The 72089-nt window shown below is 33.6% G+C and overlaps 1 pseudogene; it reads right to left on the reverse strand.

Annotated features, from left to right (window-relative positions):
* Nucleotides 1-34875: 34875 nt before the first annotated feature.
* Nucleotides 34876-35566, reverse strand: LOC149552036 (fatty acid desaturase 4, chloroplastic pseudogene; annotated as a pseudogene).
* Nucleotides 35567-72089: the final 36523 nt, after the last annotated feature.

Below are 72089 nucleotides of genomic sequence, written 5' to 3' on the forward strand. Positions count from 1 at the left end.
TTAATCATCTTTCCATCTTTAATGGGTTCACCACAATCCTTCAGCTGTGCCCTATACATTTCTACTTGGGTAAGATAGTCTTTAATTGTGTCAAAAAATTTAGGATCCAACTTGAGAAGCTTATCCTCTATGGTGTAAGCCATCTCTTCATCTACTATCGTGTACAAAGCTTCTAGTTTAGCCCAAACCTCTATTGGATCTATAAGCTTCCTAATGTGAAATTTGATAGGATCAAAGATATTTTTTAGCAAGGTTCCTAAGGCCATCTCTTGTTTGGATTCCCATTCTTCTTTATGAGCTTCATCAGCATCAACAAGAGTCTTCTTGGCTACACCAGTGACATAACACCATAAACCTTTTTCTACCAATGACTCTTTAATGTTTTCTTTCTAAGTAGCATAATTATGTGGAGTTAACTTTGAAAAAGAACCCATAATGCAAGAACACAAGATAAAGGAGACACAGTACACAGTACACACCCCCCCCTTTTTACTCAATCAAAAAATCCCCCCCGAATAAATGATTTTGATACTTTATATATAGTGCATTTACAATGGGCCACTTGCCAAATTGGACAAATTGGACTTTCTAATTTTGCTAATTACAACCTTTGTATTGAGTAAAAATATAGACTATTACAATGTAGCTCAAAATTACATCAATTGTGAAGCATTACAATGTAAAACAAGACCTATCTCTGAAAGTGATACTTTTGTCCAAATAAGCCTACAATTTGACTACAGATCTGAAAACTAGACGAAAAAATATACACTTTCAAAAAAATAAAACCTAAAAAGGAGTCCAGATGAGCCTGTACGATGCCTTTGAAGTTGTAAAAAGCAAGATTAGACAAGTACAGTTGCCAAAAAATGCTTATACTGACCAATCCATTCAGCAAAACCAGAAACTAGCTGCACCACTAAAAAATTCAAGAAATTTTACCCAAAATTTTAAAAAAATTACACTTGATTTGGAGTCTGTATGATTGAGTTATGGCTATTTGAAGTTAGGCTGCCAAACTAAAACTGCATATGAAGAAGTGTCTACAGAGGAAAATACTGTGTTAAATTTGACTATCAAACAAACATCTCAGTATTGCTAACGTCAACGTCTGCGTAGGCCTCTGATGATGTCATATTGTATGGTAGATGACGTAAAATTGTACAAAAAATGATGAAGTTCCACATGTCATAGAATATGGTCAGTTGACATGGTACCTTGTGGCATTGATTGAGAAGATGATGACTCAGCTTACGTGGGTTGATTGTTGGTAGGTGTGGGAAATTGAGTTCACTCAACGTGTCAGAACTGTATTTGTCTGCAGGTTGCAATCTATTGGCAACACGTGTTGAAGACCTCCCAGGTGTGCATGTTGCAACATCTACCACGTGTTCAGGACTTTATGAATTTTGGAAGTTTTCTTGTAGTTGTTAGATTGTTTGAAAGGTGATTGCCAAAATTTTAGTTTTTGTTCGCCGGTGTTGGGGCTTTTAGTCCCACATTTATCAATGGATTGGCTTCATTGTTATTTTAATAACAAACCATTGTGCTATACAAAAAAAGAAGGCATTCTTTGGTGACGGAAGGTTCTCGCTTGTTTGTGTGTTTGAGAACTTGCTAGAAAGATAGATGCACCGAAATTGCAAAGTTCTTGCTGCCGATGTAACTAGGCAATTGCCCTTTCTCACTTGAGTGTGAAAAATGTTCGCCGGTATGCTTTGAAAAGCCCTCAGAAACCTACGAATAAAAAAGGAATATTCCCTATGGAATATTTAGTGTGCAGGCCTGACGCTTGTGCCCAAAAAAATTTCTCTTCCTTTCTCTATATGCCCGACTGGGCTGAAACTAATTTTGAAAATACAAAAAAATCACAGGAAAAGATTAAATAAACAAATCCAAAAATAATTAATCAGATAAAAAAAAGACCATACCCAGATTTGAAAATCGGGCCTTTGGGTTTTGATTTGCAAAAAAAATTTGCCTCCCAGTTGACTATGGCCTATAATAGGCAAATTTATAGTCAATCTTCACCAAATTGTCACTCTGGACGCAATGGCAAGGTCCGCTTTTACTCTAGACACTCCCAATTGCAGCTGATGCTCTAGATTTGAATCGGATCCCTTAGAGAGATGAAGCAACGAGGTCTCCAATAGCTATGTGATGAGTATCTCCCTTAGCTCTGATACCATGTAAGAATCTACTTTAGGGTAGAATTTACCCAAGACCAAGGAACTCAAAATACAAGCACAAATTAGACCAGAGTATGATCATAATAACTGTATAGTATTCAATTCTATGTACAAGTAAACTAGGAGTGCCTCAATATAAAGGCCTCTGAGATGCATCTAGAATGCCTCAAAATCAGGATCATGATAAGTCCAACAACCAAGCACATGTCCACCAGATATAAGTTATCCTCCATTATGCATGAAAGTAAGTGCGATGATGAGAGGATAATCCTACAAAGTTGAAACATGCACATCAGTGTTGTAGACAACATGTGCTTAATTAGGAGTGTGAAAAACTGTGTTGTCTACATGACAACTCAGTGAATGATGCAAACTGCTGTGGTGTAGACACCATGTGCATAATTAGAGTTGCGTACTTTTGTGTTGTCTACATGACAACTCTAGAAGATGTGCAAACTCCCAAATGTCTCATAAAGAGAAATAATAAAATAATGCAAAATAATGCACTAACCTAAGTAAACTTAAGTGTAAATAGTAAATACCTATTTAGACCAACACTTCTCCCACCATGAGGTGCATTTAATTTGTGATATTGCTATTAGGATTTAACTGTGTGATTTTGAGTCAAACCCATTGACCCATGTTTTATGAGTAGTGATTCAACATGAATCCATCTCTCATGAGAATAAATGGAACACTTAGCACTCATTGGATCTAGGTGATGCTCATAGAGGTGAAACATTGGGACTTCCCAGGAGGTCACCCATCCCAGTACTACTCCGGCCTGAGCGCGCTTAACTACGAAGTCTCCTCCATGGTTAAACCCAAAGCTTGCATTTAATTTGTCACCCCAAGGACATATACTTGACATGGTCGGCACGGTATGTGCACTAGGTTTCTTAAGGAGTCATTATGCTTATGCTACAAGAAAGTAAAATGCATACAAGGAATCTACACTAGTGTTGTAGGAAAGTAACACACTTAACTCTTTACTAAAATGAATGCTAGAAATACAACTATACACTAACTTATATTTCAACTTAGACCATCCACTATAACCGTTCTTGTAGATGTTACAGGAACATTCACAAAGTATGATGTTGTGGGAAGAAACTTATAACTTCTACCTAAACTACTGAAAATGCTAGAAGTAAATCTACACTATTCTAATTTAATCCACCTCCCAAATGGGCCCCCTTGGTTGGCTTCTACTAGTCTACTAACATATAATGTAAAGCAAGAATTACTTCATTATATTCCAAAACTCATTACATAAGAACAATACGTAAAATTGTAAAACAACTCACTACAAGAGTCAACAATGTTTTTCCATAAACTTTTCTCTAACAAAAAAACTATCGATCGAATCCCTATAAATAAAGGATAAACACTTATTCTAAAATAGGAAAGAAAACAAACTAATTACAAATTTTCCAAAGAAGAAGAAGGAAATATAATAGCTTGTGGTATAAGCAATAAAGTTTGGGTAAACAATTAAGCACAATCGTAAAAACAGAGGGAATATATCAACACTTCTTTCTTGCATTCCTGGAATAATAGTTCCTCCTTTGTAGCAGTTGTGTCTCCTAGTACCATTATGATTCTTCCACCATGGTTGGGCTTTAACACTCCTCCTTGAATGTTGTCGACCATCCTCCAGCTTATTTCCTAACAAGTTAGTGATGATGTAGAAATATTTGCAAATAAGCATAATCAAAGTAAATCCAAATATTATAACACACATTCTAATGGTTATATAAAATACTACATTATACGTATAATATTGGAAAAATATGACATAACTATCTACCCATAAGTTAATGGTTCTATCTGGACTTTATCATAAGTTCAACTAAGCATAAGTTCACAAATGTCTTGGTAGTATTGAAATAGAGTATTAAATGTAACATAAAATAGAGGCAATAATTGGCATCATCATGTTTCTTCTAAATTTATTTTTAGGATCACACTTTCTTATGAAGTGTGATCTATACTATTGATATGAAAAATCAGACACACATAGAAGAAATTTGATAAAATCAATGTACATATTAAGTATTTATTTTGTGTACATAATATATGAACATGAAGTGTGAGAGATTAAATAAAATTTTATATTTTATGTAGTGATCTATCATCAAGAGCAGAATATGTAGCGATCATTCTTAAGGTGGACAATCCTAGGGCCATTACATATTTCAAATTGTTTTGTTAGGTAATTCATTATTCAATATCCTTTCCCAATCCATTGCCTTAAATATTAGAAAGGTTATTCCTAAAATAATATTTAAGGGGGGTTTGTCTCAAGTTAGCAAACTCTTAAGGGTGTCATTCTTTCCCATGAAATTTTGCACTCCATATATATTGTTGAAGTTGATGAAAGATCAACCCCACAACTCCCAAGAATCACCTGCATACAAACACCTATTACATAAGAGAGAAGCAAAAAGCTACAGAGGTAGGAATTGCCAGATCCATAGATGAGACATTCTTGATGAGAAAAGAAGTAGATTTCTATTATCAAAAGTGAATGAATCTCAATTTTTGATGAATGTTTACAATGAGAGATTATCCTTATAAAGGAGATCAAAACCCTAAAAAGGTCTAACCTAGGTTGCATAAAAATAATTAATAAAAAAATTAATTATTAGATGCCTAAAGTTTAGCTTAAGCAACTAGAGTTGATTAGGAAATATCTAATTACTCTAACACCTGCCCTTAAGATAAACTTAGGGAGTAGCTAAAAACCTAAAAAATACTACTGAAAGTAGAATTGGGTCCTGACAAACAAGGTCTAATGAGGTACCCAAGCACAACCAAATTTTTGAAAAAAGGAGAAATAGAGAAAACCACATGAGAAAAACACTACTCCAAAAAGAGATGGAAATAATGTTGAAAAAAATCAATGAAGGACTGAAGAAGCCTCCAAACTAGGGAATGTTTCAAAAGATAGGAACAAAATATTATCAAGAAGAACACCACTAAAGCATGTAGAAGCTGCAAAGCTTCGTCAAAAGTAACTGTTGATCTGAAGAACCTCCACTAAAATAGAACCTAAATATGTAAAGAAGATTGTAATATGTATCGAACCAGGAGGCATACAAAGGAAAACAACTGAACTCAAAGATAAAGATGGCATGAAACACCAAAGCCTAAGGAGCTTATCAATCAAACCAAGGAAGCATGAGAAAAAATAGAAGAACCCCCCAATGTAGAAAAGGGTGAGGTGATAGGAAACTAGAAAAGTGGGCCAAAAGAACTGTAAGCCAAGGAACCATGATCAAGATGCACAAAATAGTACATATGTGTGTACTGAGGTGATCAATCTCAGATACAACATGAGCCTAATGTCACGGAAGGGACACTCACTGGACAAAGGAAGATGACAAACAAAGGTAAAGATATTGTGAATTCCAAGAATACAATAATCTGTATGAGTGTCCTTAGATGAAACTACTCGAATCAGAAGGAAAAATAAGGAAAAATAACTAAAATGAAAATATAGATGCAATATTACACTTTATCTTATTGTGTTTGCAAGAATGCATACAAATGATGTCTAAATAGATTAGAATAGACATAAGAGTAATACAATAGACAGTACAAGTCATGATGAATTATCTAAAGTAACAAAATTGATCCTCAGACCTAAAACAATCAAGCTTTCTTATAAAGAATTCTCAAATTGGAGATCAGATGCTCAAGATATGTCTCTAAGAGTTCAAAAAGGAACTCTCGACTTTGATAGTAAAAAAATATATCAAAAAAGCATCAAAACTGAAAATATCCTATACCACTATGACTAGATCAAAACCAACTTTCTGACGATATCTCATTTTTGGAAAATAGAGTTAGTATGCCTTAGATATGAGCAAAAATGCTAAGGTAGGTCAAAATAGAGCTCGAGGAGGTGATAGGAACGTTGATGTTAACAAGCGACAAGCCCAAATTTGACAATAAAATGGCCATTGAGGCAAAAAGATGCTAGGAAATGATCCCTATTAGAAAAAATACCTGACCATTGGAAACACAATTGCAAACAAAGGGCTGGTGCCAGAAGAAAAATCTAGTGGCCAAAATAGGTAGTTTATCACAAGAAATAGGCACGTGTTAGAAAATATTAACTCCATGTGATAAAAAAAGCTACAATCACCTTTTGTCAAACCACCATTAAAAAAGGAAAGGAGAGAGAGAGGTGGGCCCATACACAAGTAAAAATCATAAGTGTAGCATTAACTAACTCCCCAAAAAAAATTAGCTTTGGTGACATGGATAAGGCACCATTCAAGGTGAAACCTGCAAAAAAAAAATCATGGAGCATGAGAACATGATCTAATAACCCACAAAATCACACAATCTTCAAAGACAATGGTGCTTGTTAAAAAAAGGTCACACAAGCCATTGACAGTTCAAAATCCCAAAGGCCATGACAGTCGCCATCCAACATGCTATCCAAATCGACTCCAAAAAATGCATTCATGAACAAAGGAGTGGGGATGTAGATGAGGGTTGTTGACTGAGCATAAGACTCAAGATACCAACCCATGATTGGAGGGTATTTGAAAAAGGAGAGCTAAGCAATTGCATGAAACTTCCACCAAATCCACGCAAAGATAAAGGAGAGGACTCCGCAAAGAACCAACAACCATAAAATTGTCATTATCATTCAATGAATGGATTAGTTCTTTTGCTCCCCTTTGGCAAAAAAAATCCACATGAATCCAATCTAGCACTCATACTTATGCCTCCTAAACTCCCCTGAGACCTCACATTGCACACATTTGACCCAGAGCACCTCTTTGGATGTGAGAAATATAAAAAAATTTAAAACTCACAACTCTAAACCTAAAATTTTACTTGGCAATAAAAAACTGCTCGGTACATGAAGGTGCCAAGTGCCAGTTTTTCTCTGCACTTGCTTGACACATGAAGGTGCCAAGTGACAGGCAATAGGTGCCGAGTGACAAGAAGCTTGGCACTTGAAGAGGAGTGCTTGGAAACAATAGATGCCAAGTAAACTCGGCTCCAACTGAGAAAATAGAAGAGGATGCTGAGTGTTCTGTTCAAACTGAAAAATATTATAATTTATAAAATTTCAACGTGAATGCTTTTGCCATTAAAACCAAAGACCTAATACTTGAAGCTTCCAAAAAAACTTGTCAAATGTAATAAACAAGGGAGGAGCCATGGATTCAAGTATGCCTATTTTCTTTTCTATTCAACTGAGATTAAACTATTACAAAATTTGGGAGCATTCGGCTTCAACCAGAAAACCCTAAAATAACCCTAAACTGATAATACTTCAAACTTCAATAAAATTTTAAACTTGCAACTCTAATGGCTGCATACAATGGTGCCTGGAGAAATCACTACTTCAATAGGACAAGTTCAACAATAAAAAACTTACAGAATGAATGACTAAACATTCCTTTTGTCACATTCCATTTTCCCCCTCTTTTTAGATTTTAAAATCTCACCTACCTGTATTAATATTTCTAGCTATTCTACTAGTCTTTAGATGGTAGGTAGGTGTTTGGCTCTAGGGGCAAGACAACCACCGTATTAAATTCCAACACTCCCCCTTTGTCCCGAGCCAAAAAAAACAAGGATCACTACTGATCCACATCAACTACACCAAGACACTCTCTTAGGTGTATAAAACTTCCTATGTCTAATGGCTTTGTGAAAATGTCTGCTAGCTGCTACTCAAACCTACAAAATTCCATCTTGATATCCTCATCCTCCACCAACTCTCTGATGAAGTGATATTTGATTTCTATGTGTTTGCTTCTCCCATGGAAGACTGGATTCTTGGATAATGAAATTGATGAGATGTTGTCACAATAAATTATGGTTCCATCCTCTTGCCTTTCAGTCAAATCTGTCAAGATCCTCCTTAGCCAAATTGCTTGACATGCTGCTGCATTTGCTGCTATGTATTCAGCCTCTGCTATAGATTGAGCAACAATAGGTTGCTTCTTGGATGCCCATGAAATTGCACCTGATCCCATATGAAACATGTATCAAGAAGTGCTCTTCCTATCATCTAAATTTCTAGCCCAATCACTATCAATATAACCTACCAACTTGAAATCATCATTTGTAGTATACAAATCCCAAATCCCTTGGTACCTTTCACATACCTTAGGATCCTCTTTTTCACTTGCTAATGGGAATCCTTTGGTGTTTTCATAAATCTGGAAATCAAACTTACTGCATGCATTAGATCTGGCCGAGTTGTAGTCAAATACATTAAACTTCCAACCATACTCTTGTATAGTGTTGGATCCACTCTCTTGCTAGAGTCTTCCTTACTCAACTTTAGACCTACTGCTATTGGTGTGGGGGTTGCCTTACTATTCTGCATTTTAAATCTCTCCAAGATCTGCCCTGCATATTTTTCTTGAGAGATGAAAATGCCATCATGCATTTGTTTTACTTCTATGCCTAGAAAATATTTCAAGAGACCTAGGTCTGTCATTTCAAATTCATTTTTCATGGCCTCTTTAAACTCGCCAATTAGAGCCTTGTCATTTCCAGAAAAAATTAAGTCATCTACATATAATACAACAATCAATACATTACCATCTGCTGCCTTGATGTAAAGAGTGGACTCACTATTGCTTTTGCTAAAGCCATTGCTCATCAAATATGAGTCAACCCTACTGTACCATGCTCTTGGAGCTTGCTTGAGCCCATAAAAAGCTCTCTTCAATCTATATACTTTGTTCTCTTCACCTACAACTTCATAACCAGGTGGTTTCTCCACATATACTTCTTCTTTCAATACACCATTTAGGAAGGCAGACTTCACATCCATTTGATATACCTTCCACTTGTGCTGGGCTGAAATTGCTATGACAGCACACATGGTTTCCATTCTTGCAATAGGGGCATAGGTCTCATCATAATCTCTTCCATACTGCTATTTGTAGCCCTTGACTACCAGCCTTGCCTTATGCCTATCAATCTTGCCTTCAACATTACATTTGATCTTGTAGACCCATTTCACTCCAATCACTTGCTTCTTAGGAGGCAATTCAGTTAGCTCCCATGTCTCATTCCTTCCTATAGCATCTATTTCCTCATCCATGGCCTTACACCATTTCTTCTCCTTAATAGATTCTTCAAAATATATTGGATCACTATGAGAAAATAATGCAAAATTAACACTCTCATCATAATCTGCATACCTTTCATCTTGGTATATCTCCCTAAGACTCTTGGTCTTTCTTGGTAATAGGGAGGAGTGTGGGATTAGAATCTTCACTGCTGCTTCTTGGCACTGACACTCGGTCATGCCTAGAGGAGCTCGGTAATGATTGAGGGTGCTTGCCTCTTCTTCTATTTGCTCCTTCTTCTTGTTGTTCATCAGCATCTTCTTCACTCATAATTGGCACATTACTAGAAGTGCTTGGTGACTCATCAATTGAACCATACCAAGACTGATTTTCAAGAAATTCCACATCTCTCAAAAGAGTCATCTTGTTGTTCAATGGGTCATACAATCTGTATGCCTTTAATTGTGAGTTGTACCCTATGAAGATGCACTTCACACCTTTGTCATCCAATTTCTTCCTTTGCTCTTTAGGCACATGTGCATATGAAACACATCCAAACACCCTTAGGTGTTCAACTGTCCATCTTCCTTGTGACCATGCTTCCATTGGAATTTTGTCACGAACTGCCTTTGTAGGACACTTATTGATTAGGTAAACTACTGTTACCATAGGCTCTCCCCAAAATTCAGTTGGGAGACCTTTCTCTTTCATCATGCTCCTTGCCATTTCAACAATGGTCCTGTTCTTTCTTTCAGCCACTCCATTCTACTGCGGTGTATAGCTGGCTGTGAGCTCTTTCTTTATGCCATGTTTCCTGCAAAAATTTACAAAAGAATTGGAAGTATACTCCCCTCCTCTATCTGATCTGAGGACCTTGATATAGTGTCCACATTCTTTTTCAGCCTGGGCTTTAAATTCTAAAAATTTATCAAATGCTTCAAATTTATTCTTTAAGAAATACACCCATGTCTTATGACTGAAATTGTCTATAAATGTCATAAAATAAGTACTCCCCCCAATGGAAGTAACTTGCATAGGACCAACTAAGTCGATATGCACTAACTCTAATGGATATCTAGCCCTCCTAGAATTTCTAGAATTAAAGGGAAGCCTATGTTGCTTGCCCAAAATACAAGCCTCACACTTGTCACATGAATTTCCTATACGTGGAAAACCATTTACCATTCTTTTATTTGATAACAAATTTAAACCAGCATAGCCAAGATGACCATACCTGAGGTGCCATAGCTGTGATGGGTCTTCAATCATACTCTTTAGAGCTGATTGTGTGGGAGGTGCAACACTAACTTGAGATGAGAAACATGTCTCAATCCTCAAGGGAAACATTCTGTTCTTTATCATTTGAACTGCTGCAAGTAAGTTCTTGCTCTCATCCTTTTCATGAATGACACACTTGTCATTCTCCATCAGTACTTTGTATCCATTTTGAATGAGCTGACCAATGCTCGTCAAATTGTGCTTCATACTAGGGGTGAAATACATATTTTGTATTTTCTTCTTCTCACCTTTCTTGGTGCGGACCATAATAGATCCTTTTCCCACAACTGGTAGGGTTCCATTGTTACCCATCTTAATCTCAGATTTGAAACTCTTGTCAATGAATGAAAACAAGGTTTCATTTCCACTCATGTGGTTGCTGCATCCACTGTCGAGGTACCAAACCTCAGGGTTTCCTTCTTCACCAACATTACACATGATGAAGGTAGTGTTTTCACTTCCCATATTCATGTCAGCCACATTTGCTTGTCCTGACTGATCTTTCTGCGTCTTCCAGCATTCACTTGCATAATGCCTAAATTTATGATAGTAGTAGAATTCTACATTACTCTTATTTGAGTTGTAATTTTTCTTACCTCCTCTTGAGGTATTTTGTGAGCTACTTGCTCCATCTGCTCTTCCTGAGCTTTCTGCTGCAGTATTTCTTTGTCCTCCATTACCTCGGCCTCTGCCTCTAGAGTTTCTGCCTGAGCCATTTCTTCCTCTCGCCCTTCCTCTTGGATTTGTCTGAGCTTTGAATTCTTGCTCTTGGGAAGATGAAGAATTAGATCTATTGATCCTATGCTCATGGGTTTGAAGTGTACCCATCAACTCATCCATTGTCAAAACAGTGAGGTCTTTTGCCTCTTCTATGGTCATGACCAAATTGTCATATTTATGAGGTAAACTCCTCAATATCTTTTCCACTATCCTCCGCTCTTAATAGTCTTCTCCATTTGATTTCAATTGATTAATAACATTTGAGGTCCTTGAACTAAAATTTTCAATTAATTCATTTTCCTTCATCTGAAGGTTCTCAAACTCCCTCCTTATATTTTGTAGCTTTACTATACAGACTTTATCAGTCCCTTTGAAGTTTGTCTCAAGGATATCCCATGATTCTTTTTCATAATTTGCTGCTGTAATCTTTGGGAATACTACCTCTATCATTGTTGCTTCAATAAGACTTAATGCCTTTGCATCTTTCCTCCTTGACTCTTTCAAATGAGTCTTCTATGCATTTGTGAGAGTAGCATACTGAGTTGGATCAGTCACATCATTGAATCCATTAACCGCAAATTCTCACAAATCATTTGCAACCATTATGGTCTTCATCTTCTTTGCCCATGTATCATAATTTTGCCCATTAAAGGATGGTGGTTGCTGCCATATCTTTCTTAGATCTCCTGCCATGTCAAATATCCCAAGAAAAAAATGCCCTAACTCACTGTGGATGTGGGGCCTCAAATCTCTAATAGCATGTGAGAAATATATAATAATTTAAAACTCACAACTCTAAACCTAAACTTTTACTCGACAATTAAAAACTGCTCAGCACATGAAGGTGTCGAGTGCTAGTTTTGCTTAGCACTTGCTCATCACATGAAGGTGCCAAGTGATAGGAAGCTTGGCACTTGAAGAGGAGTGCTTGGCAAAAATAGATGCCAAGTAAACTCGGCTCCAACTAAGAAAACAAAAGAGGATGCCAAGTGTTCTGTTCAAACTGAAAAATATTATAATTTATAAAATTTCAACGTGAATGCTTTCACCATTAAAACCAAAGACCTAATACTTGAAACTTCCAAAAAAACTTTTCAAATGCAATAAAAAAGGGAAGAGCCATGGATTCAAGTATGCCTATTTGCTTTTCTATTCAACGAAGATTAAACTATTACAAAATCTAGGAGCATTCAGCTTCAACCAGAAAACCCTAAAATAACCCTAAACTGATAATACTTCAAAATTCAATAAACTTTTAAACCTGCAACTCGAATGGCTACATACAATGGTGCCTGGAGCAATCACTACTTCAACAGGACAAGTTCAAAAATAAAAAACTTACAGAGAGAACAAAGGAAACACGTGCAACTTCAAGCACAAACTTCTTTTCTTCTTCCTTCTTCTGCTCTTCTCTGCAACTATTGATCTGCTTGATCTCTTTTTAACTCACTGAATGAATGACTAAACATTCCTTTTGTCACATTCCATTTTCCCCCTCTTTTTAGATTTCAAAATCTCACCTACCTGTATTAATATTTCTAGCTATTCTGCTGGTCGTCAGATGGTAGGTGGGCATTTGGCTCCAGGGGCAAGACAACCACTGTATTAAATTTCAACACTGGATAGGGAAGGACCCTCGATAGTCATGGATACTACCTCCTCACCATGCAAAAGAATGAGGCCCAACGTTCGCCTCTCCTCTCTGTACATTACCATTACCATAGCAGGCATAGATCCACATCAATCTTCATATAAAAGGTCAAGGGATTGAACCCCATAGAAGGTGTACAAAACTCAGAGACTCTAAAAAAGGTGGCAGAGATCCCTTATCTTATCACTCTCCCATGTCTAGAACCATATCCACTTTGAACACTCCCTCTAGCTGGTGTTCCATCCCTCATAACGATCAACAGTAATTGCCAAGCAACATTAAATTTTTAATCTTCTTGCTCTATGCTAATTGGCCTTGACTACATCTGCAAAAATACAACTCATCCATCATGTTTTCAAAGAAGCTCCCACACATCACCGCCACATGTTTTGCTTTTGCTCCCCTACCTGCCCAGGTGCTCATTGTAGTTTCCTTGACCAAGAAGTACATTGTCATGCTCAAGAGAAATAGTTTGGTCGAGGGCATTGTGAGTTTCATACAGGATTCAATCTAGAGCTTCACTGATGCAATTAAATGCCAAATAAATATTATGCCGAAAGGTCTTTGTCATGCTATTTAACATGATAATATATAATATGTTTGGAAAGGGATCATAGTAAGTAATTTGGATAAGAAATACACTCACAACTTATTTTATAATGATAAAGTTTATTATTTAGAGCAACAACAATCCATGAATCTTGGGCAATTGAAATATTTATAGTAGATTAAGCCCCAAATATTATGAAAAATGACAAGTATTTTAATACCAAGAACAAGAATAAGTTCCTCAAAACTATAGATATATATTTTAGTTAGGTTTGTATAGTTTTTCAACTATCCTCATTGAACTCATTTTAAAACAATTAAATAATAATAAAAAAATGCTACTTTCTATAGATTAAAAAAATATTAGCCTTCTAAATATATATTTTATCTCATGTTGTTCCCTTGTGATGTATGTCTCTATAGTGATATTTTTCATTGGGCAAGGAAGAAAAGGAAAAGAAAATGGATGGGTATTGTATATATATTGTAGTGTAGTACAAGTGGCTTACATACAACCACATTAGTGGCCAACAATAGCAACAAGAACAAAAGAATAGGAGAGGGAAACACATCTTAAATAGCATAAGGAAAAGAATAATAAGTTATCAAAATGACACGTACATAAGTTGATCTTCACTAAATGAAGTCTTGAACTCCATCTTAGTATTTGATCATGGTACTTTGTCTTAGTATTCCATGATGGAACTCTTCTAAAGTTGTACCACAACTTCAAACCACAAGGATATTTATATACAAGTACATTATCCTAATCAATTGTTAAAAGATCACATGTTATTAATGGTCATTTACATTAAATAAGTTTTTGCCTTAGAGAAATATGGTGTACACAGTAATTACAGAAGTGATAAAAAATGTGCTAGTGAAGTTAGATTTCCTACACCATAGAACACCACAAAACATTAGTATGTGCTCACCTATAAATCCAACATAACAACCATCAACTAATATACTTAAAAACATGCTAAGGAATATAAGAAAAAACTCCTAAATAAAAACTTGTACATACAAATCAAAAAGAAATTTATAGCCAAATTTTTACATGCGATTCAAAACAAATTCTTAGAATGCAACTATTAAGAAGAGGGTGTTCTTTATAGGAAGACGCTATTCATAAAAAATTTACCATTTGAGATATCCAACTATTTATGATGTATTTAAAATGACACTTACATAAGATGATCTTCACTAAATGAAGTCTTGAACTCCATCATAGTATTCATGTGATCATGAGCATTTCAATATCATAAGCCAATCAACACTAAACTTAGGAAGTGGGTGATTTGATTTCTTTCTTGAGACAATGCAAACTTGAGAAGAATTGACAAACCACATTCAAAACATTTTCTTTTGTGTAAGTCCAAAGTCCAAATGCCAAATGTAGTTTTACACATCAAGTCAATCAGGAGTGATTCGTGTACAAAAATTCCAAAGTAGACACTAAAAAAAAGAAAGGCCCTCTCATTTTATGTGTGATGTGGCATGGCATGACCATAGAGTGAGGATGAATGCATGAAAGAACCTATCATGAAATTAATATAATTAGTTTTTTGTGATAGATAACATGAAAACCCACATCACATATAGTTTATAAAATAAAGTATAACAATGATTTATTATTTATGATCTTTATGTTCATAATCACCAAATCTTAAAGATGTACAACCCTATTAGATTCTACATTGCATTTTACCAATTAGACAATTACAATATTTGTATATTAATACTGCAAGAAGATATATCATAACAATTAATGGAAACCTAAACAATAAAATACGCAAAGCATAGGTTCAGCGGACCTCATTTTTGCCTATGAATTATGTTTCTTGAGAGCTAGGAATAATTTCATGGTTGGCTGATGCATTTAATTCTTTAAAAAGTGAAACATTTTGGTCACCTACATTCACAAGTGCAACACAAAAGGTTTTATGTCATTCACAATGGATAATACGAATACAATATAGAAATGTAGAAATGAGGATAGTCAACTATATCAAGGATGGATATGTTTTGTTTTTATTTTCCTTAATTTCTTCACTGCTACAATCTCTGACCTCATCTTCAACGTCATCAAAAATAAGAGAATATGAGCATGCCTTTATCTTCAACCTCAATTGCCTCTATATCAAAGGCATGCCTTTGATATAGATAATCTTTGGCCCTCCTTGAGCTAACATAAATCAAATACTCAAAGATTTATAATCAAATCAGATGAGACACATTAGAAATTTTTATGTTTCCTAGTTGTTTAGATTACAATTCTTCAAGGCTTTTTGCATAACCTCCAAAATGATGACAAAATGAACAATTCCAACTTTAAAAACTAAATGGACAGGTGTTCATTAGTTTAGCCTGAGGTTCACTTGGTTTCAAGAATAGTTTATTATTCTCTATTAAACGAGGCCAACCATGTGAAGGTGGAAGCTCATTTGTGCCCCTCCCCCCTCCCTCACCCCCCATAATCACTCTAAATTTCACATTAACATCTAATTACATATTTCATTCCTTCATTCCTCCATTTATGAAATATTCAATCATTATAATCACATAAGATGCATTAACATGACATAAAATTCATTAATATGCAACATTCATCAATAATTCATTAATACATCAATCATTATGATCACATAACATTCATTAAAATGACATAAATTCATGAATGCACAACATTTGTCAATAATTCATTAAGACAACATTCTTGCATTATCAAACAAGTTTTATAACAATCATTTCTTTTTTGGTTTTTTCTTTAATTTTTTAATGTAAAGGCTAATAGGAATATCAATATCTTTGGCATTATCCTCCTCTTGTGGTTCTAATATTATCATATGATGCTTCCTCATCTATTAAGGAGCACAAGCTTGCTATACTAAAGAGGGTCTACTGCAATAACAAATAAATGAGTTGAATTCACAATATTTTGTATTCATGTTACAAGTATTTCATTAATCAAAAGAACATAACATGGATTTTAATTTACTTGATGGTGCTACATCATCTACAATAATAACATTTTTTTTAGCCCCAACCTCAACATGCCAAACACTAAGATCGTGCTCTATTCCATCACCATGACATTCTGCATGCCCTATAATATTCAAAAAAGGTTACACCAATTACAATTTAAGTTGTTAAATTATATTAACAATTACATAATTAATTTTTAATAGAAAATTAATACCACCATCACTATGATGCACATCAGGGCCTTCGTCATGTGTTGGTTATGTGCCAGGATTAGTCGAAGGTTGCAATGAAATGTCATGTGTATTGTTATCATTATTTTTTTTATAAAACAAAAACAGTCAATTTATGTTTGAAACCAATATCAAATAGATTATTTGTCATGTATTCAATTTGAATTATTTTTAATTGGGCCTATTTACCTATGTGTGAATCGGTGGACCAGAATCTTTTCTTTGGCCACAAGATTCTATGTGGTGGTGTGCAACCACAACTTTTTAGCCTTTCTTAAGACAAATTGTTTGTCTTCTTTCATGAACACTACATTAAATTAAAAGCCTACATTTTTGGCTTAATATTGTCAATATTGTATGTATTTCTTGATTAAAAAAAACCTGTTTGCTATTTTATATTAAAAAATTGATTCAAAATTTCATTTACTGCTACTTATGAGTCATGTGTGAAGTTTCATATATCCACTAGAGCCAAGATATTGTTGGCCAACCTTATCTTTTATGGCATGTGTAGCCTTTGATGTGTCTTGCAGTCTATATATGAAAAGTTTGAAATATGTTAGAATATATAAATATAAAGATCACTAATTAGTGCATAATTGCATTAATACTATCACATACCTATTTTTGTCATCTAGTGGTTGAATTGCTTTATTTTTAAGCCTTTTCTCTTTTTCATCTTCAATGATTTCATTCCACTCCATCTCGAGAACCATAGGAGGATGCTCATACTTTGGGTTGAGCTTTAGAGCCTTTCTAAATTGGTCCCTTACACACTTTGGATGTTTGCAAGTTTTCTAAAGAATTTTCACTTTGTCAAAACTATTTTTTCCAAAGAGATCCTTTAAAGATTTTATGAATTGATATTTTAATTTAGGACCTTGGTCATTCCACATTTTAAGAAAAAATGAAATTGTTAAATAAAAAACTAGTTGAAGATATGTACCTTGAATATAGTACAATAAATGGAAGAAATGAAGAATATTCTATCAATTATGTGAAGCCATGTATCACTTATGTATGGTGGGCTCGAATAACTCCAAAGTTATTTCATAAAGAATTTCATAAAAACATCATTCTTGCAAAAATATCATGGGATCATTAATCCAAAATGAGTTATGGATAAGTAAACTACAATTACACTATATATAATAACAATTTTAAAGCACCTCGAAGCTTAGGTACTTTTAAGGGAATAATATATTTTTCATCCAACAATAATGACACCTGCAAAAATCTTGTACTATCAACACAAGATGATCTAGGAAATGATGATAAATTATCACTAGTAATAGTCTTTGTTCTATCTTGAGGAGGTGTATCTATTACTGCACAAAGATAATCAATGACTATGATCGAATGCACCCAAGAAAGTACAAATCAAATCATAATTTACACAACAAAATATATCAAAAAAAGGATTTACCATTTCTAGTTGGGGTAGATGTGGATGTTTGGATGCTCCTTATTGTCAACCTTACAATCAACAATCTTGGAGTGGTGGTCATCCTCGTAGGAGGGTTTTACACTTCATCAAGACCTAAAGAATACATTATTAGAAAAAACATCCTTCTATATCACTATGCAATCAATAATCTCAAGGATTATTGATAGTGATCCAAAATTATAATTAAGAATGACAAACCCAAAAACAATCATATAGACAATATCTTATCTTTTTAAAATATAGAGCTAATCAATTCATGTAATGGATTATTGAGTTTGATCCAAAATGTTATACTCAAGCACAAAAAAAATCATCCATACAATATATATCCTTTTAAATACATACAACTAATCATACTATGATCAAAACATCGATTAAAAATATACACAGTCAAATCCAAAAACAAGCATCCAAACAACATCTTCCCTTTCAAAATATAGAGCTAATCATATAAGAAATATATTACTAATGGTGATATGTAATGATAGTTAGAACATACACAATCCCACACAAAAACAACCATACACATGTATGTCCTAAAATATAGATTTAATCAATATATACAAAGGATGATTAAGTTTGATAATAAAAAACATCACGGTCACACATAAAAATAATCACCACACAATGTTTGTCATTTAAAAATAGAGAGCTAATCAACGTATATAAAGAATCTATGAATTTGATCTGAAATATCACATTCAAACACATAATTTTTTTTTAATATATACTATATCTACACTTATAAGATATAATAATAAAACTAATTATACATATAATAAATTAATCAATATGATAAAAAACATCCATTTAAAATATAGACATTTGAATCTAAGAACAATCATACACAACATGGGCCCTTTCCAAATATAACCTAAACTTAGATCATTCCTACAAACGATCATCACACAAAAAAATTATTTTTTAAATAGTGATATTTTATTTGATTATTTACAGGAAGGAACTACACTAGTCCATCATCATGTTGAGCAACTCGTTTAGGTCTCAAAAAATCCTATAAGAAGAAGACATACATATTATAGTTCATGATCCATTAAATAGTATAAAATATAAACCTTTATTGAACTTTTGTTATAGCTAAAGATTCATTGTTGCTTACTTCAAGACAACGTGCTTCCAGTATCAATTTATTTTTCGTCTCACCTCATTTGGATTTGGTTCCATCAGAATGGCAAGAATTTGTGAATTGATTTATTTTTTTACTCTTTTTGGCCATTCTTATGGGGTCAACGATATATGTGATGTCATCATCACATAATAGTGTTTCCTACACATCAACAACTAATTTCTCTATTATTATTGATGCTTTTCCCTTTCCCTAAGCATCCATTTGTGTCAAAAATATTAGTAGAACAATCAAAATAACTCCAAAATCATATTGGAAATAACATAATAATATAACATTTTGTACAATTATAATTACACTAGTTTTTACACTAAGGTTTACCTTCACCAAAGAAGGGGTGGTAGGAACATCCCTGCCTCTATCATGTGATGGATTTATGTCACCTTGTGAAAAATATTAACTATATAAACATCAATGTAATGAAAGCAATCGACGACTTAGCAAAAATACTGATTAATAAATGGTGAGTTCTATATTGGAGTTATTAGTTGGAGGTAATTAGTTTAAATGTTATATATATAGTAATTACTAGTCCCATGATAGTAACTTTCTATGTATCTATGTGATTTAATTTCTAATCTATTATTAGTTTTCCCCATTCACTTATTGATTTTATCATCCATACAAAAATACAATTTTCCTTATGTGCCTCAAAAATTCAATTGGGTCTCTTATTAGTTGTCCCATGAGGCATACTATTTATTAAACCTGCAATTTTCCATGTTTTTTTTGGCCTTTCATCAATGTACACAACAAGTCTTTTACTCTGATCATTTTCTTTTCTTTGTAGATAATTTTTTGACAGTGCATACCTACCCATACTTTTTTAATATTGAGCCATCTACATATAATTATTGTAACTATAAAAGGGTCCTACATACTCCATCAATTAAACAACTTTTTTATAACTAACCTTTATAGAATCCATGGAAAATAGGGCCAAACGATGTAATTTCGATGGAGCTATCCGATATATCTTCTCGTTAACACAAAGTTAGTGTTAATTGGAGGTAATTCCTTGGGTACCCATCTTTTTAAAGATGTGTTTATTGAATTTTCTTCCAATATTTTGACCTCTAATTGATCTCCCTATTGTAGACATACCACATGTCTCACTTTTTTCTTCTATTCCTTCATCTCACTCATTTGTGGAAGACATATATAACAAATACCTATATGGTGGTACCTGTAATCCATCAAATGAGAGATATAGTTGAAGGAGAGATATTTTTTCTAAATGAGGGTAATGTTGATGAATTTGAACAAAATTTTATGTTGATGGTAAAGAGAAATAAAGAAAACAATAAATTATTTCTATAGGGTGTATTGAATTATACTTATCGATCTATGTCACTAAGTATGATCCTCATCAAAGGGGTTAAATATTTAGCATATGTAAATCATTTATCTTAAGTTAGTTAAAAATTACATGATACAAATGCTACAAATTACATAAATTACAACATGAACAATATACATACATCATAATCATTGTATATTTTGTAAGGCCCACAATATTATCCTATTATAGATCTTGATGAAATAAATGTGATTAGGAGTTAGTTAGGTTATGATTGAAATTTTCGTTATTAATAATGGATTATGAGATCCTATTAGAGACTAAAGTAGATTTTGGTTATTATAAGATAGGATCACATGAAATGAAATTCTAGATGTTCAAACTAGGGACCCGATCAAGGGATTTATGGAATGATTCACTAGCAAAATTAGGAAAGATGTATTAACACTTTCTCTCCTAGGAAATAACAATGGATTTAGACTATAACAACAACAAAAGATAAATGGTTGCATTCATAGATTGTTTTTAAATCATGACAACACAATTTTGGAACATTCTATCGGCTTGAGGGATTAACCTTAGAACACACACACCCTCATAATGTAACAAAGGGGTATTGCTAGGGAGGTTGTTATGTTTAACTAACTAAAAAGATACTAGTTACATGTTCCCATATTAGTGACCTCCACTTAAGAAATATACTAGGACCCATTTATCTGTTTTAATGATGTAACATATATGACCTCAGTGTTTCATGGTTATGATAGACAAGTAATGTAATGGTTTAGAACAAAAATTTTGTTGTGTTAAGAGAGATAAATGTTGATACACATATCTTGATATTGCAATATTTTGAATATTATATGGAGATGAATTTTTTGAAAGCCTAGTGTGAGGCCTCACCCCGACTTGTCATAGCATGGATATTTTATTTATATTTTGATATTCAAAACTTTGATATTTTGATAGTCATTTGAGACTTAGATGGATAGTGGATTGTTTTATCTACACATTTTGATACTACAGTAGTGTTTACATTATTATATGCACTTAGAACCTATTATTGTGTAAGAAATGATTGGAAACATATGGATATAGTTTTATGACATGATACTAGTAGATTTTGATTCAATGTTAAACATTAATTTGATTATGGCTAAATGTTAATTTTCTTATGATGCTTAATGAGGTAAATGAATATGATATGCAAAAAAGGTGATCATGATGATTTATGATACAAAAATAAATGATATTTTGATTTTGATGATTATTTAAATACAGAAAGATGTTAATTTGATGGTTTATGACATGCAGATTTGATATTCTAACATCTTGGATGATTTAAATGGGAATAAATAGGAAAGGAAAATTTATCTAAATTATGGTTATCACTATGTGCATTTACGTTATATATTTCATATGACACCTTGGACTACTAATGCTCGAGGTTATTGTGCAGGAAGTGGAACCATGGAAATTTTTGGGGGAAACAAGTTCCAAACCTTGTGAACACAGCTTAACCAAGGCGAATCTTTGGAAGATTCAAAAGCCTCATTGTGGAAGTATTTTGTTTCGTAATGTAAGTTTGCTTGTATGAGAAAATGTTTGATCATAATAATGCATTATGAATATGTCATGGTGATGTGGAATGTGCTTTTATGTGTCACTTGACACTTATGGATTTTGTGTGGAATGACATGTCATTTAGGGTTTAGAGTCAATGTGGCATTTTACCCTAAAACTAATTACCTAGTTAATAAGTAAACCCACTTGACAAGGGGTAGGATGGGTCACAATCAAAGGAAATTCGAATTTGGACTTGACCTAGGGTTTGACGGGTCATTAAGTGGTCCCAAAGTGCCCTTTTTGTGAAAATAAGCTACCCATAGGATAGTATAACATATTAGAGGCCTAATTTTGATCATATTAATGCCTAGATAGCCTAGGGGGGCCCTTTTACCAATACATTTTTCCACCAATTCGAAATTGGAGCTATCACATGACTTTAACCTTTCTTTCACACTTGGTCAAGATCCTATTTTTTTAGAAGGGACAATAGTGTAAGAGAAGGTGGCTTCATGTTCTTGCCAAAAAAAAATAGATAGTGGAAAGCCTATATAGGGAGACTTGGACAAACTAGTGAGTTGTTCACCCACTCTCTAATTTTAAAGAAAACTAAGTTTTGGAGGGAGATGAAGGGAGCTCTACTACAACTATCCTTACCCTAGCTTGGACCAAGGTTGGTGCCTCAAAACTAGTTTCTTTTTCTTTTCTTTCCTTTAGCATGGATGAGAAAATCTGCAAGTGTGAAGAGTTATCAATGGAGTATGCTTGCATTGTAAAGCTTGTGATATGAGCTTGGACATTGTGTTGTGGAGAGGTGAATGTGTCATGTGGATTTGGAGGTTTTTCCCTTGGTTTTTCTCTTTGCTTGTTTTCTTCTCTTTTGTTTTCATGTAGAATGTGTTTTATGGTTGTGAAGGCTTCACTCACCCTTGGGAGGGATGAGAAGCCTTGGGTGAAGGGCATAAGTTGGGCTTGACATTGAAGTTGAGACAAATTACCTCATGATGAGGATTGTTAATATCATGGAGTATGGGCTCTATCAAGGCCATGAATCTTGTTTGTTTGGGAGGTACAAGGAGGTTTTGGTGAATGAGGAGGAGATGATTTTTTGAAGGCCTTAAGAGGCAAATACAATGGAAATATGTTTTTTATGTTTATAGTGGCCTTGAGAGGCAAAATGCATTGGAAATATGTTATTTATGTTGTTATAATATCTCCTCTTTGAAGAGCCCACCTTCACCAATGTTTTATGATTCCAATGGAGAATCATTGTGCAAGCCATGGGAGGGTGTTGATTGTGTTTTGTGTTGTATTTTTATGTAGAGTTTGGTGAAGTATGTGTGTAACCTATTTGGTTCATGTTTCCCTTGCTTGGTGGGTGGCTTCATAGAAGCCTAGGTTGGGAGGTGAGCCTCCATGGTTCCTATTTTGTGTGTTATGTGCAAGTTTTGTGAAGATGCATGCCATGAAGTATTAGGGTTCACCCTTGTCTAAGTGGAGAAGATCCAAGTGTGTAAGGAAAGCTCAATGTTCATGTTTTCTTAAGTGGATATGATTTTGAAAGTCTCTTGTGTTGTCTTAATGTGATGTAAAGAGTTTGTGCCATTATTACCATCTGAATATGTAGAGGGAAGAATTTGAGAAGTTGTACATATATGTTTACTTGTAAAGAAATGATTATTTGAAGTTTAATATATTATGAAACAATTAGAATGAGTTGCAAAAAATATTGGTATTATTGTTACCATTTAAAATTGTGGAAGGATGGTTTGAAAGGGTTTACACATCTGTTTTTACTTGTAATGAAATCTTCCATGATTTTGATGTGTTATAAAAAAAAGAATTGTACGAGATTCCTTCTCCTTTGGTCATTGTAGAGGATTGATAGTTATACATATATTTCATTAATGATATGTGGAAAATTATTATGACTAGAGTTGATTAAACTTTAAGTTGAATATGTTGTATTAAAAAGTTATAAGCTATGCATTTCATAACTTGGAAGAAAATCATCATGTTGATAGTTTTGTTGCATATGTAAAGTTATTTATTCATTTAATTTTCAAGTTCAAAAAAATTTGTTTGAGAAAAGAAAAAAAATACCATCCAATCAACAAATATATTCACCTAAAGATTTATGATGGAATAGACAAACAAAAAAAAAATAACTTGACAAGAGTATACACTTAGACCAAATCTTGCTGTAGGTGGGCATTTCACCTCTCTAGAAAATGTATGGGGAGTGAAAATAATCCACTCCCCATTTACAAAGAAATTAAATATTAAAAATAATCTTCTTATGGGATACAAATAAAATATCCACTTTTAGAACAAAGGAAAATAACATAAAGATACACTAACCTAAGTACTTACCTAGTGCCTAACTCATGTCAAACCCACACCCCCTTACTCATCATCAGATAAGGATAAAATAGAATAAAGTGTAACCAATGGAAAAGACATAGTCTAGGCACCTAGTCTCTATGAAAAAGAAAGGACATTGTCCTAAAAACTTGGGCACACTTTCCCTAGGCATTTCTTGCTGTTGGGTAATGCGACGCGCTCCCCTGCCCACAGGTGGTTAATTATGTGGTGTTCCATGTTCACTAACAGTCATGGTTTTTGGTGCAATGGAAAATGGGCCCTACAATTGGTATCAGAGCCTGGTTTTGGCCTGGTCATGGGTTCAAATCTCTCCGGTGCCTTCCCGACCCGCGTAAGCACCTGGTATGCACGTCGAGGGGGAGATTGTTGGGTGATGCGACGCGCTCCCCTGCCCACAGGTGGTTAATTATGTGGTGTTCCATGTTCACTAACAGTCATGGTTTTTGGTGCAACGGCAAATGGGCCCTACACTTGCCTTATGAACTCATTTCAAATGCATTAAATTTTATATTGGTGCTGACATAAAGTTAGAAATGCCTATCCTCCTCCTTGGACATGCATCCCATGAAAAAGGTAAGTAAGGCCAAATTTTAATATGTGCTTCAACCCTTGTAAAGTTTCCACCATCCAAACACCTTGGGAAGAGTGGCTAGGCACCTAGGGGAGCCCAAATCAGCTCGTCACCTCACATTAGGCAAAGGAGGGACACTGCTTTTTGAAATAGGATGGGGTGTTATGTTAGGGAGGTAATAAAGTACTATTAGGGGAGTAAGGTAGATAAGTGGGATAGGTAATATCATGTGTCACTTGGGTAAAAGATGTTTTTTTTTTTTTTTGAAATGTTTAGAGATTGATGACTACATGAGTCAAGTGTTAGAAAAGATATAAACAATTTATTATTATTTATTTTTATTTATTTTAAGATTAGGAGTAAAGTGGTTGTTAGTTAGTAGTGTTTAGGGGATAAGTTAGTGTATAAGATTTATGTGTTATAGGGGTAAGTTGGTTAGTAGTTAGTAAATTTTTTTTTATAAAGGAGTTAGCAAAATAATAATGTTTTGATTTGGTTTAAATCAAATAATTAACAAGGGGAGTATTAGGATTAGTAAGGATTATTTTAAAATTAAATTATGTGTTTAGGAATAAGTAAAAAGGGATTAAATGTCACGTGCTTGTTTACAATGTGTGATTAGGAACTTAAGTTATGATGTTAGGCGATGGTGAATGGTTGTTAATGAGTAGTTATTTTGAATAGTTAGTGATGTATAATAATAGGAAAAATAAAATTAGTTCAAACTTATATGTTTAAATTTAATTAGAAATTTTCTTTATTATTTGGAAGGTTGTAGATGGAGAGTTTCATATTAAATGATAAGATGTATTATAGGAAGGGTTGCATAGACAACTTGATAGTTGATTAAAGGGTATCATAGAAGATGATTTTTGTGTCAAAATTGATTTAATGGGAAGTAGTTGATGTCTTAATAAATTCTATTAGTTTTATTCATAATTGAAGCCAAGTATTATTAAATTGATAGGTTAACTTATAAGTGCAATGTAGTTCCTCCAAGGGATAGATCTAATATATTACAATACATGCATGGTATCAAATTGACACCCAATGTAATTCATGCAATTGATCAAACATAATGGTATGCAATTAAATATGGTTATGAAAGGTTTATTAAGTTGTTAATTAAGATCAAAACCTAAATGTGTCAAGGAGAGGTGAGTTCCCACCCTCATGTCAGGAGGTGAAACTTGTGATCCTAACCTTACTAAATTGTACCTGACTATCTCAAATCCAATTTGGAGATGTTGGAAAACTTTAAATACCCCTAAACTGAGGACATGCCTTTGAAATCATGAACCTATGGTTAAATTAATCAAACTCGATCAACCCATGCTATGAGTTCCTAAAGCACAACCACTTATGGTTTGAGCTAGTGAAATGTGCTTTTCAATATCGACTCTAAAGCTTAATGAAATGTAATTAGGATTTAACTGTTTGCTTAAACCTTGAAACAAGAGCAAAATATTTTATGCGTACTTTAATCATACCCATTTACCTTTACCCGAATCAAGTTTTGTTTTTTAGAAACTAAAAAAAAAAAAGGAGAAAGAAGAAAATAAATAAATTGTTTGCATTGTACCTTGTTAAATTTAAGGCATGAGATATTTTTAATCATTTTACCTCTACTTTATACGTGCTAGCTATGAAAGGTCCTCAACAAAAGGGTTGGTGATGTCCATAGTCCTTTGTTTGTTTCTACAAAGGGTGACGATCATGCACAAAATATATATTATAAGTAATCTGAACCAAAAATTGACCATCATAACACATATTTGAAACATGTGTATCATAAATCACCTATGTTGTTATCATTAGAATTGAACAAAATGAATTAATAGTGCCATGCCATTAGACTTCAACATGAAAAAAATTAATCATGAAAATATATTAGTCAAACAAATTTCTATGAATAAATCAATACCTCATGCATTGATCATATTTTTCATCCATCTCATGATTATGACCACCACCATCATCGCCATCATCATCATTGTCATCACCATGACCATCATTGTCATCATCATTATCATCATCATTTGATATCACCACCACCAAGACCACCACCACCAACATCATCTCCATAATCATCATCATCACTGCAATCATGATCATCACCATCACCATCACCATCACCATCAATCACCATCACCATCACTAGCATCAACATCATCACTAGCAACATCATCATCATCTTCTTCTTCTTCATTATCAACTAACTATTATTCATGATCATCATCTGCATTGTCTTTTTCTTCTCCAGTATCTTCTTCTTCCATCACATTAAACTTTATTGATATTCCTCTTGGATCATTTCTAATAGAAAATGACCAACCCAATTTATGTGGAACACCAAAGTAAAACACTTGCTCACATTGTCTTGGATGAACATAGGGCTCATTTCCAACTGGCTCAAATGAGCTTGTATTAATCATTTTAAATTGTATTAACTATTTTAAATCCATTATCATGTTCAATAATAGTTCTATTAGGATCATTTTGATTCAATTATAGCCTATACCATTTAACAAAAAATAAAATCTGAAGGAATTAAAATTACACTCAAGTATATCATCCAAAATGTCATAGTATCAATTTTTTATATTTTTGAGGATGCATGTCATTTCTAGATAAAATATTAGTGACCTCGAAGACTGCAATTATCCCATAATCACAATCTTTATTTGTGTCATCCAAATTTTTATGTGAAATTTACGACTATGGTAGTCCATAGCTTTGTGGTGCTTGACCTATAATTTTTCAAACATGTCAAAATTATTTACATCAATCTGTGAGTTGATATTAAACATATGGATCATGATAAATAAACTTATACATACCTTTCTACCTATTAAACCATATGCTAGATCATGGAATAACATTGAAATCTCTAGTAAGATGAACTTCATTAACTAATGAAGCAACACATTCCCATGTTAACGAGTGGCCATTTTGTTGAGATCATTCAATTCATAATGTCATCCAATCAAGATTGTTTGCAATATACAAATGTAGTGCATCCCACTCAAGAGAAATTGTATAAATTAAATACCACTTAGAAATAACTTATATTGAATATTAATAAGAATTAATTAACTACAATAACATCTTAAAATTACCTCTCACTTTTATCAATCTATGTTTCCCCATCAAGTACTCCCCTTTGAATTTGTTAATGGAGTTGGGATCCCAAATGCAATCTACATAGATATTTGTTGCAAACTAGGGAAGATATTCACTAATGTACACCATGGTCTGGTATACCATATATCCCTCCACCATAGGACCCTCAAGATGTGATCTTTTTGAACTAAGCCCTTCTAAAATTACAATTTCCTCCCAACCATCCATATTAACCTAATTGGTACAAGTCCACACAATTCAATCTCCACAACTTGATATATGAGGTAGTGTTATTGTGCATTGAGAAAATTTGAAGGTAGACACTTTTGCATTTCACACATAAGATGAGGAATTTTTCTCTTCAAAAAAAAAAAAAAATAAAAAAAAAAAAAATATATATATATATATATATATATCAATCAATTTCTTTAGATGAAAACCACCTAGAGGATATTCAACATTCAAAATTATATAAATGAGACTTTACAAGAAATATATAATAAATTACAGAAAAAACTAAAACAAGATGCAAATATAATATCTATACAACAAATCTAAGAAATAACACTTCCAATCTCATGTATTTTCCAAGATCATATATAACTTGTTTGATATTATTATCAAAGTGGTGTGAGAAAGATAGAGGTAAACCGTACTGCAATAATTATAAAATGATATTTTCAATATATTATAAAATAATACAATATAAAAGTACAAGAAGTTTTACAAATATATTATAAATAGAGAAGAACATGATTTACCTTGATGCAAGTATGCCAATCATGCATTTTCAACTCTGACCCAAAATCACTATTCTTTGATATGAGATTGTTTATGTTTGCAACAAATATTGTGGGAAATTTAGTTTTTTGTATGGTTTCTTTTATGGTATCACTTTGTTACTGCATTACTAACCAAGGAAGGGCACTCATATTAATTTGGTCTCTATTACTATTTGATTCAATGAAAAACTTCAATGGATGATTGGATTCATGAATGTCATTAAAAAAAATTTACAATTTTTTTTTGTGTCTTCCATCCAATTTTTTTCATAGTTTCTTTGTTACATTATTTCCAATATTCATAGCATCAAAAAAATGCATGCTTAGAAGTTGCTCATAGTAAGATAACCTACTAAATTTTCTAAGATAGCTTTTTAGTCCTTTTGGAAGTTGGTCATCAATGCATTGACAACCTTCACTAACATTAATTACATCATTAGTAAACAAAAGACAGTATCCAAATATAAATTTAAAACCAAAACCATCAAATGGAATGATATTACCTCGATGTTTTATTTTAATATATTCCAACTTTCATAGGCAAGGTGTCATTCTTCGTGGCTTTGATGTTGTCTCTTCTTTCCCATTGAAAAGACATTTTTTGGTAATTTGATACATATGATTTTTGTGGAGAAAGTTACTATACTCATTGAATACATACCTTCCTAAACTTTTTGAATGATAAGATTTCATGACCACAAACTGGACATGCAAATTTTCCCTTTGTCTGAAGACCTAGCTACAAGATCATGTATAATTGGATGAAATGTGTTAATTTTGATATTTACAATTATCATCTACAACTTAAACATACAAAAAATTGTGTTAGAACTATAACATACCAAAAATATGTGTTAATAGTTTTATGTACCGCAAAAATGTGTTTGCCCAGGGGTATCATGTATTGTCCATAGAAGCATTGCACATAATTGGAATTGTCTTTTTCCAAATGGTCTAGAGATTTCATACATAGTGACCCCATTCCATAACTCTAAACAACTCATCAATAAGGGGCTCAATATATACATTCATATATTTCACTTGGTACTTACCTAGTTGAATGGAAGGAAACATTACATAATAATTATGCTCATTTTGATGCAGTGTTTATAAATTAGGTGAGATGGCTATTAAATGATAAAACACCTAGTACAAACATTTCCAACATTATGTGCTCCCTCTTTATAGGGGGAATATTATTGTTAATAACAAAAAAAGCCACACCAAGTAAACAAATCTCATCTCTCCAAATGGGATGACACCATCCATTGCCAGTGAAAGTTTGAGATTTTGAGGTTCTTCTTATAAAAGTGGCCATGTATATTCTATGTCCTTAAATGAATAACCATATGAAAAAATTCACATAGTGTTATCTTGACTTCTATTGTGTGCATCATAATCCATGAATTGTACCAAGATAGCACACTTGAATAATCATTGCAAACATGGAATAGTGGGAATGTACCAAAGAACCTTGTGAGGCACCCTTTTTTGTTTTATCTAACCAATATCTACTAATGTGAAAATCAAGGCATTCTATTGTAAATTCATGTTGTTTATGACATATAATATGATGGGACATGCATGTATTATTTGATACTCCATTCCAATATATTTCATAGAGGAAAATAATTATTAGAATAAGTGAGGTAGAATTTTTGATGGTCATAAAAAACACTCACCTATCAAGCTAAGACAAAAAAAAATAGTGAATATAAAGAATATTAATCATACACTAACATAGAAGATGAAAAAATGACATATCTTAGCATACGTGACATTGCTACATTGGATATATAATTCATAACCTTAAAGCTCATCTGCAGACACCTAAATATTCTTTGCATCATTTATATTCAAACTTCTTTGAAATAGTGTTGTCCCAACACTATGTCGAAGAGGGGGAAAATGTAGACACCTAAATCTGATTACACCACTAAGTAATCTTATTTAGTCATGTCCTAGGACATTATTGATTAAATATTTTATATTTAATTAATTAATCATCATCCCCTAGTTAATTAATTAATTTAATTGACTATAGTCCAATTGATAAAATCAAATGATAACCCAAAATCAATTTATCAATTAAATCCTCATTCCTCTATTAAATTAAATAAATACAAAAATATATTTTATTTAATCCCACATCCCCATTTATTAAATAAAACATTTAATAAATCAATCTCAAAACCCTAAACCAACCCCTTTACTCATACTAACCTCACTTGGGCAACTAACTAACCCATCCCATCAACTAATCCCATCCTAAGCCAAGCATAATCCCCCTCCTAAACATGTGCACAACTTTAAGAAAGTTTTAATACTTTCTAACCCAAGCCAAAGTCAAAAGTCTCCCTTACCCTCTTCAATTCATATCCAACAACATTAATGGCTCTTACATTCCTTAAATGCCCGTGAATGCCTCTTACATCCCTCTTCCACACTCCTCCTCCCTCATTACTCCCTTCGACCCTCCACTTTTACCATCCAATCCCCTTGTAACACTTATCACAAGGCTAGAGCTTTGAAGAAGCACAATCCATGTGCTCCCCCTTCCTTGCATCCTAACCCTTCCTCAACCTTTCTCCATCCTCACATCTTGGCCCTCCATCTCACCACCCCTTAGCCTATAAATTGAGCCCTACTCCTCTCACAAAGGATCACCTTTTAAAGTAAACTCATAATTCTCCATCAACCACCACAACATATCCATTTACACCATTACTATGTCAAAATCCACCTATTCCACCATTGTTGAATCTTTCACCCATTTCCATGCTTGATCGCCAACCTACCACTTGAAGCTTGATCACATCTAAGGCATACATCCCTCATCATTGCACATATCAAATTTATCATAGGTTACACTTGAGTAGCTTACCATTCTTGGTTTTCCTCCCTCAATAGTGTTCCTTTCATCTTATCATAAGTTTTGCTTGTTATTTAGTGGTGAATGTTAACTAATTCTTAATGTTCTTAGCATACTAGATTTCATAGCTCTACATCATCAACAACAATACACAAAGGGAAGATTTTTTTGGGAGCCTTGGTCTATCAAGGCTATCTTTATCAACATGATAAGATGCACTAGTATCATTATCTTCATCATCTTCATCATCTTGATCAGATGCACCAGTACCATTTTCTTCAATCATGTTCTTTGACACATGATTAGTTATACCAATACCAAAATCTTCAATTGTGTTCTATGTTGTAGGATCATCTTCTTCCATGGGAGCATTGCCTTTTTCTTCAAAATTCACACCTCCATGTTCCCCCAGTTGGAAATTCACATTCACCAGTAGACAAAAATCATTTCCCCCTTCAATGTGAGCATGTTCCCCACAATATCTCTTAGATTTTGTGATTAGAAGTCTTCAATTCTTTAAGCCTTTACAATTTTTTCAGGGACACTAACATTTTCCATCACCTTTTATTTTGAACTGAGACTATAATCTAGCAATTGTATCCTAATTTTAATCTAGGTTCATATTGTTAGGCGTGGTCTTTCTTCACAAGAAAATATTTGGGCTATAAAATTATATCAAATATAAACATACAATCATTGGTAGTATCTTTTATATAATAAGAAATAATACAATATTACTATCAATTTTTCAAGAAAATATTTTAAAAGTTCAACAAATTAGTTTATATTAAACTTCATTCATAACCCGTACATAGTAAAATAGTGTCTCAATGTCAGTGTATCTTTATTAAATAACTTGTGTTTGAAACACATATCAAACTAATAGTGAAAAAGGATTTAGTTTATTATTTCTTATCAATATTGCATCTTGAAGAAGAAACTACTCTAATGTAGTGCTAAAATAATGTCATGAAGTAGGATTGTGACATATAATTATATTTTGCAAGGACGCTTCATCCATGCAAAATAGGATTGTGACATATAATTATATTTTTGCAAGGACACTACATCCATGCAAAACAATATGTTAATATTTTTAATTAACATATAAAAGGGATATCCTTGTTTAGATTACTAATTCGTCACCATGGGTTATTTGTTATTACTTTCATTCAATTTTTAGGTTTTAATTCACAACATTGAGATACATTAAGTTTGTTAAATTTTCCTAATTTATTTGATAAAAAAATTAAATTCAAACTTAAAGACTAACATAGTTATAGCTATGATTTATTAACCATAAAAATATATATATTAACATTACACTTAACCATCTTATAATGAGGTAGGAGATGCCCCTCAAACACATTTATAATGCTAGATGAAGGTTATGAAGCAAACCCTAGAAAGAGCCTACCGAAATTCATTAATATATTATGACTTAGAAATGTGATAATGATAAAGTTGTTAAAGGTATAAGCCATAATGAAAAATCATAAGAGAAAACTTAAATATTTGTAACAAATATATTAATTGATCTTATTTAGTAGTGTATTATAGATAATTTCAAGTAGAATCATGTGGAAGTTTACAAAATTGAATGAAATTCTTGAGGCAGCCAAGGAAAAAGACTCTCTAGTGGTGGTGGACTTTTACAGATCAACTTGTGGAAGTTTCAAGTATATTGAGTAGGATTTTATGAAGTTATGCAAAGGAGTTGGTCATGAGGAAGCTTTGGTTATTTTATTGAAACACAATATAAGAGTTTGTCTCCTTCTATGGAATGGCATACATTTTAACATTCATTAGCTTGAAGTTTAGTTTATGAAATATGTGATCTTGAGGGAGTGGGAGAACATTTTTATTATGGAAGAACAATGTTATTTACTTTTTGTCATTTTCTTGTATCCACTTACATAAAAACATATGTAATGCATATTAGAAAAGTTTTAATTTTTGGATAAGGATTAATTGATTAGATATGAGGTATCAAAATAATTTTCCCCACAAATATGTTCAATATGTTATAACTACATGTTCATATTTCTTCAAATAGGAATGTTGACCAAGGGAAGCATAGTATTAAGATAGGTAGGTTGATGCCATAAAGGATTGGTAGTTGTATCTTTCTCCACTAGATCCATGTGGATTGTATAAATGGAATGAGTTCAATAACAAGAACAAAAGGTAGTTATTTTTGTGCTACAGGTTTTCCATCCTACCAATGTGTAATTTTGAATACAATATGAAATCATATTCTTTTAAAATTTAGGGGTAAATGCATGCAATAAAAGTCATTCTCAAGATGAGTAGAGATGGATGTAGATATGGATTTCATTGGATACCAGAAGGGGGTTTACTTTTCACTTTATCAAAGTTCCTCATTTATCAAAAAATTATTCCATTTGTGCTATATAGTCACTATTGCTACTTTTTTGAGATTACAACATTTTACCATAAGCTTATAATTCTCTATAAGAAAGGATACTAAATTTTTCTTTGACTTCAAAACCTATGTCACAACTAAGCTTTTTAATTTACCAAAATGAATGTCATCCATAAAGATTACCAACATGAATAAAGATCATTACTAAAATATTTCTATATAAATATTTCATTACTAAAAAAAACACTTTAAATCAAGTAATTTGTTTGATCAACCCTTTTCTGGATAGAAAAGGACAAGTAGCACATATAAAATTGGTGAATCTCACATTTTTATATAACTAGTTCATTGTTGATAGCAGCACTTGAAATCAAGTAATTTGTTTGTTCAAACCTATTCTTGATACAAAAAGACAACTAGTATATATAAAATTAGTGAATGTCATATTTAACTACATTGATGTTGATTATTATTCTTATAAATAATGGTTCAATTAAACCCCACACTTAAACTACAACTCATAAAAACATTAAGGCAAATGCATCAGTAACAAGAAATAAAATATTGTACACATTGAATTCTCTATCATGTTCCCAAAAATATTCCCAATGATATATCAAAAAAAAATTCCTATAACAATTCATTAGATCCATCACCAAAATAAGAGCTATAATGTAACCATTCTGTAAAACTTTCATCCCAACACCTTGGCCTAACACCCCACTTAAGATATATAAACATCTCCATCTTCTTGGATGTTTCTATCCAACAATGGATTCCACATCCCACTAAAAATAAAATTAAAAAATTCATAAGGTGCATGGTGGTGAGCTCCATGCCTCACTCTTGACACCAAAATGCCCAAATCTTAGAGTTGAAGAACCAAGAAGGCAACTTAGTTTTCTTATAATGTTGGCTAAAGACTATGTAACTAGTTGCAATGCAAAGAAATGAGACCATTTTAGTATTATCAGGAACAAAGAAGAAGAAACCCATGAGAACAAAGGATCATATCCTTGCCAATGCATGTATATTGTTAGAAAATTGTCTTCTAGTTATAGTCCATGGCTTTTTATGGTTCCCTTGAAATGCATCAATATGAGGGTTCCCCATAATTGTTTGTTACCCAATGGTAGATTCCACTTCCTAGGTCTACAAATATATATCCCATGTAGGCTGATAATAAACCACCTAGAATTGATTCAATGGAATCCATGACCATGATATATTTGAGAGACGTTGCCACCAACACTCCGCAACCAATGGTGATCCATAGTTTATGGATGAAGGGTGATTCTAAGTTGGAGTACACAAGACCCATTTCTTGGCCATTGTTGTAAGGTTGTGAATATTGTGTTACTTCTCTTGGCTTGGTAGAAATGGAGCATGTTATGCTTCTAGGAGAAGATGACTTCCAAATTATGAAAAATTTGCATATGGGTCTATGAAGGGATTGGATGGAGATGAAATGAACTAAAGCTCCCAACTTATGCAATGGTCTTGTGAGGCTCATTATACTATCACTTCCAATCATAGTCATCCTCTTATTCTTGTTTTATTTTTCTTGGATCCCAAAATAACTAGATATAAGTGATGAGAGCAATTGGGTTTCTTGGATTTAAATTTAAAAACTAGCTATAAGTAATGAAGTGCAATTGAGTTTATTGAATTATTTAATATTATAGGCTTTGGAAAATGAATGGTGAGGTGGATTTGAAGCATTTTTCAATCATGCAACAAAATATCCAAGATTTATACTTGTATGAGTCTTTTTAAGATTTAGGAAGTTCTAGAAAAATTATGTTGAACTTAAACCATGGTATATCTAGTGTAGAGGATTGTGTTCCATTCTAACTTTCCATTCAAACATCTTTCATTTCTAGTTATGTGGTCCTTTCAAATCCTTAAACTAAAGACCAATGGGAGTATATACATGAACCCTATGCAATTTGAAAGGTGCAAGCACATTCTGGAATGAGAGGAGTATTTGGGATAGTTGTGGAAAGTTGCAAGTCCTTTTTAAAAAATGATTCTCGTAAAAAATAGAGGTTTTATTTCAGAAGAGAATTTTGTGGGAAAGAAATAATCTTTAGAAGATATCCATAGTATATGGTCAAACTACACCATATGTTGAATCCATCTACCCATTTAACTTGATCATTTTTGTGGAACAATAATATGATTTTTCTAGTCTTTTATATTTATATTTCTCCCATTCAATTATTCATTCATTGAAGATTCATGAGTGAATATATATTTTGTCTCTTGATGTTCCCTTCGCACCTATGTCTCTATAAATGATCTTTTTCAGCAAAGATGGAAGAAAACAAAAAGTAAGAATAAGGGTATGCACTAGGAAATTCAAATAATCCATAATCAATTTTAGCTATACTCGATCGCATCTCTATGAGCCCTAGTTTTTCATTCACTTACTTTCTACCATTACTACCAATACACATTCACTTCAAAAATGGACTTACACATTGTGAATGGGCATGATTAGCAGCAAAAATGGACTTACCAATGGTTTGATGATGCACGTAGCTCATTCCCTTCCTCCTGCTTGGGATCCACCTAAAACCAAATGAACTAAGTTTCACTTTTTTTTTGTATATATCCCAATTTTTTCAAAATTTTGACACTGAACTTAATGAACATCAAAATTTTGAAAAAAACTTAAGTGGCATTGAAATTTTGACCTTTTCAAGAAATAATTTTTAAAAAAAGTGAATTTCACAAGCCAAAATGGCCTAACATAAAAAATAGAGGCCAAATTTAGTACTGATAAAAAAAATCTCATAGTATGTGAAGCATAGAATATGATGCATATTTTGGATTTGAGAAATGTTATACCACTTGGAAGTTAAAGAGTTTTTCAAGCAACCTATCAATCATAACTTTTGATGTAACCCAATTGGAAAATAAAAAATAATGATTTATTAAACTCAAAACTTGATAGAATTGATATCGATGGAAAGTTGGGAATATTCTTAAGGCTTCATCTGTGTTTCATTGATTTTATATTAAAAAAGGTGTCAACTATAAGGTTAAGTTTTGGAAACATAGGGAGATTTCTAAAATACATTTTACAAATCTTTGGATTGATGATTTGTGTCAGAGGAATATATATATATGCATACATACATACATACATACATACATACATACATATACATATACATATACATATACATATATATACATATATATAAATATACATATGTATATATGTATATATATATATATATATATATATATATATATATATATATATATATATATATATATATATATATATATATATATATATATATATATATGTGAGTGTGTGTGTGTGTGTGTGTGTGTGTGTGCGTGCGCGCGCGCGCGCATGATATTGGATATTTGAAAGAATTTTTTTTAGTTGATCAATAATAACTTTTGACTAGATCTTTGAACCACTAGGGTCACATTTGGGGGGGCATCTCTATGGGGAATTTTACATATATTAGATTGCCAATACAAGGCCAATATTCAATGTAGTTTTTGGTCATCCATCAAAACAACACCATTGAAGGGATCATCATATTCTTATTTTCCATCAACTAACTATCCTCCATACACCATCATTAGCCTCCACATGCCATATCCATTCCTTATTTCCCCTTGTATACTCTATACTCTATACTCAATGCTCCTAATTATTCATGTCTACTCTACTATCTTTATGCCTCCCTACACAACCTCACTATCACTCCTCTATTTTATCATTCCCTACTCCACATTGAGCTTCATTTCAATCCTCCATGTCATGATTACCCCAACCACCCTTATAGATCCTCCCCATTGCAAAATTTTCTATGTTCCTTGTTCTCTAGTATACCCTATCTACATGGTGGAACCCAACATTCCTCAAGCCACATCACTTCACATTCATCCTCCAATACACCACATCAAGAACTCCACACTACCTAAACTCCCTCCAACATGCCCATCTCTAACCAACCAAACTGCCTAGGTTCCCTTGCCACCTTAGCACCCCTCTACGCACCATCATTGAATTCCCTAGGTCCACACTTTCTCTTCCACATCACAATTGATCCTTTCATGCCACCCTTACTCTCATGCATCATCCTTCAACCCACCTTTCCTCCCTTGTCTCCTGCATGTAATCCCCTACTCTATTCCTTTGTGTCACCTCTGACTATCCCAAAATGTATGTAGAAGCCCATTTTCCAAAGTCAATAGTCACATCTCTCCAATATGCATGCACAGTCCTCCAGTCAATTCAAACCATAAACAACCTATTATTATATTTAATATTTATATTAATATTATAATATTAATATAGTATATTATATATAATATTATGACTACATATAGTACAATATAATATAATATGTATATCACATTATATTAAATATATTACAATATAATAATATTATATATTTTATTTTATTTTATCTCTCCCTCTCTACCCTCTCTCTTCTTATTAGATTAGTTCTCCCCCTCTCACCCCCTTCCCCTCCAACTCTCTTTGCCCCTCCTTCTCCTTCCTCTTTGTAATGCCCTGCCTAGAGATCCTTGGAAAAAGGATAAATAAAAGCCAATTTTATTTTTTAAAGCATGGAATAAAACAACATCTACATGCAACCAATCATAAGATCAAAATGGAAGACTTAATCAACCATCTAGGCAATCAACAAATCTCCAAGTGGCACTAAAACCAAAAATGCCAATGCTACTAAGGTCACGAATCGCATTTGACTTTGAAAGACACAAAATTCAAAAAGTCAAACACTAGAGTTCAAGAACTCCATAAAGGGTAGTATAGTCATCTCTCAAAAAGTTTTGGTCAAGTGAAAAAGTGCTCATTGGTCGCTTGAGCAAGTTTTCTCAAAAACCCATGTGACACTTTTCACAATAGCCATGCAATATTTCTCACTATAGCCAGGTGATACTTTAATACAAACATGTGGTACTTGTCCAATATTGTACGACATTTCCCTTAACTATCATGTGATAGTTTTAGGGACCATGTGATAGAGTTTTGTATATTTATGTGATACTCTTCCTGTACAGTACAATAGAACTTATAACTATTCTATGATATTTTCTAATATCGTACAACATAACCCCTTAAGGCATGTGATACTTTGTCAATATCACCCAATGCTAAAACATCATTGCCCAAGAATGCAAGGAAAGATTGCAACGAACATTTAGAGAGAAAGAACCTCAAGGAGTACCAGATCCAAAAAACCAAGGCTTGAACACTCAAATGCAAGAAAATAAGATATCATACAATAGGAAATAGAAACCATCTAACTATCCAATTCGTAATAGCATATGAAGTGAACAAAAACAACTAAACTTGTGCTCAATTCCTCCCAACTATAATAGCATTATGAGACCTCAAGGGCCATAACCATTCCCCATGTTGGTGTTTTAAAATGTTACACTTCAAACTATCACAATGAGAACATAGTACATCTAGGGGCAGCTACTTCCCATCTACAACATACCCTTTTAGACACCAAGCCAACTATAAGGCTAGACCCTTCTTCTACTTCAGGCTTTGCAAAACCTAGGTGAGTGTACCTATAGATTCATTCATATGGTACTAGTTGTTCAAAAGCATACACTTGAATCTAAACAAAGAAGATAAACCCTTATTTCTCCTATACTCATGCAATGACAAAGATGTGCAGTAGCAAATTGCAAATCTTATGAAATCCATAAGCTTAGTGATGGCATCATTTCAGCTCTTGAACAGAAAGGGAAATAGATTATTGTAAATTTGATTTCAGAAAAACCCCAAATATGCATCAATAAGAAAAAATTGATCCTATAGTTGATTAGTGCCTCATCAATTGGGCAATTCAAAAAATCACACACATGCATCTACAATACTAGTGGGATATTCCATACATCAAGATATTAGATCTATCCTATCACTTTGTGAATCAAACATTGGTGTTCATAAAAACCTCATTCTCATGAAATATCCTTCTCAAATAACCAACAACCCTATCAAATACATCAAGCATTTACTTGGCTCTTTGTTCTAATAGAAAAACATACAAGACATACAACCTTAAGGGGATGCAAAAGGGTTTAAGTTCTTTGTTCCTAAATCACAAAATATTGTAAATTATAGAGATAAGAGATGTGAATCAGAATAAAACTAAGATATTTTTTATTCATTGTATTCATTTCCTTGAAACTATACATTCAAGATGCATGTAAATAACCCATAAAACTACTGAACAGATCAAAACTATCTAAATTTAACTCCATTATTGTTGTTCATATTAGAGAGAAGGCTGAAGAAAATGGTATCATAGTCATGATAAAAATTTCAACCTAACTAGAACCATCCTTATGGTATCACATCAATGAAAAAATGTCCAAGAAACTGAAACCCTATGGTCTCATAGTAAAAACCAGAACCCTTAGCATGAGAGAAAAAGAGGGAGATATAGGAAAGGAAGAAGAAGCCAGATCTAATATGGAAGTGACATGTGTCCACTTGAATCTTCATTCCCTATTATTTCAAAACATCTCTCTTCTCTCTACAACTAAAAATAGAAAGGAATCTCATCATTGTGTCTCAACAAACTCAAAATAACTCCTCTAACTGATAAGAAACCCTATCTTTGAAAAAAACATCACATATGCATCTAAAATGTTGATAAATCATTCATTAAATGAACTTGAAGATAAGAAAATCTGTCCCAAACTGAAATCTTATTACCTCTAACATTCACCTAGTTCACTATTTTGCCAACAATCAGATCTAAACTTTCTTAACTGAATGAGGTTGAAAAATGAGTACCTTAGAGAAAACCTTGAATAACTTGAATAAACTACTTCCTATGCAAAAAAAATTCTCAAATACAAAAAATTCATTCTCTCCCAATTCCAACATGATATGATAATGCTATGTCATTGCATCAAAGATGTCTAGAATCTTAGTTTGAACATAAGGTCCCTAGACTAGCTTTCAAGTTTGTATCTCTTCACAAATATTTTATTCAAAAATTTAAAATTTCCTAAAGTAAAAACTTTAGCTTATATCATCTTGTTTATTTAAAACTTCCTGCATGCACATTTGAGAAAAGACAATAAAAATTTAATGTTTTTAAACCCTGTCTTTTCCACCTAGGCCTACTACAATGTATCACATCCTCGCTTTGTTGCATTTCTTATCTTCCTTGCAACTTTATTTTGTGAAATAGTGATGCATGTCTAATCTTCTCACTACCACATCACCACCTGAATGCCACATATCACATTATGATTGTGTTGTCATGTCGCTATCCCTGCCAACACTTTTCCATGTCATCATGACATAGTGACATCGTGAAACATGACACCTCTGTCTACATCGTTGCTCTGTCATTCACCTCACAATCTACACTACATCATCATCTCAACATCACCAACCCTGCCACATGGTGACTTTTCACTATGTTGTTATCCTTGTTAGCAACTACCGCATTGCTAGCAACATAGTGGCATTGCATCATGTGTCACTCTTTGCTATGTCACTGCCTTGGGAAATGTGCCAAGCTTGACAACATCTACCACATCTCATCTTGCCATTCATCCACATGCTACCACTTCATGCCTTATGATTCATCTATGATTTTCATGGATCAACATTAGCATCACCACATGAGACACATTGTTCAAAATTTACTTAAGCTCCCCTCAGCTAGCCTAGGCCCCACGTGAGTTGCTTACCTTCCAAAAGCATCGAGTCTTAAATACACTTGAGTAGTTAGTGATTTAGCATTTAAACAAGTAAAATGCCCACCATGACATGAATGTGGGACTAAAAAAATATCAATTTTTTTGAGTTTTCCTTGAAACTAGATAGATTAGAAAGACATTCCTTATTGGCTAGCATTGTGTGAATGGATTTCAAGTGGTGGACATGGAAAATATGAGTAAATGCATGACTCCTTAGTGATCTTTCATTTGCAACATAGTCAATCTACATTGTTGGATACAATTGTCTAATTGTGTGTTTTCTTTGATTTTACACAAATGTCATATCAGTTGGCACACAGTGCTTAGAGCTCACTTGGTTAGCAAGGCAATTTTCCTTGTCTACCAAGCATTCTTAGAGATTACTTTGCGAAGACAATATCTATCGAGCTCACTTGGGCATCAAAGGAAATTATGGCAGAAAGTAGTGTTAATCAAGCTCTCATGGTTAATGAAGGAAAGTTGGTTAGAGATAGTGTTCACCGAGTTCATTCAGTTTCCAAAAGATTTTGCAAGTTTGCAATGTTAACCAAGCTTCTATTGGTTAACACAGGAAATCATTTCAGGATCACTGTTTACTGAGCAGGTCGACCAATGAAGGATTTTGTTGATTTAAGAAATGAATTTTAATTATTTCAAGTATTGATTCTAGCCAACTATGGTAATTTTTATTGGTCATTATAAGTTGTAATTGGGCCAACCTAATAATATGAATGGTATAAATGAAAGGTCAGGTGGAGATTTTAGTGTATGAGTGAGTATACAAGTGTATTGATTGTTTGGAGAGGAAAGTGTGAGAAAATTTGAAAGATGGTCAAATATCCTTGAGGAGCAGAAAAGTGATATTCGATTAGGAAGGATCTAGTGTGAAGAAGAACAAAGATCTATAATCAACAATTTAGTTGCATCTCATTTAGGTCATTTCATTGTTACTTTCTTATCATTGTAGTAGTGATTCCAAAATCTCTTAGCAAATTTGGTTTAACAACTAGTTGTAAATCCTCTAACAAGGTGACAGTTCCATTGAATTGTTATAAAGACCTCTTGCAAGGCCACTCCTAATAGGGTGATTAAATCCTCTAACAAGGTCACACCAAATAGTGTGTTTTGTAACCTTTAACCAGGTTGGCTCCTAATAGGGCTCACTTTATAAGAGTGAAAATTAGTAGCTAGTTACTTGGTAGTTTTTCTCATATTGGGTTTCCACATTAAATCTAGTGTCTCATGTGTTTATGTTATTTCTTTTACGCTTGCATATTAATCACTGTGAATGTTTAAGATCTGTTATAGTATAGCATACACTGCATTTATCGAGTTACAACAATTTTTGTATGTTTATCGAGTGACAACAGTAATTAGTTTTATCATACATCTAAGGGATCTATGAAATGTTTTTGTAGTAATTGGTTCACCCCACTCTCAGTTAATCCATCTATATTTCCAACATGCATGTCACGACTTAAGGCCTCATGCCATCTTGCTATGACAGTCATTACATCCACATGATTTTATTTGACCACAAAGAGTTTTGAAATGCAAACTATCATTGTCATATGAGGATGAACTCTCTCCAACTGGTGTCTCTTTGATGTATTCGATGGGGGTATCTAAGACCGTTGTGAATAACTTCAATCTACTCAAATTGATCACTAAGGGAGAGGCACATACAAGCACTAGTTTGGCCTTCTTAAAAACATCTTCCTTCATTTTTCGTGGGCTTCTTCACCATATGCTTTCATCCATCTTCTCTAGAATGAGCAGTCTCTGCATTATCACTATCTATGGCCTAAATTATCAAAATGATGACTTGATCAATCACTTGAAAGAAGCATTGATGCATTGGACGATGGTGAAAAATAGTTCTTTTTGTACCTAGTTGTATTATTACCAAGGAGATGGATTGCATTCTCGCCAAGGAGATTGATTCGTGCAAATGCATTGTTAAACATTTGGATTTATGTGTATGGAATGACCTGAGACAAAGTTTTTGTGCTCTTATTGAAGTTTACAGTGTTGGAATATTCAAATATGGAAAGAATACTGATGAGAGCGGGGGTGAATTAGAAGTATTACACTTTATCCAATAAAACTTTTATTAGAAAGTAAATTGCATGCATGTAAATACATCATGAAAATATGAAACTAAGACATGCATCAACAACACATAACACTGGAATTTGGTAACCCAGAAACCCTCTAGAAATAAGAAGGTAAAACTGGGGTGGGGATGATACCCACAAAAATTCACTACAGTAATATTGTTCAACCACTTCTGATGGTCTGCCCTGTTAAAGCCCTACCCTATTAAAGGCTTTACACTGTGTCAATAGCGACCTAGTTAAAGGATTTACAAACAATTAACATGAAGTGTCACCCTGTTAAAGGATTTAATCACCTTTTGATAAGGATCTACAAATAGCTGTTAAGCCAACCTATCTACATAGGATTTCCTTTCTAATACAATGGTAAGAGAGTACTAGGTATTATAAACCTGATAGTTTGCAATCCTTGATTGTTGAATGTAGGCACTTGTTCTGGCTCTCTCTCTGATTTTGATCCTCTAAGATCTGATTTCTATTCATCTCCTTTGCTTTTTTTTGATCAACTGAATATTGAGTTGCTTCTCTTACTCTCTATGTCTTCTTTCACTAAATTCCATTATGTTTTTCCCTTAACACTATTCTCCTTCTCTCATCATCATTATAGTGAATATTTTGTCTTCCTTAAAAAGACTTCAAAGACTTAAAGTTAGATATGGATCTACGATCCACATTGAATTCAATTTCCCACTCAATACTTCCCTTTTTGCTGATTGGTTGCATGCCTTTCCAATTTTCCAATTGGCTGCATGCAGATTGCATAGGAAATGTAAAAGATTTGTTCTTATCTCTAGATCTTTCGAGATTTACCTTATGTTGGCTACAAAAATGGTTTGCATCATAGTTTGTGTAATTACAAACTCTTATGCTAATATCCTGAGTTACTCGACTGCTGAAGCATTACTGATGCTCGACACATGCTATTTCCTGGATAGCTCAGCACCTAAACAAAACTATATCACTCGGCACCTTATGTTACTCGGCACTTGAATAACTTGGCACTTGATATCACTTGGCATTTGATATCACTTGGCACTTGATATCACTCGAGACTTGATATCACTCGGCACTTGATATCACTTGGCACCTACTCTTTGCTCGGCATGTATAGTAAAAAATGGTTAAGTGTATTGACACTCAGCTGTCAAAATTATTCTTTAAACCAACAATCTCCCCCTTTGACATGAGTGGCAAAAACACTTAACTAAGATCCTGTGATATTGGCATTATTTCATGCATCCTCTTATTTGCTTCAAAAATTTTAGAAACAAATAAAAATATACCTTATGACTCCCTGTGAGTTGATTATGCCTTGTACACTCAGTGACTTCTATCCTGTTTCTACATTCTAACTAATATGTTATATCAAAATTTGTCAAAAATTCTCTATCTCCCCCTTTCATCATACTTACCATTTCATTCTGTACTTAACTCCCCCATACTTAATCTCTATTTAACACTCACTCCATACTTATTCTCCTCCTTTTTGACACTTATGTCAAGGGTCTTATAAGGAAATGCCATACTTGGCCAAAAATGTACCATTTACTTCAAGGAGTACCTTCAGAGCTGCATCCCAATTTGCTAGTGCAACATCCAATGACTTATGCTGGATAGCAATCTTTGCTGCTAGGTGTACAAGTCCATCAGATGTAGAAAGATTGGGGTCTTTCTTGAGGACTGTCTCTGCATTCATCTACTCCTTGTGAAGTATTTCCAAATGAGGAGTGATAGAGGATTGAATTTGCATCAATTTAGCTTTTGTGGTTGCCTCCTTTGTTGCTAAGATAGCTAACTCTCTTTGTGTGTGAAGCGATTGGGCAAAATGCTTCTCACTCTGAGCTGGATTTTTAGGGAGTTGCATGCTAGAAATCTTCAAATTTTTCTCCAAACTCAGTATCTTCTGGCTAGTGTCCTATGTGAATGTGGAAAAGTCACACAACTTTTTGTACAGGGAAAATATGTTTCCAAGTACAGTTTTGACTGTTTCAATTTTCTTAGCTAGCTCTACTTGTGATAGTGCTATATCACCAGATATTTTCTTGTTTACCTTGCCTTGGAATTTTCTTTCTGACCATTCTAGTAGTTTGGTGTTTGTTTCTTGGTCTTCACTAGTCACCTGGTCAACTATATCAAATAGTTTCTCTACAATTGGCCTTGACTCATCTAGAGACTATAAGCAAAAAGCTTCTGTGAATATGTCTTTGATTTCATTCAAGGTAAGCTTGTGCTTGTGTTCTCTTCTTAGTGCTTCTTGTCTCCTTCTTCTGTCCAATGCACTCTGAATTTTATTGATATTCTCTTCAGTGAGAGTGTTGGATTCATAATATGGAATCTTTATTTCTTCATCAAGCTCAAGAATTCCATAGTGAAGTTTCCTGACTACCTTTGATGAGCTCAAGCCTGGTGTCCTGATTTGTAATTGTAACCTATCAATGCTCAGTTGTTGAAGAGTCTGTGTTGGAGTACCAGATTTGGGTAATGCAACCAATGTTTGTATTGTAGACTCCTCCTGCTTTCTTGTCTCATCTTTTTCTTCAGCTTGTATATCCTTTTGATGATCACTAGGTGGGGTTGAACTTGTTGGCTGTTCAGATGTTTCTTTAATTTCCCCTGCTACTGTACTCGGCATCTAAAGTGTGTCAATGACTACACTTGGTGGAGGTGGTGGAGGAAGGAATAGAATACCAGTAGGTTGTATGATCGAAGGTGGTTCTTGTGTTTTCACCTTGACTGCCTTTTTTTTTACTACTGGATTTTGCAATTCATCAACACTGACCAATATAGGATTTGAACATAATTTTGCTACTAGTGTTGATTGGTCAAGGATTTCTAAATCCTCTATAGTTAATGGATTGATGTTTGGACTTGAAGTGTCTATAACATCCTTGATTTTGATCATCTCTATAGGTGTGATGGTGGCATGAGGAGGACTAGGAGGGGATACCTCTATGTCTTGCACACTTTGATCTTGTTGCACAGCTTTATCTTTCTCTTCCTCTTTCTACTCTGTATGTGCCTTTTCGTCTTCCTTTTCTTCTTCAACCTTCTTCTCCACTTGTTCCTTTTCTTTTTCTTTGATTCCTGATGCCTTCATCTCCTTTATCTTAACACTTGCCTCTACCTTATATTCTTCATTATACACATCTTCTATTTTCTTGTAAACTATCTTCCACAATCTTGTGGATTTTGTAACTACCTCCTCAACTCTGTTCTGTAAAATGTTGAAAGCTTTATGTTTGGGATTGAATCTATTGTTATGCCTCTTGACTACATTTGTTACTTGATCCTTAGTCAAATCAGGCAACAATCTAGCTAATGTTGATTCCCTTATCTCCCTTTCCATTTGTAAACAAAAATGCCATTTATCCTCTACAATTTTGTACAATTCTTTAGGCATTGATTCATCTAATTCTAGAGGTGTGTGCTTATACTCAACCATCATAGCATACACTAATTCCTCTAATTTATTTTGTTCTTCTTTGGTGAGCTTAGAAAAAGTTAGGTTCTTTAAGCCTTTCAAATCATCATTCTTGATCTTTGAACATAATTTATCAATAGTAATCTAAGGTTTGTGCCTTACCACTTGAAATTGGTTGTTGTCCTCGGACTCGGTCTTCTCCTCATTTGTTTGAGGCTAGGCAACAAATTTTATTTTCTTCTTTGGCTCAACAACAGTCTTCTTTGAAGTTTTCTTCTTCTCTCTTGCCTCCTATTGGGCTTTTTGTGCTACAGCCCTTGTAGTAGGTCTCTTTAGTGCTGGAGTAGCTACTTTCTTTCCCTTGGGTTGAGGAGTAGGAGGAGTTGTGGCCTTTCTTTTTGTGACCTTGGTTTCAACTTGTGCTTCCTCAGCTTCTTCTTCCTCAGCACTTTCCTCTTTATCTTCTCCTAACCCTTGAGTCAGACCTTGTGGTTCATCTCCCTCATCTTCAATGTCTTCTTCTTTCTCTTCTATTGTTCCTTCTTCTTCAACACCAAATTTTCGTTTGATTTGCCTTACCAATTTTTCTTTCTTCTTTACTGCTAAGGCAGTTTTCAAATCTGTTATCACCCTTGATTTTACAACATCATAGGCTCCAAAGGCTTTTGCATTCTTATCAACTTCTTTTGCAAGGAGGGCTATTATTGTTGCAGAGGCTTGATCAATGTCGAGTTCATAGCCTAGTGGCCTAAGCCATGTTACTCTAGGTATGACTTCTTGTATATAGGTATAAACAATATCTACAAGAAAACAAATTTCTTTTTCATATTTGTCAGTCAATGAGACTAGAATCCTCATTCTTTATTTCATGGACTATTTGAAGTCCTCAAAGTAACTAGTCATTTGGGCATCAAAATTATCACCCATATGTTCAATATATCCATTGATTTGTTCAATAATTGTTTTGTCTGGACTCCATCTCACCTTACCCATAGAAGGGAATTCTTTCATCAGATAGAAAAATATGCACACCAAAACTGATCCAAATTTGTACTGAGCTCCCTTGCTCTTCCTTATAGCTCCCAGATTCTCATTAATCTGTTGAAACATGAGCTCTACTAGATCATAGGTATGATCCTTTTTAATCAATTTGTATGTAACATCAACTGCTATACAAGGCACACTATTTAACCTACTTGACTAATAGAATTTGTGTGAGATGATTCTCATAGCAAAATCCAGTAGGGGTTCTGTGAATGTATCAATAGTCATTTACCTATTATTCCATTTAGCACCTGTGTTTCTCTTTATTACTTCCCTTTTGTCACTACGTAGGGTCTTTGGCCGATCTAGGGTTGGAATATCGATAACCCTATGAACAGTTCTCTTGGTGAATTTCACTGGCCCTATTTCTAACCAAAAGGCTCTATCATGTATTTTTCTCAAAACTATGCATACCCATTCAACTTTGAAAACAATTGAGAATTCTAGGGTTTTGGTCAATCCTTTTCTCTCAACTACTGAGAACTCATCTTTCAGTATCTTGTTCTCACATAGCTTTTCATATGCATTATAAATTTATAAATCTCCTATGGCTCCAATTTTGCAGTTATAGCATCTACAAACATCTTGGACCATAACAACTTTATCAGGAATAACTGATAATGCACCTGTGGGATCATTCTTATATGCAACTTCTAGAATGGGCTTGAATTTTGGTTACTTAACTTCATTACTAACCAACTGTGTCTCATGACTCTCTTTGCTCTTAGTGGTTCCAGACCCAGATGCCATTGTTTGCCAAACTAGGGTTTATAGTTTAAACAAGTTTATAAACACTACGTAGCTCAACACTTAAGTAAAATACCTCAAATCGATGAGACTCGTGCTGAATCACTGTGGAAATTTTCACAAATGGCTTCTAAGCTAGCCTTGATCTTCTATGCTCTTCTCGTCTTTGCTTCGTGTTTGAATGGTAAGAAATGATCGAAAATAAAACTATGTACTCTTCAAAATAGAGTAATTAATGCTTAGTGCACTGACAACTATCTACTCGACACCTGAAAGATTTTGACATGACTCGGCACTCATTGTGTTTCACTTCACTTGGCTTCCATTGATATTTCATAGCTCGGCATCATCTATCAACTCGATCGCTGTTAGCAACTCGACACTTGAAGACAATTTTGGCAGATTTTGCAAGACTCTTAATTTTGACTTAGCATCTTTGCTTATGCTAATTTCTTCTTTGCATTTCTTCTATGTTTTGGGACTGATGTATGATGTAACTTAGTTTATCAATGCCACACACCCATTCTTTCTTAATTTAATGAAGTGTGATCACTTGACCTATTAGGTGAAGTGATCTCTACACTTGATGTGCGACACTCATCTTTCTTCTTCCATGTCTTATTCATCTCACTTCTGATGTGTTCAACATCTATTTTTGCCTTTCCATTGTTGAATTTAGAACTTGGTGCCTTTGACCTTGTTGGGAAATTCCTGCTGATATGACCAATTTTTAAGCAACTGAAACATGTGGTTTGACTCAACCATCTTTTATAGTTTCCCCTAAAATGTGTTCTTATGCAATTTTGGGGTATATGTCCATATTCTTGATAATAGTGATAACTGTACTTGGTGTTGTAATCCCAAAATTGATGGTTTGATGTCTTTGCTGGTTGATTTGATGTCCACATAGGCTTTGATCTGCATTCAAAAGCTCTATATCCGTATTTCTTGCAATTATGATAGTGACCCTCAAATCTTGATGTCTTAATAGTCTTGGTTCTACATTCATATGCTTGATGACCTTGCTTCTTGCACTTATGAAAATACTTTACATTCTTAGGCTTATCATGCTGATGGGCATTCTTGCTTCTACGTACATTAGATGTATGCCCTTTCTTTCCACATAAATGACATGTAAGTTTGACATTTTTACCTTTGTCGCTTCTTTGTTCAGCACTCTTTGATGATTGTCCAACTTCAGTGCTGTTATATCCAAGTCCTAATGTATCATGGGTTGATCTTGGGGATTTTAGTAATTGCTCAAAATACTTGATGGCTTCATTGGGTTTGTTGAAGCTTTCTGAAATTTCCTTTTCTCTTCTTAAGTCATTCTGCAATTGTTCATTCTACATCTTTAGTGTAGAGATCTCAATGTCTTTCACATTAAGTTCATGATGAAGGTTCATCATTTGGGCAAGTGTATCCATCTGCATGTTTGAGATCCTTGTTAATTCAGTACATTTTTCTTCAAGTCTATTTGCAAGATTCCTTTTGTCATTTTCCATCATGAGTTTATCTTCAACTGCTCTTTTCTTTTGTTTAGTGATTTCAAATAACATTATGGCTTGTGATTCATGTTCCATCTTGAGAGATCTTATCTCATCTATTTGAACTTTATTTTTCTCCATGAGTTCTGCAATTGCTACACCAAACTCTTTAGTATCTCCATTGGAAAATATATTTGTGGTATCAATCTCCTTGTAGTTTATCTCATTTTTGGCTATGGCTAAATCCTTCCTTCTTTTCAATGAGTTTCTCAACTTATCTCTAGATTCCTCCAAGCTATGCAGAGCAAGTTGCACATCTATCACCTGATTTTCAATGATCTTTCCAAGTTTGAAAACTTCCATCTTTAGATCTTTTCCTCCAAGCTGTTAGGATTTTTCTTGTGAGAACCTAATCTACTATGATACCAATTGTTGGAATATTCAAATATGGAAAGAATACTAATGAGAGGGGGGGGGGGGGGGTGAATCAGAAGTATTACACTTTATCAAATAAAACTTTTATCTGAAAGTAAATTGCATGCATGTAAATACAACATGAAAATATGAAACTAAGACATGCATCAACAACACATAACACTGGAATTTGGTAACCCAAAAACCCTCTAGAAATAAGAAGGTAAAACTGGGGTGGGTATGATACCCACAAAAATTCACTACAGTAATATTGTTCAACCACTTCTAATGGTTTGCCCTGTTAAAGGCCTACCCTATTAAAGGCTTTACACTATGTCAATAGTGACCTAGTTAAAGGATTTACAAACACTTAACATGAAGTGTCACCCTGTTAAAGGATTTAATCACCTTTTGATAAGGATCTACAAATAGCTGTTAAGCTAACCTATCTACATAGGATTTCCTTTCTACTACAATGGTAAGAGAGTACTAAGTATTATAAACTTGATAGTTTGCAATCCTTGATTGCTGAATGTAGGCACTTGTTCTGGCTCTCTCTCTGATTTCAATCCTCTGATATCTGATTTTTGTTCGTCTCCTTTGCTTTGTTCTAATCAACTGAATATTGAATTGCTTCTCTTGCTCTCTTGTCTTCTTTCACTGAATTCCATTATGTTTTTCCCTTAACTCTATTCTCCTTCTCTTATCATCATTACAGTGAATCTTTTGTCTTCCTTAAAAAGACTTTGAAGACTTAGGGTTAGATATGGATCTATGATCCACATTGAATCTTAATTTCCTTCTCAATACTTCCCTTTTTTCTGATTGGTTGCATGCCTTTCCAATTTTCCAATTGGCTGCATGCAGATTGCATAGGAAATGTAAAAGATTTGTTCTTATCTCTAGATCTTTCGAGATTTACCTTATGTCGGCTACAAAAATGGTTTGCATCATAGTTTGTGTAATTACAAACTCTTATGCTGATATCCTAAGTTACTCGGCTCCTAAAGCATTACTGATGCTCGGCACATGCTATTTCCTGGATAGCTCAGCACCTAAACAAAACTGTATCACTCGACACCTTATGTTACTCGGCACTTGAATAACTTGGCACTTGATATCACTTGGCATTTGATATCACTTGGCACTTGATATCACTCGGCACTTGATATCAGTCGACACTTGATATCACTCAGCATTTGATATCACTAGGCACTTGATATCACTCGGCACTTGATATCACTCAGCACTTACTCTTTGCTCGACATGTATAGTGAAAAATGGTTAAGTGTATTGACACTCAACTATCAAAATTATTCTTTAAACCAACATGCAACTCACCATCTATTGTGTTTGAAGAGGAATATTTGGTAAGACATATTCTTAGTTATGGGAAAAAAAAATTTGTATACCTCATGTCACTTGTGCTTGATGGATGGAGTTCTTTGTGTGTTGTAAATGGAAGACTAAAAAAGACTTTTCCAATTAGATGTCCTTGTGATGTAGGCAGGAGATGTCAAAGGCAAAAATTTCTCAATAATTTATAAATGACCTTCCTCTGTGGCTTTGAGAAGCTTAAGTAACAATTTTAGTATTGGAGGCATTGGATTTAATTTAGAAATTGAAAATTAATCCTATATGCACACCCTAACTCCTTGGTCCCTAGTCACCTTGTGTTCAAAACATTCTTTCAAACCTTAAGTTGCAATAATTTTAATGAACACAATCATTGTAATCTCTGCAAACAAAACTACTCCCAAACTTCATCTCAACAGCTTGGTGAATTTAGTCGGGTCCCAAAGCAGGTTTGGCTAAAAAAATTGCATTTCAAAAAAAATTTATTCCAAACCGATCCATTAATCTCTTTACAATGATTAAAATCAAAATAAACCACTGAAGAATTAAAATTTAACTCACTTTTCAACCTTTTGCAAACTATCAATTTCATGCCAAAGGGTCCACTAGCTGGCCTTAAAAACTATTTGAAACTAACATTTGAGCCCTGAAATCAAACATATTGATTCTCTATTCCACATTCTTTCACCCTGTCAGACTTCATCTCATGAAAACTTTAGGATCAAAAGATATTGACCATCAAAGTTTCCTTCTTAGAACTACCTGCAAGTAAACATGTCAAACAACCATAAATTGCATTCAGTTTTGGCAATGAAAATAGGTCAAACTAACACTTGAGGGTACATAAACTAGGGAATTGGTTCACTATCATAAGGAGAGTATAAATCTATGATTAGGGCTCATGATGAATAATTGGACTCATTTGGAAAGAAGTTAAAGTGGGCTACTTGAATTTGCAGTAGTGGGAACAATGGCAGAATATTGAATTTTGCAAACGGAATGGACTTGGGAAAGTGTGCAGGAAAATTTGTCAAGACATGCAAAATGGCACACTTAAAGTATTTTCAAAATAGAATACAATGGTACAATCCATTTGGTTCAGGCAATCACATATTTAGAATTATGACATCCTGAATAGGGGTACTAATCAATCTGCACTTTATGACACCAGTAAAACTTTAGAAATTACATTTGGAATTGTGCTTGAAAACTAATCAAAAGATTTCTCATAAGCTCAAATCTGAAACAAAGAAAGTATCTGACCTCTAGAATGTAATGCAAAAAGGATTTTCCTATTTTAGTCAACTAGATCAAATTTACAATTGGTCAAACAGGGCCTCCCAAAATTTTGAAAAATTGGCATCAACATAACAACAGTAAACAAACGAATTTGAGGGATTCAAAACCTACTCAAGACATATTGAAATGACTTGAAATCTGAAACATAGGTTCTTTGACATGCATATTAAACTCTCCCAAAATAGTGAGTCATGAAACATAACCAAGTGCAAGATATTCAATTGTAAACTAGGCCTCCTGTCACTATTTGACTCAAGTAAAAATGTAGATTTGGACATTGCTCAAAACAAAACTTCATGAAATGACTCAAAATGGAAATTTATCTTTATGAGACACATGGATATATTGAATGCAAGGTGTTATACACATTAAAAAATTCATAGGTCTCAAAAGGATAGTTGGATACACATGCATTAAATGTGCTCATAGGGCTTAATTTTTAAAATGGTACTCAAAATCAAGGCTTCAATTTTGATTCTCAACACCTCGAGCGTAACATTCCAAACTACCAACTAGATGGTTAGAGTTGTCTTACGAGGGAATTTCTACTATAATGTAATAACATCATAAGAACAAGAAGATATAACATGGTAATCCAACAAAGGATAGATATTCCAACTAATAGTGAATCACATCATCTAACCATATGCTAACATCATAATAAAGGAATGCATCAAATGAAATTAACATCATCTAAACATGGTATCCAAGCATTATAATTAAAGCATAAATCATAAGGAAACATACTCCATAAATCAAAATATACCAAGTGAAACATCAAGCACAGTCACAACTAGAAATAGACCATCTCTATACACTAGTCCCTAGCAATGGTGTAGGTAGATACATGTCCCAACCACATACAAACCCATAGGCCCAATCCCACCATACTCATGGAGATAGTGATCAAACCACAAACACACATAAGACAATCATCTATGGCTAACACTCACACTAGATAGTAAAGAGGACCAAAACCAAGATCATGAGATAATGCAAGTACAACAGGTCCTTGCTAGATAGTATATGGGTCAACTATGTAGGGACTCAATGGAGGGTAAGTCACTTGGCATCAAGTATCACAAGCTAAATATTGTTTGGAATCAAACTCCCCTAGGAAGTGCATCACGCCATGTCCTCAGGTCAATTCTGGGTGCTCGCATTTTAAGTGTCCTCGAACCAACTCTAAGTGCTCACATTTCTATTATCATACATATATTACCCAGTAATTTATTTAGTTATCGCTTATTTAGAAAATTCTTCATGCCAACCTAGGAAATAGTCACCAAGGTTGCAAGAGAAGCCCCTCTATGGTGCTACCCTACAAACCCATGCTCATCACATGATGAGTGCCCATAGGCAATGCATATTCCAAACCCAACCCTAATGAACATAACTCCATCAATAACAACTGGGAGATCAATCCTCACAAGCACCCAACAAACTCAATTACACGTGCTTGTATGTAGGCACACCAACAACATGAAGATAATAAAACAAGGGTTGGATGAGAACACAAGAAAAATAACACTCAACCAAATATAAGCTCAGGAGTATGGATGTGGAATGCATCCCAATGAAACATAAAAGTGCAATAGTGGTGGATTGACATCCTATGAATAATCCAAATTCATGACCAACAGCATGCCAAAAAGACCCAAGAAAATTGGGTGGTACACAAATCAAGGAAAAAACCTCAAAAACCCAACATTGATAAAAATCTCAATGAAAATAAAACCCATTCAACCCATGGGTGAATGAGCCACATAAATCCAATAAAGATAAATTTCAAACATCATACGCAAAAACAACCAGCATAATGGTGCAAAACCCCAAACCTCCATCTCAAAAATTAGGGAAATTCTCATACCTGACCAACCGGGTAGAGTTAGAAATCAAAAACGGAGGGGGACATTGGTTCTCAACCTCCTTACATATAGTAACCAAAAATAAAAGTAGGAATAGAGATGAAATAGGAAATTAGGAGAGCCCTACTTGACAATGAAAAGGGAAAACACAGGAATCTAAACAATAAAATAAAAGATCTTGTAGAAGTTGCCCAAAATCACAGCAAACCAAGGTCTCCCTGAGATGGATCCAACAAGACCAATCTCACAACGATCCCACACCTATAGCTCCTAGAGTGAATAGAAATGCAATCCTATAGAAGAGGATTTGGAAATTGCTCTCAATATTCTTATTTCAAAAATTGAGAAGTGAGGAATAAGATTCCTTTTTGGATACTTTTTCACTTTTCAAGTGAATAATAGATTAGGGTAAATAACTAGGTCAACTAGTTAAACCCTAAATCAACCTAAACAAAAATAGGTTGTTCCAAGTAAATGGAATTAATCCATGGTAAATTTTTTGAAGGAATTAAATTCAATAAGATAAAGCCCAAAATTCCCTTAAACCAAAATCACAAAATTCCATAATAATTTTCAGGATAAATGTGAACCTCAAAATGCACAGACATGCTAACAGGTCTAATCACATACTGAAAATTAGTCTAGATTTATTAAATCACTAGAGGGTTTAATTTAAATAATTAAATAAGGTATGTCAACCATACAAGGATGAAATTGGTTAAATATGAACAGTTGAATCACTAACTCCATGTGTCACTACCAGGGACCCTACACACTAAAACACACGATCAAGTGCAATTGTATATAATATCATAGTCGAAGCAATAAATGCATTAAATGACCTGATTTAACCATTTATTTAATTGTGTTGAAATAATCCATTTACATCACTCACTTTTGCATAAAGCATCACAAAGAAATAATGAAGTAAATAACCATAGCATCAAATCCAATATATAAACATAATAAGAGGATATGTTCAAATACCAGATAACTAGATATCATCATAAAACATATTGTCATCTCAAAAAGGCATCATCATGTAGATATGATCAACTAAATAGCATAGTAATCTAACATCTATGATACTGGAAATAAAAGTATACCATCTGACCATCAAGTCATCTCAAATGTAGAAATAACATGAGTAACAATTATCTCTCGGATCAAAATATAACAAGGTACATACTACAAACACGAGATGCACTACACTCTTACCCTCCCCCCTCTCCCTCTCCACACCTCCCCCTCTCTCATTCATTACACATGTAATGCATTACATATGTAACAAATTATACATGTAATACATTAGATATGCAATATGCTTAGAAAATTCATACTAGAGATATATGATATTGGATATGTAGGCAATGACACCAACCATTAACGGGTAGCACCATTATGGAAAAAAATGGAATTTTCATGTTTTAGTATCCACTATTGGATAAATATCTGATATTATATACTTATTAAAAATTCTTAATACAATATATATTAAAAGCATGCATAGTATTAAAATATTGTAATATTGTAATATTCTAATATTAATACACACTCTTTCTCCCCCTCTCCCCTTCTCTCTCTTCTCTATCTATGAAATTAAACTATGATTGCAATTTTAAATTGAACCCTTATATGCACCTCTACTTTACATCCCCCCTAATGTGGTCAATAGTCCTAGGGTGTGTCTTTGTCAATAAATGGATGCCATGGAGTTTGGGAAAGATAACTTCAATATGTTCACAACCATGATTTAATAAATTTTCCTATAAAGTTTTCATTGATAGGAACATAAATTTAGCAAGGTGATGAATTAAAATAAAAATTTACTTATGTGGGTGTGTCTTCTTCTGGTTGTTTTTGTGTAGTTAACAAGGATGTAAATCCCTACTATTGTACCTCCCTTGAACTCAGTATTACCTACAAGAATAAAATAACACCAAAATGATAGTTAATATAGATTTAAAATAATGGTAATCTAAATTACAAGTATGTATATGGTTAAAAAATGTAAACAAGTAAGTACATAAATACATACTAGGAAACTATCAAGGCCAAATGAAATAACTAAGAGGTTGGCCTCTTGAACTTGTGTTATACACTGCTTAGACATCAAGCCATGTTAAATAGAGCATGAAAATAAACATTAATACACTCCAAGATAAGTACATAGATAATCATTCTCAAACTCTTCATTACCCTGGCCTTCTTAGTGCCTACCATTACACCCCCTAGGAGAAGGTTGTAATCACTCAATTTTGGTCTAGTAAACTATAAGCCTCCTTTATAAAAAAAATTAAGTAAAATTTCAAACCATTGTGATGCATTAAATAAATTTTGCATAGTTAAAATATTTGTAATCTTTGATCAAATCATCACATAATTATTTATTTAATTATATCCTAAAGTTTGACCACATTTGTTTGAATTATAATGGAAAAGTAAGATATTAAGAGGGGGATGAATAGTGATCTTTAAACTTTTACCCTTTCAAACAATTATTCAATTTGATATCTTTCACCTTAAACCCTTATCTCAACGATATCATAAATCACATAAGCATTTACTGTAATGATGTATTGGATATAACAACCAATCACATCAATGAAATATGTAAGAAAATCATCAATACATAATACAAAGATTTTGGTTACCCAAAAACCCTCCAAGGTGAAGGTAAAACTAGGGTGGGATGACACCTACAAATCTTCACTACTGTAGCAATAAAGTTTACCTATTAGGGCTACAATTTTGATCACTTCTAATGATCTACCCTATAAGGGGTCTACCTTATTAAGATCTTACAAGACTTATATAATCTTTCTTGATTAAAGGATTTAAAACTTACAAATAAGTAAGCACTATGTTAAGAGATCTACAAAGTTCTATTAGGACCACTCTGTTAAGAAGTTTACCCTAAAACACTTGCTAGAATGTATCAGTACTTGATCCTTCAGTTTGCACTTCAAATGCTAATAATGGATCTCCTCTTTACAATCTCTAATTTGATCTCCAATCTGATATATCTATATTCTTCCCTTCATTTCTCTTCTTAGTCACTTTGTCTAGTTTTCCTACACACTTCTCCTCTAGCATCCAAACTAGTAACCTCTCTCACATGCATTGTTAAACTATGATTTGGGGCCTCTTCTTATAGCCATCTGGAGAAGGTTCTAGATCAAAATTGACAATCTAATTCCTTCACTATTTTTTCTTAGTCCTTCCATTTTTCTAATTGGTTTATCACCTTGTATAGGGATTAATGATCCATAACATAACGTGTGATCACCTCTGTAATTGACTCGTTGAACAAAAACATACATCTCCAGATCAGAAAAAAATGGTTTACCTCAATGTTTTTTCTATTCCAAACAACTATCTCAAAACTAGTTTACTCGGCACTTGAAGATTCTGACACTCTTTCATAACTATTATTCATTTGTCACTTGATATACACTTGCTCAGCTTATACTATGTGACTCAACATCTATATGCTCAACATGAACTATCTTCTGGATGACTCAACATGTACTAGAGTATTTGATGACCATAGAATTACTTGACAGTCACTACTAATCAATTAATACATGAGATATATACAAGTCTAGTTGCAATGCTCGACCTATATAGAATGGCTCAGTTGCAATGATGATTGATCAACTCTTCTAAACATATGACTAAGTGTTTGATACTAATAGACAACATGACTTAGGGATCAACAATCTCTCATTGACATTAGTGGAAAAAACACTTTGTCATGATTAAACATTACATAGCTATACAAAAAGTACTCTATTAGACTATAATCTAGAAATCTTTTCATAGTTCTGACTTCTTATGACTCCAAAACTAATATACATAACAACAAAATCTTAAAATTTACAAACATGATTAGATGTCTTTACAAACATTTACACCATCATACCTTTGATCATGCATATGAACTAATTCCCCCTTGTTTTTGTCATGAATGTTTTAACATGTAGTTGGGATCTAGAAATTACTCCATATTTCTCCAAAAATGAGTTGTGGAAGTTCATAATCATATACATTGTATTCTTGCAATTCTTCTTCAATTTATCATGAATGTGACTTTGAATCTCCAATGTGGTTGCAAGATGAACCATATTATCTACAATATATGATTGCTAATTGATCTAAATTAAACCTTTAGCAATCTTAACATACTTTTGCATGACTTTCAAATGTAGAGTTAGAAAATCTTGGATTGTTAGTAGCTTGGCTCATATTATTGCCTCTTCATGTAATTATTTAGACTACTTATTCTACAAAAATATTGTCTTGGAAAAATGAAAAGAACTAATACTAGCATCAAAGATCAAGGTACATGCACTTTGTTGCATGTTTGCATTGATCTTATCCATCTATTCTCAGACCTCCTTGATAAATACTAATACATAACAAAGTTTTCTGAATAAAGAAATAATGTTAGATATTGTTTTCTTGACATTAGAAACTTTTTTGGATAGCTCAATCATTTTTACAACTATCTTAGCTAAGATTTTCTCCATCACTTTATTATAATATCTCTTCTCAGCTCTCTCTCTATCAGCTTCTATTGAATATCAATATCTGGATCATTTATTTTATCTACAATATGTACTAATTGATCAAGAATGGGGGCATTTTCATACAAATAATTAATAACAATGGTATCCAAAAGAATATCTTTTATTTCTAACAAAACTTGTTTCTTTCAATGCTCCCTTTTGAGCTCAACTTCCTTAGCTTTTCTTGTAAATAATTCACTCAAAATTGTCATTATCTCTTCTATTAAATTAGAATTATCCCAGTCAGGTATGAATTTATCCTCATCTAAGGTAACTATGGTAATTGGTTTACATTTGATTCCCTAAAGTGAGTGTTTACCCTTTTTCTTCAACTTCTTTCCTTTGGAATTAGGAGTACTAGAACTTGGCAATGATATTTGTGAAGTGTGTGATGACACATCTGCACTCGATCTTTAAATTTTCATAGGTGTGAATTATGCCTCATTCATCTCTTGTGTTTTTTCCTCAATTCATGTAGCACATGGTTGCATTGTCTCCTTTATTCCCTCACTAGGAGTGTAAGACCTCACCCCAACCCATCATAGCTTAGCTGAGACATTTATTTTGATACATGATGATTCTATATTCTGAGACATTATTCGATGGACTAGTCATTGATCATTGTTATTTATGTCATGTGATGATTACTCTAGTATGCTCTAGTTATGATGATTTATGATTTTTATATAGATGCATGCATATGCTGGTCTATTTTGGTAATTAAATTTGAATTGATGACTATGTCAAGTATTTCAATTATGCAAATTAGTTACATTTAACTAATAGTAATACATAGGAAAAGAAAACTAAAATGTGACTTAGAATATCTTGGTTAAATTTGATTATGAAAATTGTGTGTGTGTGTGTGTGTGTGTGTGTGTGTGTGTGTGTGTGTGTGTGTGTGTGTGTGTGTGTGATTATTTTCAAACTACTGATATTTGAATTGAGTGTGTAGGAAATTTTACCATGGAACTAATTAAAGAATCAATAGCTGACCCTATGTACAAACTACCAACCAACATTAAATCTAATAAAGAGATTTGAACCTCATTGTCATGAAATTTAATTCGTTGTCATCATTTGAATGTATGTATTAGGTTATTTCAATATGTATTTAGTGACATGTCAATTGTTTATGTAGTTTGATTTTTATAGTGTCACTTGACACTTGTCATGTGAATGTGTAAAATGAAATGTCAATTAAGGTTTGACAATGTGACCCTTAACCTTACACTGAACCTAATTAAGAGCATAAATAAACCCCCCCTTGGTTAGATATAACTTCTGAATTCCCACCAATAAGGATTTTTTTATTCAAATGTTGAGTCACTTTTAGAGGCCAAAAAGTGGTCCTAGGAGAAAAATTTAGTGGAATCTAAGTGCCTAAGTGGTAGAGGTGTAAGTTGGGGACTTAATAAGAACCACTAGAAGGCCCAAGAAAATTTAGGGACCCTCAAAACTTACCATTTTTAATATACAACTATTATAACACTTATCAACCTTATTAATCCTTAACCATATGAGAAATATAATCAACAAGCATAATAAGATACTCATATGTAATAACACTAGATATTTTAACTAGGGAAACCCTTCACTAGAAGGAAAACCCTGATGGGGTTGGTAACCACAAAATGATGTAATAATATAAATATTCCTTGTTAGACGATGGACCCTATTAGGAGTCAATAAAAACATTTAGTACATATCATTCCCTATTAGGAGACTTTGAATCCATTTTAGGAGATTTCAAACCTATTAGGAGTTGTTCCACCCCTATTAGGAGTTGGAGAAGGCAGACGGACCCACTGTCTAAATAGCTTTAGGGGCAAGATCACTAAACTCACTATCTTTGTGTCTAAGTGTTATGTATGTTTTCATGTTTTCAGTTTCTCATGCATGTAGTTAGATCAAAATTCATATAAAGGATTAATCGCTAATTAGGTTGAAAGTTTTAGAAGTTTTATAAATTACTGATTCACACCTCCCCTCTTAGTAACTTAGCCTTTAAGAATATTTCCAACAATTGGTATCAGAGCATTGTGGTTCTTAGGAAGAAGTTTAATAGCTTGAGTAAAGATCAAAGGCCATGGAGATATTCAGACTTGACAAGGCTATTGACAATGAAAAGCTAGATTTGGAAATGGCTATTGCCCAACTCAAGAAAGAAAAGGAGAAACTCTCTCAATCCCTGAAAAGAAGAAAAAATCTTGCAATTCAAATGAATGATCATCTCTACATTGAAGAAAGAATTGAAGACCTTCATTCAAGCAATCCAAATGAAGCAAATAAAGCAATCAAAAAACTCCTAGAAAAGAATGGTTCACTACAAGAAGAAGTAAGAAAACTAAGAAGAGAGCAAGAAATTTAGTTAGTAAGATTATGTGAAGTTATGGAAGATAAAAATAAGATAAATGAAGAGATAGAAGGAAAGAACAATGAAATACAACACCTATCCCTTTAGCAAGCAGACTTCATTAATTAGCTCACCAATGTAAATGAAGAAATCATGAACCTGAGATCAGAGAATGAAAGCTTACAGAATGATCTAAACTTTGAAAGGGAAACCAATGAAAGAATGATGAAATCCCAAGTAGACATGAATCAATTGAATGAGAAAAATCTCTATAGACAGAAAGGAAAAGTAGGAATTGGATATAAAGAAGAAGGAGAAACATCCAAGAAAGGAGCTCAAAAATATCAAAGACCTACTTGCAATCACTATGGTAAGATAGGTCATACAACAAAAAAATTTTGGAGCAATGGAAAAGAAAAATTCAAAGGAAAATTCTACAATTGTAATCAGCATGGTCATAGAGAAAATGAATGCAAAGAGAAACCAAGATTTGGAGGCAAATGTCACAAATGTAAGAAGCATGGGCACAAATCATCATAATGCAAAACCAAGATATTAAATCCAGCAAAAAAAATTGTAAAAGCCATATTTGGTTGGGACTACAACACCCGGTGCAAATGTCATTACTATGGAGAATTTGGACACATTGGAATGAACTGTGTAAAGCATCATTTGAGTAAAAGAGATACTACTTAAAGATGTTTCATTTGTATAGAACTTGGTCATCTTGCCAAGAACTATATGCATACTAGTAGAATTGAAGATGAAAAGAAGGCAAAGGCTGATAACATCTTAAATTAGATAAGACAACAATGGGTTCCAAAGTCTACTAAGAATGCAAGTCCAAACAATGATGAACAAGTCACTCAAGAATTGGGTGGCTCCATAATTTCTACTTGATTTCTAAAAGGAGAACTAGGACTAGGCTACCAAAGAAGAAATCAAAATCAATTCTAGTTGAAAGGATGAAAGATCTATAGCTATATTCAAGATAGAAAGGGATCACCAAGAAAAAGGGTACTAGTTACTATCGAGTTACTTTCCTTACCGAGTGAGGTCAAGTCATAGAATCTACCAAGCAAGGTTAGGAGTAACTAAATTTCATATGGTTACGGAATGATGGAGGACTCTACCAAGTAATAAATGGAAGGAAGTGGATGATAGTTTGTCAATTTGATCTACCATTCATACCAAGTATTTATGGAAAATTTTGACAAAAGGAATGAAATCAAAGTCATTTTTATCGTGAATTTTTAAAGAGCTATTGCGCAGTGTGATCTTCAAGATTTTGAATTCTCTCAAACCATACCAAGTGAAGATGGCATCCAATACTAGCAAGGTAAAGTGAGGTTCTGACATGCTAGTTCGTGATGTAGAATAGAAAGCTCCAGACTTCAAGCTCACTCCTACAATCACCGAAACCCTAGATCTAAGATGAGTGCAGTCAAAAATCCCTCCAAAGGTGCTGTTGATTAATGACATTCATTCTCACTTTAAATGCATGATTCAAGATATTATTACTTTTGAAATGGATGAATCCCTAGAAAAGTTGTGTGTAAATGGCATCTTGAAACCTAAGCATCAACACCTAGAGACAAAAGGGTTAACCCATATTCCTCACATGCCCCATGAATTTTAAGTGAAATAGATTAGGTTTATTCTTAGTTAGGTGCATAATGGATAGTTATGGTTGGAACAAATATTGATCATGAAGAAGATGATTCATAGAATCACTAGTCTCCTAATGTTGGCTAAAGCTAAAATGACCAAAACCTTAGGTCAGGTTGAACTAGAAAAGAAAACCCTAGTAGAATGGGATGGTAAAGGCATGAAGATAAGCAATACTACTAACATGGAATTAAAATTTGGTATTCATATCATTGCACATAAGATTTACAATTCAAGTAGGTTGAACAATGTGTCATGCAAAGCAGTTGACCTTGCATACAAGGTAGTGAAGAACAATCTTTCTCTTGACCTTACTGAGCTATTGTTGATTCAAATCAACAAGAACATGGAGAGCATTGGAATATCAATGAACAACCCATGTAAGTTTGGCTCTTTGTTGACATATTTATTCTTTTATGTTCAAAATTTATTCCCTTCAAAGGAACTATTGTATGGAGAGAAGATGTACCTATACAATCTATCAGATAAACGAATATATTGCTGAGATGGGAGAGAATTATAATAGTATCATGGATAACTATTTTGATGCATTTAAAGAGAAAATGAATAATAGATTCAAGATTCCAAAGAAATTAGTTGAATATTACAAGGATGATGTGTGTTTCATGGTAGATAGTGATAAGGTATACATTTAGGCAGTCAAGCCTAAAATAGCATGGGTGAAACATCTTGGATATGAGGTTAATATAGATGAAACTAAGGATATAATTGAGGCACTTGTAAATTAACCAATTGATCCCAAGGCTGCATATTTTGGTACATATGATGAAGCCAAAGCCAGGATAGAACTGGAGATCAAGCTCCCTTAGGTGATAAAAAAAGACAAGAAAAGAATTGCCAAGTTGAGAACTAGCTCTACTCTTTTGTTGACAGAGTGATTTTTCTACTGATGTGAAAGATGATGATGATGATGATAAAGAAGAGAAAGATGAAGAGGAAAAGGTTGAAGAGACAACACTTTTTGATAATGAAGAGGAACAAGAGCAAGAGGCTATTGAGGAAGAAATGCAAGATGATAAGGAAACCAACCTGGTCAAGATTGTTGTAGCAGTTATAGCCTCACTCCCTCACTCCCCAAGAAAGGTATTGACAACATCAAGCATGGAGATAGACTCATTAGGATTGATTGTGACTACCAATAACAACACTAACATCTAATCAATCCTTGCACCAGTTCAACTTAGCACATCATTGATTGAAGTGACCTCCAATTCATCTACAAAGATGTAGACTCATCCCTCTTCTACCATGTTGGATACATCAATTTTGGACACGTTAGTTTTGGATGCATCAATTTTGGCTACTACAGGTATTTTTACTAGTACTTCTATAATAAGTGCAGTATCAATTTTTGCATCTAGTCATATTATGTCTACTATTGTTTCCATTCTTAGCAAGAAAAAAATAAGTGTAAGGATAGTTGAGACCAAGTCTCAATTGAGCACAAAATTTTTGGGTAAAGGAAAAGAAAAGGAGGAGGAAATAGACCTTCATGAGGAGATAGTAATCCCAAATTGGGATATATCCAAACTCAATCTAGATCAAATGTAGACATTTGGTGAACTTCTCGAAAAAAAATCCAAGTAGAAAAGGCTAGGAGAGGAAAGAGACAAAGAATTCAAAATCATTGAGGATGCCAAGAATAGTTTGGTAGAGGCTATAGGAATAGAGATTGATTCATCTTTGCTAGTTTTGTTTCAGTTAGCAAAGGTAGTTTAGAAGTTCAATGAAGATATAGATGGATAGGACAAGTTATTATAGAAGGAAGAGAAGAAATTTGAGAATAAAGTGTTAGAGCACATTGCTTAACAGATTACCATCTACCAAGTAGAATTCTCTACCATTTTGGGCTCTCTAGAAACCTCTTGTATTAATGTATCATCACTTTTTGGTAAGTTATGTGATATTTCAGATTTTACTAAGGAAATAAAGGACAAATTGTCCAAGATTGATATAGATCTCAAGGCGAGTGCTCAGTAGTTGCAGCTTGAACCCAATTCAAGTTCTGCACATTTCAATAAGATTAGATTTTTCATAGATATGGAGGTAGAATTGCTTAGAGAAGAAGCAAGAATCAGATATACATTGGTAAATATTCAGAATTTGATTCTCCTTAACATGGATGCACTACAAAAGCATATTGCACATGCAAAAACTCTCACCCATGATAAAAACTTCTCCATAGCAAACCACATGATTGAGTTGTTAGTAGAAGTGCAGATTGCACTACAAACATGTAAGGTCTTGCCAAAAAATTGGGACAAAACTTTGGCTATCATACTTGAGGTACATTCAGAATTTTTATCTCATTTTTGCATTAATATGTAAATACATAGAATAAATCTTTGGCATTATTGTCAAAAAGGGGGAGAAAACATAGGAGAAGATATGAGAATAATGAGTTATGGGGGAGAACGATGTAAGAATTGATACATAAGCTATCAAGAAATGGGGAAGATAGATGTGAGATAAATGTAAATAATGATTCAAAGAGAATATATAGCAAGTGTATATTGGAGATGTATTTAGATGTACAGTATACTATATAGGAGCCTTATCATGTATAGATATATATCTTACAAAAGAAATTTTGAAAAATCTAAAAAAAATAGTATACTCTACCGAGCTAGAATCACAAGGTGATGGATAAAGGTATTCTGGAAACTTTTTGAGTTCAGTTTTTGCTAATAAATGTTTTTGTCACTAATGCCAAAGGGGGAGATTGTTGACATATCAATCAAGTTTGTTATTAATGACATACACTTATTCAGATTGCAAGTATCTACCGAGATTATTGTATAGTTAACAGTGCTAACCAAGCATTTTAGTTGTCACCAAGTTCTACAGTTGCTACTCAGTCCTTTGGAAAAATTCCAGGGTATATCGAGTAGTTACAACTATTGTAAAGATCAATAGTGTAAACCAAGCATTTCAGTGTATGTCAAGTTTACTAGTGCAAACCAAGTTGTGTAGTGGTTATCAAGTTCACAGTTGATGAGATGTTAGTCTAGTGTTGACCGAGCTACTTAGTGTTAACAAAGTGACTCAGTTTATACTGAGCTTGAGGTGATAGTGTTTACCAAGCTATGTAGTGGTAACCAAGTGACTCAGATTATATGATGAATTTCATAGTATTCACCGAGTCACCAGTGCAAAAATAGTTTAAGACTACTTAGAAGTGATTAGTATGGATCAAGATTCTACATCTACCAAGTACATGATGATGTCAAGCAGTGACAGTGGATGTCGAGTATCAGAACCTCATCGAGTTAGTCTGCAAAACCCCAATGTTTACATTTGAGCTGACTTTGTAATATTTGTGTAAACTTGTATTGTGACTGACTTTATAATATTTACGTAAACTTGTATTATGGCCAAATTTGTAATTGTATAATTGGATTAGTATATATGTAATGTATTGTATCACATTCAATATGTATAGAAGCTATATTGAATCAATAAAGAAGTGATGTGAAGAGTAGAAGTGTGAATTACAAAGGCTACAATAGTATAAGGAGAAACAAAGATTCATCTATCATAGCAAGGTGATTTGTACACTTAAAGGAATCTCATTCAACAAACTAGGTTGCAGATTAGAGATCAGTTACTACTTCATCCTAATAGGTTTATCAGTAAAATCCTTTAACAAGGTTAACCTAATAGTCTTATACAAATATCTTTACCAAGTGCATACTTCATTGTATGTTTGTAAATCCTCTAACAAGGTGGACCTAGCAATCCTTATTGCTCCTAATAGGGAAGATCATCAAAAATGATCAATGTAAGCCTTAATAGGCCAACTTTATACTATAGTAGTAAAGCTTGTGGATATCAACCCCAACCTAGTTTTACTTTCTATTTGGAAGGTTTCTAGGTCACTAAATCTTTGTGTCTAAGTGTTATGTATGCTTTCATTTTTTCAGTTCCTCCTGCATGTAGTTTGATCAGAATTCATATAAAGGATTTATTGCTAATTGTGTTCAAAGTTTTAGAAGTTTTAGAAGTTACTGATTCACCCCTTCCCTCTTAGTAACTTAGCCTCTACGAATATTTCCAATAATATATTATTTCCAACAACTCACATCTATCAAACACTTTTCTCATGTTTGCACTTTCTTGATCACCACATATGCTTACAATCAAGGAAAGTAGCTTCTTTTATACCATGTCCTCAAAATAATTCCTTGAGTCAGCCTTGAGGATTTCCCAATTAATTATAATAGGACCATGTTAAGATGTTTAATTATTTCATAATTACACAACATTGTTGGTTCATAGTCTTTAAAAAATTTCACATGTGCAACTTTAGACCTTATGCACTCACTGACATCACCATCAGACTATCGACTATCACTTTATAACTTTTCATATCACAATTCAATCTCTATTAGGAGATCTAATCTAACCATCAGAAACTACTTCTAAAGAACTCTATCTATAAACTTCTCTCTATAAATCAAGCATATCTTCTCAATGTCTTTGACTCTCTATATGTTTACTTAATGGCATGATCAAGACATAGTGTAGAACATTTCATTAACCACACTTTACCTGACCATCAATTCTCTATCTATCTGACCTTGATCTTTCTCTACTACTCTACCATTATTCATAGAAACCATACTATATTGTCATTAATGATAAACATAGCAATGAATGCAACATGTCAATCATGTTAACCGTCTCTGGGTAAGTGCACCAAGATTGTGTACAAGAAAGCACACACCCCCAAAAAAAAAGAAAAATTTTCAATAACCTAATTGGGTTTTTAAAAACTCGATTGGGTTATATGAAATTTCAAAAAGTGGCTAGGCTTGGTTACCAAGCCTAGAAAAAATACATTAAAAAAAATCCTATCAGGTTTTGAAACTCGATCAGGTTTCTAGGATGAAAAGTCTATTCAAAATCTGATTAGGTTTTTAAGAGATAAAAAAAGGCTCCAATCTAGAAGCCATAACTTTCACATCCAAACTCTAATTGACTCCATTTGAAATGTGTTGGATAGATATTGAAGAGATCTATGATATTATGTAACTAAAATAATAGTACAAAATCAATACTTTCTTTTCCATCCATTATAATCAATCATGGTCTAAAATAAGTAGTCATTATTTTCCAAACATGGGGCTAATAGGTAGGTAAGAGTATTATGATAATTTTTATCTTTCTATCATCTCTCTCACTCCCTCTATCCCTTTCTCACACACAAAATAACTCAGTCATTCACTCACTAACTCCTAATTTCTCTCTTACTAACTCTTAACTTCTCTTATTCTCACACCAACTCCTAACCTCTCTCTCTCTCTCTCTCTCTCTCTCTCTCTCTCTCTCTCTCCTATCCCCTTTACTCTAACTCTCTCACTCTCTCTATCATATCCCCCTCCTCTCTCTCTCTCACATACACACACACACACACATTCCCTTGTCTCTCTTACTCTTTCTATCCTATCCCCCTTCTCTCTCCATCTTATTCCTCTCTCTCTCTCTCTCTCTCTCTCTCTCTCTCTCTCTCTCTCTCTCTCCATGTTTCTCACTCTATCCATCCTATCCCCTATCTCTCTCACCCTCTCTTATCTTCTCTTTCTCTCTCTCTTTGACCCCTAATCCCTAACCTCTCCCTCTCTCTTTCTTTCTCTCAATATTATTTCCCCCCTTTCTCTCTCCATACTAACTCATTATCTCCATATTTCTCACTCTCACCATCCTATCCCACTATCTCTTTCTCTCTCTCTCTCTCTATCTCTCTCTCACTTGCTCTTATCCTATCTCCTCTCTTTCTTCCTATCCCCTAATCTCTATCTCCCTCTCCCTCTCTATCTGACACCTAATCCCTAAACCCCTCTCTCCTTGACCTTTGATCCTTAAAATTGGAACTTCACATAGAGATAGAGAGAGATAGAGAGAGTAGGGGATAGGATAAGAGAGAGTGAGAGAGATGGAGAGAGGATATAGGAGAGAGAGTTAGAGAGATGAATTGATGGAGAGAGAGACATAGGAGAGAGATATTAGGGGATAGGATGGAGAGAGAGAGGGGGGGGGATAGGATAAGAGAGAGTGAGAGAGGTGGATAGAGAGAGAGGATAAGAGAGTGAGATAGAGGTTGAGAGAGTGAGTGAGAGATGAAGTGATGGAGAGAGAGGGGAGGGGATAGGATACAATTGAGATACAGATGGAGAGAGTGTGAGAGAGAGATGAAGTGATACATAGAGATGGGCATGAAAGAGAGAGAGAGAGAGAGAGAGAGAGAGAGAGAGAGAGAGAGAGAGATTAGGGGATATGATGGAGAGAGAGGGAGAGGGGATAAGACAGAGAGGGGGGGATAAGATGGAGAGAGAGAGAGAGAGAGAGAGAGAGAGAGAGAGAGAGAGAGTTTAGGGGTTAGTGAGAGAGAGGGGGCTTAGTGATTACTCAGTGAGAGATAATTATTAAGGGTAAAAAGTTAGATAAAGAGAGAAATTAGGAATTAGTTAATGAATGTGAAAGGTTAGGAAAAGTAAGAGATATCTTAGGATTTATTAAGTTAGTGAGTGATTGTTTGTATGCATTTTTGAGAGAGAGAGAGAGAGAGAATTAACACTATGTTAGCATTCATGTTTACCTATTGATTTTGCATTTGGAAAATAATGACTACATGTTTTAGATTATGCTTAATTCTAATTGATGAAAAATAAAATTTTGGTGACATAGGATTTATTTATCTAAATTATGTTGTAGATCTCTTCAATATCTTTCCAACACATTTTAAATAGAGTCAATCGGATTCCATATGTGAAAGTTATGGCCTTTAGAGTAAAGCCTACTTTTAGTTTTTCAAAACTCAATCAGATTTTGAATGCACTTTTTCATTTCATAACCCAATCGGGTTATTTGAATCCTAGAAAACTGATTGGGTTATGGCTTTCTAATAGCATAGGGAAACGACCCAAAGGCTTGAGAGACTTTTTCTCCTCCAATTATTTTCCTTTGGACATTTTTCATCTTCTAAGATGAATTCTTGTCTTTGCCTTCATCAAGTTTTCTAATGGTGAAGTGAGTATCTCTAAAACTACTACCATAATATCACACATCTTCTTAGCTTTCTAACCATATAAATTATTCTATTTTTAGACAATATTAACAATGCAAACTTTGATTACTTTTACCAATGCCTTCACATTCCTCATAGGCATATGTCTACCATTTTTTTAATAATTTTTTATATACCTAACCAAATTCAAAATAAATTATATATTATTGTTCTACACTTAATTCTATACACTTTTTTAGAAAATCATTTTTGAGTATTTTGATGCAAGTTATGCTCAGCAGACAAACATGTACCAAAATTTTAGGATGTAGTCAGTTCAATAATTCATAATAAAAAAATACTCATCATAAAATTACAAAAAAAATACACAACTTCTAGATATGACTCTTAACTATCATCCTATCAAAGGGATAGGCAATACTATAAAAAAAATGGTCTTTTGTGCTGCACACAAAAATAACTATGTTATGTTTTCTAAAAAAATTAGGGACTATCTTTTGTGTGCATAGAGTTTGACCCGCCTAATCTTATCCATTTTGTAAAAACTCTAGTAGTTTAGAAAGCAGATTCATAGTACTACAATTTATATGTTTTATACATCTTGTAATTTTTAGTGGCTGACCCTCAAATGTCTCATCCAAGTTTAGGTTTACCTAATTTTAGAAAAAAGATGTACACTTATACTCCCCCAAAGGAATACCATAAATATTC

This window comes from Cupressus sempervirens, chromosome 6, assembly GCF_028749045.1.
Source record: "Cupressus sempervirens isolate cs-2001-9-10 chromosome 6, ASM2874904v1, whole genome shotgun sequence".
NCBI classification, from domain to species: Eukaryota; Viridiplantae; Streptophyta; class Pinopsida; order Cupressales; family Cupressaceae; genus Cupressus; species Cupressus sempervirens.